Source organism: Humulus lupulus, chromosome 2, assembly GCF_963169125.1.
Source record: "Humulus lupulus chromosome 2, drHumLupu1.1, whole genome shotgun sequence".
Classification (NCBI taxonomy): Eukaryota; Viridiplantae; Streptophyta; class Magnoliopsida; order Rosales; family Cannabaceae; genus Humulus; species Humulus lupulus.
The window spans coordinates 170,951,746-171,023,834 of NC_084794.1; positions in this window are offsets into that span (position 1 = coordinate 170,951,746).

The window sequence follows — 72,089 nt, forward strand, 5'->3', positions numbered from 1 at the left end:
TGTAGTAACTTTTTTCTTACCTTCCCTAACTAAGATTTTAATCTAGGGTAATTAAATTAAATAGGCATTTCCATTTAATTTAGGTAGTTACCCTCCTATATTTATAACTTAAATAATTTAATTAGCCAAAATCTAATTTTTGGCTAAAATGTGCATTTTTCACAAAAATGTATTTCTAGACATTTTTCACACAAAAACAAAAAATTTTGACCTTAATATAAATTAATCAAAAATTGTAATGCCCATTATTATTTTTCCCTAATTATGCTTCTCAAATAACAATTATCCGAGAATTTACTCGATTAGAGTTTCCATTTCGGCGTGGGACCGAAATGCTCGGTTTGTTGCCAAACTTAACTTATAACACTTTGGCTAACATTTGCAACATGCATTTTGTTTCTCAAGAATATATTATCATTCATAATAATAGTCATATACATCTCACTACTTCATTCTTAGCTACTCGTACGTGCCTGAAACATAGGGCGTTACATGGACTGCTTGGCAGAAGGTTGCTCCCTGCTCGACCCAACACTAGTCCCCTTCCTTTTCTCTATAGGATTTTTGGTCAAATGCATCAAAGTTTGACATGGATGCAAAAAAAATCAAACATGTTAGAAAAACAAAGAAAAACTGGAACGAATAATTCGAGTAGAGTAATTAAAAGATGAGTCATGTACCAAAGCCTACACTATCCTATGAGAAACAACTTAAAAAAGAAGTACTATTCGACAAGGAGAGATTCTCCTGAAATTACTAAACTAGTCTACATCCACTTCCCTTTCGAGCTGATCAAAAAAGGAAGAGGATGACTTGAATAATTTACATCTACACATAGCTAGTGATTAATTAACGTTGTATTAAAAAAGATTACTTGGAAGGTCGACATCATCATCTGAGGAGGATAAGGAAATGTCCAGGGGGTGCTCGACCATCACCTATTTTCCCTTTCCACTTGCTTTAGGGGCTTCTGGGGGTTTTGTACGAGTCTCCCCCTATTCTCTGATGTTAATTCCCCATGTTCTTCTCCTCGTGGGCATCCAGGCAGATTGAGGCTGCTCCTTCTACCCCATATATTCGCTAACATCTTGCTTATTGGCTTTACCACCAGTGGCACTTTCTGTTGTAGTGTCCTTATTGATTTGGTGAGGCTGGAACAGACCGACCAGCCTGAGGTTGGCAATATTCACCAGTTGTTGGCAACTCTTCTCGTCGCTGGTGAGACTAGACAAGATGTTTGTTCGGTCGAGCATGGCCTAAGTAGGAAGAGGTTGGTACCATGGACCAAAACGTAAAGTGGAGTAAGATAATTAAGTCTAAGTCCAAGAGTAAAAAGAAAGGATAAGAGAAGAAGTGCTAATTACCTCCTCGTTGAAAGGAAAGGCTTTTTCGACCAAGCAAGACGTCAAAAAATATTCTTTATGGTATTGACCAACATTGCTCTTGAACGCGGTCTCAGTAAGGTACACTCTGGTCATGTCCTTATGACAAAAGTAGAAGAAATTAGTTTTGTGCTGGCCTGGATTGGACTTATGTTCGAATAAGTAGTGGACTTCATGGGGAGTTGGAGGATCCCATTGGCGATGGTGATAAAGAATATATTATTTTGAAAGCATCACATATCCGTTAGGAGTGATTTGGAAGTGGGCGATTGCAAAGTATTCTACCACCCCTCTAAAGAAGTTGTGCATGAGCAGAGTTGCACCAACTTTGATATGGAAGCTTGACCAAGCACTGTAGGCTCCGCTTGGAAGATTGGCATGCTGGCCGGCTCGTAAGGTAATGTTGTTGATTCCCCGGATGTCTTACCTCTCTAGATATCTCTCCAGAGTACTGCTCGAGATAGTACTTACCACAACCGTATGCCAGCTAACAATCTTATTTTTTACGGGCTTTGACTTTGCTTGAAGCCAAATGGTTTTAGTAACTTCTATTTTTGGTTCGACTCTTATTTCTTGATCATTTCCCACACTGGTCGCTGCTACTGATTAATTAACATTATAATAAACAATATTACTTAGAAGGTCGACATCATCATCTGAGGATGATAAGGAAATGTTGATTAGTAGTTGAAAATGCCATTTTATTGATATTAAATGTTAAATAAATTAAGTTTTTATTAATATTTTCATAAAATTTATATGATATATTTTTATATTGAAAATGTATGATTTTAATATAATTTATGTTATTTTGTAGGAAATAAAATGTGTTTTGGTACTTTGAAATGAAGAGAAACGAAAAGAATAACACCTGAAAAGAAGAAGAAAATAATGGCATTTTTGTAGTCTAAAGCCCAAAATATTTGGTCCAAAACCTCACTAGGCCCAGTACCTCTTTCCTCTCTCTCCCACGGATCCCTTCGCCACTTGACACCACCAACGCTTGCCACGCGTTCGCCCAGCCCTTGCTGACCTGGCCTGCCTCCCGAATCCGCCCCACGTGTCCGTGCCCCAACTCGCGTGCATGCTTCCTCCTTCTAGCACCTTGCCACACTCCACATGGCACATTCTTAGGGGCTATGCAAGTCTAAGTCAAGACGCAGTCAACAATTTCCATCAATACTCATTTTTTCTCCAATTTTCTCACACTCTACCTTCATGCACAATATAAACAAAAATAACAATAATTATAACAACAATAAAAATAACATTGATAATAGAAATGATTTACAATATCATATTTATAATTAATATTTATTTTGTAACCCCAAAATTTTCTTTATTTATTTTTAGTCCTTTCTAGGCTCTATAAATAAGAGCTTTTTATTGGTTTCTTATGTAATTTTAGGTAGTGAAACTCTACCAAATTTTAGTCTCACTTCTCATATTTTTTCTCTAGAATTTTTATGAGAATGTGTAGCATAATAGGCTAACCTTCTTAGGAAGGTTAGGATGATCCTATATGCACTATGACTTTATTTGATATTTTTTATTCACTATATATTTGTGTGATTTATATTCAAGGTTATATATTTCAATGATTTATTTTCTTTCATCTCTTTCTTTTCATCTTATTATCTTTATTTATATTCGCTACTAGTATATAGATTTTGTCAAGCACTTTCTATTTATTATCAAATTATAAAAATACTATAGATAATAGCTTTATCATTTTCTCCCTCCAATTCATATATATATATATATATATATTTACTCTTGATAAATCTATATAGAATTAGTCATGCTCTTTCTATGTATTTTATAAATCGTAAAAGTAATATTTGTATTAAGTTTTATGTCCAATCTTTTATTGTATTATTACCAATGGTATATTGTCATTTTTGAATTTCTCATAAGACTTATCTCATCCTTCCATGGTAAAGAATATTATTCACTTGAATAAATTTTTGTGAAATATATTTGTGCTTCAATGTTAAATCATCCAAATGAATAGCTAGGATGTGAACTATTCATTTGTGTATTTTTTATGAATAAAAAATTCAAATAAATAAGTATGCATATATGTGACTCTTGCTCCTTCCTACTTGTTACCTTTTGTTACATCACACTTTTATCCTATCTTTATTTATAATCTTTAAACCCCAAAACAACAAAAATATCATCTGTTCTATTTTTCTCATATTATTTATCTCTACACTCTATTTATTGTTAACTTTGTTTCTTTGCCTCCTTGTGGAATCGACTGACCGTTCTATACTACAACTACCACTAGTAGAAGTCACATTTAGGCATTAATCAAATGTCTAGGGGGTCCTTGACCATCACCTATTTGCACTTTCCACTTGCTTCAAGTTTCCTGGGGTTTGGTGCGAGTCTCCCCCTGTTTTCTAATGCTAATGTCCCCTATTCTTCTCCTCGTGGGTGTCAGGGGTGATTGAGGCTGCTCCTTCTACCCCATATATTCGCTAACATCTTGCTTATTGGTTTTACCACCAGTGGCACTTTCTGTTGTAGTGTCCTTATTGATTTGGTGAGGCTGGAACAGACCGACCAGCCTGAGGTTGGCAATATTCACCAGTTGTTGGCAACTCTTCTCGTCGCTGGTGAGACTAGCCAAGATGTTTGTTCGGTCGAGCATGGCCTAAGTAGGAAGAGGTTGGTACCATGGACCAAAACGTAAAGTGGAGTAAGATAATTAAGTCTAAGTCCAAGAGTAAAAAGAAAGGAAAAAAAATTTGCGACCATGTCAGTCATCAAAATGTATTTTTTATGGTATTGACCAACATTGATCTTGAACGTGGTCTCAGTAAGGTACACTCTGGTCGTTTCCCTATGACAAAAATAGAAGAAGTTAGATCTGTGCCGGTCTGATTGGACTTAAGTTCGAATTAATAGTGGACTTCATAGGGAGTTGGAGGATCCTAGTGATGATGGTGATAAAGGATATATAATGATGAACATGTTAAATATCCCTTAGGAGTGATTTGGAAGGGCAGTTTTGCACCAACTTTTATAGGGAATCATGACCAAGCATTGCAGGCTCCGCCAGGAAGATTGGAACGCTGATCAGCTCGTGGTATAATCATGTTGATTCCCCAGATGTCGTACTTCTCCAGATAGCTCTCCAAAAAACTGCTCAAGAGAGTACTCACTAGAAATGTATGCCAGCTAACAGTCTTATTTTTTTTTCTGGGCTTTGACTTTTCTCAAAGGCGAATGGTGTTAGTAACATCAATTGCCAACTCGACTCTTATTTCTTGATATTTGCCCACACTGGTCACTTGCCTTGCAACTTGTGGGTCTGCAACGTTCCTCTAATGAGTAGTATGCTTTACCCTTGCCATATATGGAGGACAAATAACATTAGTTATAGCTTGTTCAACTAATGAAGCAGTGCTCATTACTCTCCCACTGGTCGAGATTCCGACCGAGAAAGTGTCAACAATGTCAAGATGGATAATATATGCCCAATACTTGGGAAGAAATTTCCTAATTCCTTGGTGCAATTCTTCAACCTTGTGGTGATACTCTTGGGCGGGGTTAAAGTGAAAGTGATATTGGTGATGTTGAAGCTTTGGTCGAGATGATGGTTCAGGAGTATTTTGGTTGGGAGTGTTGTCTGGTCGACCTTGTTCAAAGTCATCGACCAGTGTTTGAAGTAAATCTGGGTCTATGGAATAATCATTTCCCCAGTGATCCCATGCATACATCTGATAAAAATCAAAGGGGAAGTGAGTTATTCGACTAGCATATGTGTGCCTAAAATAATGTGCTAGCAGAATAAACATATTGGTGTATTCGACCAATGTGAAAAGTGGATGCAAAAGGTAGTTAAAAAGATTTATTTTTTCAGAATCCTTTCACTTACCTTTTGGCAGGAATTTCCCTGCTTTCTTCCTAGAATTTAAAAATTGAAATTTCCTTCGATTTTGTGGAATTTTCATGAATTTAGCATAAGTTAAAGCTTACTCGAACCCTAGAATACATTTTCCAACTTCCCAAACACCCTTTTTCTCAAGAAAATCAACATTTTTTTTTTCAGAAAAATCCTAAGCTTTCCTACGATTTATTCAAGAACACCAAGAACGTGAAGAACACCGAAACAAAATTCAGAATTTATCGTAGACTTGGCAGAATTTAAAGCAAAAAATTACAAGTCGATGATCAAAAACTTACTTGAAAGATGAATTTGAAGAAGGATTTGTAAAAAACAGTCACCAGGAATCCAGAAAAAGAGCTTTGGGTTTTTGAGAGTTCTTGAGGAAAGAGAAAATTTGGAGAATTTGAGAGATATGAAAGAAATGGGAAAAAGCAAGGCTATATATATCCTTGCATGCATGCAACTAGAGGTGACATCATTAGAATGGAAAACACTATCATTACTTTGCAAAAAGTGACACCAGCATGCCTTGGAAGTTGAAAAACCGCCATTTGCTTTATCAAAAAAAGAACATCATAACTCTAAAATAATGGTACTTCTTCTTTCAATGCGTCAAAATTTGAAAAGACACCACCTGGTTGAAAAATGCAAGTTTACTCAGTGCTGGTCACACTGAGATAAAATTGGTGGGCAAATGTTTAACCCAAAATTGGACGTGGAGATGTGGCACAACGAAATGACACGAGGTGATAATAAGCATTAATTTTGATTACCTTGGTCAATTATACTCAACAAGAGGATAAGAAATTACCCTCCTCAGAATCAAATAAGGGGATTAAGTATCACAGCTTGGGGATCACTGTTCGGAAGATTGTTGGCCGATGACAAGTCGACTATATAAGCTGCTTAAAGAGGACTTGGTCGAGGGATACTTCTAGGGACATTTCAAACGACCATAATGACCTAAATTTCATTAGATGTTTATGTAAATGTAATTTGAATATGTTTTTCATATTGTTCTATTACATACTCAGTTGTAACAAACTCACATTATGCGTGTAGGGCACGTTTCATGCTTGTATGGCCCATGGCTTACTAAGGGAGTCTATAAATAGTGATCTTTCACAATCATTATTTTTCATGTGCACTTTACATACAGAAACTCTGTCAGATTGTATTCCCTCTTAGGCTTAGGAAACTCAGTTGAATCTTGTTCTTCTGATCTTGAGTCTGAGATATTTGTAATTAATAAAAGTACCAGTGGACGTAGGTCATTACCAACTCTGGGGCCGAACCAGTATAAAATTATTGTGTCGTTTATCTTAAGTTCAACTCTTTATCATTTATCATTGTCGTATATTCAATTCAGTGTCTTTGACCAAATCCTTGGTCAACAAGATTGATCTACAAATGATCATCATTTTAGATATGAATTAAATCTTTATGGTAAACGGTAAGTTTATAAAGAAATTAATTCACATATATCCTGTCATGTGTAATCTTAATTAATTTAAAGTACATTTACTAAGATATCTATCCATATAAGTAATCTGATCTAGATTACTTGCGTCCATCTATATGCTTAGTAGACCGTACTAACAACCATTGATTAAAAATTCCATACTTTATATTGTTGCTGACTATTTTATTCATTATATATGATCTTAATTTTCTCGTACACATACAAGATCATATTCTAATAAATGAATATGGAATTGTTTGATATTTATGTATGAATTATTCAAACAATAATAAAATATAATAACAATATACTTTTATCCAATTCAATATAATTGTCTTTTCCCAAGCTTTTAGGGCACCAACCCTAACATACTCAGCATAGAGCCTTGAGCATTGTCCAAGGACAGAGTAACCCATTACCTTCTGGGTGGAATTATTACAACTTAAGCATTGGAAACTAGTTAGTATTACATTTAATCAAACCAATTTTAGACCACATGTTGCTATGATTGATTAAATACAAAGGCTAAGTGTTGTTATACAAGATAGGTGTAAAATACTTTGTAATTTCACATAGTGAAGATGAGAAATTTGAGTTTCAATTGTGGGCACTTAAAATTGTATTTTTGGGTCCAAAGTGATACAATGAGGTATCTAAGGATGCCCAAAAAGTGTGGGAGTATTTGGAGGATTTTAAGGCCAATTTTGAGAGTTTAGTACAATGCATAGCCCAAGGTCGTAGGGTTTTGAAAAACCCAACATAGGCAATGCATCGCCTACCAGCAGGCAACATGTCGCCTCACGTGCTTGTATAGACACATGTTTTAAGCTCCAAATGATATTCTTTGAGGATCTAATCCCATTATTTAGACCTAATGACTGTTCCTACTCTATAAAAGGGTTCTCGTAGAGTTTTGATAGACTTGATCACGCTCTCAAAGTTCTCTCTAACCTCTCTTTCTCTCTAACTTTCAAGATCTCAAGTTTTCTCCAAGAAACTCATAAAGAAAGTGCTTTTCTTTGTGAGTTTAAAGGCTTGTTCAATCCCAATATCCATTTCCTCTTATAAAGAACTCAAGCAACTATTAAGGGCTAAGAAATAGAGATTTATGACAACGATTCTCCTCGTGTATAAGCCTTGGTTGTATTTTGTTGAAGAAGAATAAGAAGTTCAAAGTGGTGTTCTAAGCAAGGTTTTGAAGCTCCAAGAAGATTCAAGAAGTTTTGTCTACAAACTAGAGTTTGCATCATCTAACTTAATATTTTGTTGGTATTTGTCAATGATACTTTTGCGTGGATTCATAATTTTGTGGCGGTGTAATGTGACTCCCCCTGAACACATGTAACAAAAAGAAAATGTAGAAATTACATGTAATGTAATTGATTATAAATTATACACAATAAATTTATTGGTAACTCATAGTAACAAAGTTAGTATTTTATTATGACTATTTTAGAAATGCATCATAATCATTGGTAACTCTTAGTACCCTAATTGGTAACTAGTATAGATTGTTTTGGTAACTTGTTGAAATTGTTAGTAACTCGTGATAAAATTGATAACCATCAATAAATTATTGATGTTTTTGGCAACTCATAGTATCATAATTGGTGTTGTTGCAAAAAGTATTTTAAAGTATAGAACTCTACAATTGGATGACCTTTCCAAAATGTCTACATATCACATAGTTTTTCTAACTAAGTAGGTTTGGTTTATAAAATATTAGGCCTCTCATTCTAGGCTCTTCAAAGGCCACTCTTCTTTATTTTAGAGAAGAGAATAGTTAAAAAAGTGGAAAAATAATACTACAACAAATGATGTATTTTAGAGAATGAGATAAAGAAAAGAATAGTGTTTCTCTAAATAAGAGAAATACTATTCATGCCTCAAATATATTTTAGTGGTATTTATATACTAATTTATTTATATGTATTCATATTTTACTATTGTGTATTATATATATTATTAAAATATATAATTTAAATGTGTTGACCCTCGAATTGGTCAACGACACGGAGTCAGATAAACGATATAGAATGAGATGAAAACAAGAAGAAATCAAGACGAAAAAGTAAATGACAAACAATTTATAGTGGCTCGGCCCCAATCAGATGGTAATGATCTACGTCCACTTAGTGTTATTGTTGATGTAGAATCCCAACACTGTGATCAATGAACTAGGGTTCACGAGTTTCACAAGCTTCAGGATGATTACAATTTCGGTGAATAATAACACTATAATTTTCTCTCAGAATTCTCCCAGTCCAAAAGTCCCCTCCCTTGAGCCCTTTGATTCGTATTATAGGCTCAAGAAGGTTACATGGGCCAATGGGCCTTAATTACAATTACAACTCGCATATCTAGATAATAAGAGAAATTACAATTAATGCATAATTACAAGATTACACATCTGAAGGAAATAAATGAATATATGCGACCAGGATGGTCGCACATAAGTATGATGCTTGATAAACTAATAATCTTCTGGTCGATGGACGAGCAGGATACACTTACTTAAAATAACCACGTGCCTCCCACGTGTAGACCAATCATGCCACGTCTTCTGGTTTGTTTTGGATTTTGAGTTCCCGAATGTTCTTGAAGAAATGATTTAGGGTAATCAAGCATGTAGCTATTAACATGATAGGATAAGAAAAAAAAACTAAATGAGGCATAGGAATTGGGTTGGGAGTTAGGATTATTAATTTAGGGCATTTAGAAAAAATTGGGTTTTCCTGCCCTTTCTTAGAGTCGAAAAGTTTTTTCTGAAAAAATTTTCACTTCTGCTTTTTAATCCGTTTTCCAAGCTGTTCGCATATTATTTAGTGTTTACGTTATGGTGTTGCTGGTCGTATAAAAGCTTAACTTTTATACACGAGCAACGTTATCCCAACGCTTCCACTTCTTTAGTCTATTGGCTGTAGATTCTTATCTCCCCTTCTCTGTTATCAGATTTTCATGCACGACCCGTGGGGAGGTGAGAGGCCTATCGATAACGACTTGCTCACACTACTGCTCGAAGATCAAGAACAGTCGTCGTTATCATTCCCGGAAATTCTGTTTTCTCAACATAACCCCATAAGTAGACCTTCGACCAGTCTAACCAATATGGGGCGCATAAAATCCATCACTCAAAAGAAAAAGAAAAAGAAAACAACCCAACCTCCTGCCAATCAACCTACTCCTTGGGCTGAAACTCCTTCAACCAGCCCTCAACTTGAAAACACTTCCTAGCCAGAAATTCAAACAAAAGCCCAATTTCGAGACGTCTATCGACCAGAGGTCGAATGGTATATAGTACCTCCTAGTGTTATTAGAGCTAGGATGGTAGGGAATTATCTCAAGAAGTACGAACTTCCTGGGATAACCCTAATCAAGCCTTCGATCGACCAACGAGCAAACTTGCCTGGGGGCGCCTTCAGTGCCTGGTCGAGGTATCACATTGAGGCAGGGGCAACCTTGCATCTTCATCCATTCTTCCAGGGGGTGGCCAATTATTTCGAGGTCACTCCCTTTCAAATCACCCCAAACGGATATAGAGTGCTCTCTGCTCTCTATAGTCTATATCGTCACAAGAAGTGGCTTGTCTCTACGCCACATTAGATCAATTACTTGTTTGATCTCAAATATAACCCCAACCACAACAACACGGGGTTCTTCCATTTCTACCACCAGGAATCTTTTCACACCTTCCTGAGTGATATTACCCACAGTTCCAACGTGGGAAAGTACTTCCAAGAGTACTTCTTAACACCGAACCTGGTCACCAACAACCTGGCCTTTACTAAAGGAGGTAAACCATTTATTTACTAGTCTTTAGATTTCGTTTAGCTTTCCTACACATTCTTTAGAACTTTGGTGTCATTCAAGTCCATGGCATCGACCAGCTCCCACTTCAAAAATGGAGATATGAGTAGCATCCTTGGCCAACATGACAAATAATGAAAAAAAGTGTCAAAGAGCTGGTAACGGAGACCAATCTAAGGCTGGTTGTCCTTCTGGCACCTCACCAGGATGTGAGGGAATTAGTTGCGGGAAGTGCTACTGGGGGAGAAATTCCTGAGCAACATCAAGATGTGTCACAACCCCCGAGGAGGGCAACGAGAGTGACCATCAGGGAACCGTCCAGCACCTCGTGACCAGCGGCTGTCCCTGCCCAACATGGGAAAGGAAAAGAGAAGTTTCAAGATCATCTCGAGCCTATATATGAATCCTTGGATGAGAACGGTAATGACTTCTCACTATTAGATAGTTTGCCCATTCCCTGTCATTTATTTGACGGGGACGACAACTTTAAATACACGACTAGTTTTAATTCAGACTTCTTCAAGGCAGAGAGTGAGTGTAGTAGTAGTACAATAAATAATGTATGACCAGTAGTTGTAATTTGGGTATTTTACTTATAATTTCTTTTCTCTCCGTTTGTTTGTCTTCTTTGCTTGACAACTTGCCCTGACTGATCGTATGCTTCTTTTTTGTAGACATGCCTGCCAAGAGGGCGTTTGACTTGTACACCAATCCCACCTCCTCTCCTTCTACGAGCAGGAAGAAAACAAACAGGTGTTAGCTAGGAGAAGGATGCAGTGACCCATCTGCAAAGAGGGCTCAGACAGAGGGCCCTCCTGCACCAACTCCTTCAAAAGAGACGACTCCTCCTCCAGTCCCTGTCGACCAAAATCCTCTAGCTCCCATCGACCAGACTCCTCCTCCAGCTCCCATCGACACAACATCTCCAACTTCCACTGACTAGGGACCTCTTGGTCAGCCAGAAAAAGTTCCAGGAGAAGCCCTTATGAACATGGCTCTCAGCTCAGCCAAAGATAGGCTGGCAAAGCTATCAAGGCCCCGACGCAGCCGAGAGGCCATCAACGACGTTGAATCTATGGAAGTTGACCAGATCTTTAACCGTGCACTGAATGAAGTGCTCAGCATGAGTCGCTGTTCTTGCTGAGCTTTATATGTTTGTCTTGTAGATTTATTCCCACTAACAGTTTTATCTTTTTTCTGATCGCAAGGAGTTTTAACCATGAGTACCGGTTGGCACCACTCGGGGGCAATGAATTCTTAGTACGAGAAGAGGCTTGGCGAACAGCTCAGAATGGCTAAGGCCAAGCATACCGAGCAGCTCAAAACATCCGAGGCTAAGCACGCCGAGCAGCATAAGGAGGCCGAGGCCAAGCATGCTGAGGAGCTGCAAACAGCTGAGGCCAAAATTGCCAAGCTTGATGGGGAACTAAAGAAGAAGGAGGAATCAATTACCAAGATTACTGCCTCCAAAGATAAGTACAAGGAAGCCTCACTGATAAGCTACCGAGAAGCCCACAAACTTCAACCGGAGTTGGAAATCAACCGCAAACAGGTTGCTGACCTTAAGGAGACCAACGCGGGCAACATGGAGAAGTACGAGGGAGCGACATTCCAGTGCTTCTACATGTTATGGAGAAGTAACCCCAAGGATGATTTTACTTATCTACCTGACCCTATAAGGGAGGCTGAGTTGGCAAAGTGTGATGCTCACCTGGAAGAGGAAGAGAATGCTCAGGGATCTCCTGAGATATCCTTAGCAACAGGCATTGAGGGTGTCAACGAAGATGCTGGGGCCACAGTTGACCAGGAACCTCAAGAGCCTTAGTAGAATCCTTCGACTGCTTCATAAATTTATCCATTTTTTGTTTAGTTTAATTTTTATTTTAAGACACACGAACTACAGTTCGTGATGTCAAGACAACTTATTATTTTATTTCTGCACGGGCAGCTTTTCCTTTTAACTGACAATTACATCCGAGCAACAACTGCTCGTGGTGTAAAGGATTTCATTTTTGATATTATAATATTTGCATTTTATTATAACATTTGTTCGCATGACCGAACTTAGCATAACACTTTGTTTTGATTTAACAAAATTTAAACAAAATTTTGAAAAATATTCTAAGTACTGTAGTATGCTTTCCCTTATTTTACATATACTTCCTGATATGCTTTGCTTGCCTAGTACCTTATATGCCCCCCAAGTGATTGAGGAGCTTAAGGTCCTCGATCACTTTCCTTGACCAAGACCTATTCGAACATTACTGCTCGTAATAAATACTTATAAAAAATGATAATATAGCAAAACAACACATGTAATGAGAAAATACTTGTAATAAATATAATAATTGGCAAGAAAAATTGGCTGCGCATAGTTCCTTTTATTTCTCGTAGTAAATGGAGAATCATGTCTGTACGAGTGATCAAAAATTTGATCTTACACTTATAAGCGATTAGGCATATGGCTGACTAACCCTTGTTCATAAACTTGTAAAAAGTGAAATTAATACAAGTCAATTCTTTAAAAAGAACTGTTTATTGATAATACTTACGCAGGTGTTCTCCATTCCAATAGAGAGGAATGAGATCTCCATTTAAGCGAGCAAGTTTGTAGGTGCCTAGTTGAATGACTTCTTTGATTTGGTATGACCCTTCCCAGTTAGGTCCAAGCACTCCAGTAGCTTGATCGCGGGTGTTGAGGAAAACTCTTTTAAGTACCAAATCTCCCACATTAAATTTTATTTCACGTACTATAGAGTTGAAGTACCGGGCGACCTTTTGTTGGTAACCTGCTACTCGAAGTTGGGCTTGCTCATGCCTTTCATCGACAAAGTCCAGAGATTCCATCAATATCTGGCTATTAATGTCTTGATCGTATGCCAACCTTCGGTGTGATGGCAGATCTAATTGAATAGGAAACATAGCTTCATACCTATAGGCTAAGGAGAATGGAGTATGGCCTATTGCTATTCGATGAGATGTTCTATACGACCAGAGGACTTCAGGCAACAGCTCTGACCATGCCCCCTTCGCTTCTTCAAGCCTTTTCTTTAGAATATCCTTTAGTGTCTTATTGGCAGCCTTAACTTATCTGTTTGCCTGTGGATGAGCAACTGAAGAAAATTTTTTAATAATCCCATGCCTCTCACAAAAATCTGTGAATAGATCACTATCAAACCATGTGTCGTTGTCTGAGACAATTTTTCTTGGCAATCCATAGCGACACACAATGTTCTTGACCATAAAATCTAGCCCCTTTTTGGTTGTTATGGTTGCAAGTGGCTCAGCTTCGGCCCGCCTCGTGAAGTAGTCAACAACAATCATAGCATACTTGATGTTTCCTTTTCCTGTGGGCGAAGACCCAATCAAATCTATCCCCCACACTGTGAATGGCCACGGGCTTTGCTTTTGTTTTAGCTCATTAGGGGCTGCTCGGGGTATCTTGGAAAATCTTTGGCACTTGTCGCACTTTCGAACAAAATCCACAAAGTCTTCATTCATTGTTGGCCAGAAGTATCCTTGCCTTAGGATCTTTTTTGATAAACTCTGCCCCCCAACATGATCTCCGCAGAAACCTTCATGGACTTCTCGCATTAATTCTTTGGCCTTTTCTTTAGAAACACACCTTAAGAGTGGCATTGAGTACCCTCTTCTGTATAAAATTCCGTCGACCAGGATAAACCGAGCAAACTGCCTCTAGAGGGATCTTGCTTTGTTTCTGTCCATCGGCAGTACGCCATGCGTCAAGTACTCAATAAAGGCTGCCATCCAAGTGTCCGCTGATTGGATTACCAGAGAGGTTTCTTCTGTTTTGATGCTTGGGGCGGATAGCCGTTCAATAGGCACTATATTCAAAGTGTGAGCATCCTTTGCACTTGCTAATTTGTCCAAAGCGTCATCGTTTGAGTTCTTGTCGCGAGGTACTTGCTGGAGAGTATATTTTTCAAATTGTATCAGACCTCGGGCTTGATATTCTCTAGTAATTTGATTAACCACTAACTGGGAGTCACTATAGATTTCAAGCGACTTTATATTCATATCCTTGGCTAATTGTAATACTGCAAGCAAAGCATCGTATTCGTCTTCGTTATTAGATGCTGTAAAGTCGAATCTGATTGCGCAGTGGAATCTATGCTCTTCAGGTTTGATTAAAATCACATCTGCTTCAACTTTATGCTCGTTGGAAGAGCCATCTGTGAACAATTTCCAAGAGGGAGTTTGGCTCTGAGGCTCAGGCTTTTCTATCGATTCAGTGTCCTGATGTCCAGTGAACTCTGCAACAAAGTCTGCCAGAGCCTGTCCCTTTATTGCTGCTCCTGGAAAGTAAGAAATATCAAACTGTCCAAGTTCAACTGCCTATTTCAATAATTGACCAGTGGCTTTTGGTTTCTATAGGACTTGCTGTAGGGGCTGGTCGGTTAATATTGTGATGGGGTGAGATTGAAGTATGGTTGCAGCTTTCTAGAGGCTAAGATCAAGCAGTAGGCTAATTTCCCAATGGGTGGATACCGCAGTTCTGCTCCTATTATCCTTTTGCTTATATAATACGCAGCTTTTTGCACATGTTCCTCCTCTCTTACTAAGACAGCAATAGCAACATATTCGGTGACCGCCAAATAGATGAACAAAGTTTCTTTTTCAACTGGTTTAGAAAAAATCGGTGGTTGTGACATATGAGACTTTAGAGCTTGGAAAGCCTGCTCGCACTCCTCCGTCCACTCAAATTTTTTATTGCCCCTAGGCAGATTAAATAATGGGCAGCACTTGTCTGTGGATTTAGAAATAAATCTACTTAGAGCGACAATCCTCCAGGTTAAACTTTGAACATCTTTTATCTTTGTTGGCGATTTCATATCGACCAGGGCCTTGATCTTTTCGAGATTAGCTTCGATACCTCGTGAGTTCACTATAAATCCCAAAAATTTGCTTGATCCAACTCCGAAGGAACACTTAAGGGGATTCAACTTCATCTGATATTTATTTAAGATGTTGAAGCACTCTTGCAGGTCCCCAATGTGTTCTTCTACCTTCTTCTACTTAACCAGCATATCGTCAACATACACCTCCATGTTTACACTATCAGCTCTTTAAACATGTAATTGACCAGTCACTGGTAAGTCGCACCAGCGTTTTTCAAACCGAAAGACATTACTTTATAACAGTAAAGTCTTGTATCGGTCTTAAAGGTAGTGTGATCCTCAACAGATGGGTGCATACTGATCTGATTGTATCCAGAGGATGCAGCCAAGAATGATAGGATCTCTTGCCTTGCAGTGGCATCGACCAGCTGGTCGATCCTTGGGAGCGAGAAACAATCTTTAGGGTAGGCTTTATTAAAGTTTGTGAAATCCACGCATGTTCTCCATTTTTCATTTGGCTTGGGAACTAGTACGGGATTAGAGACCCACGATGGATAAAATGCTACCCTGATAAATCCATTCTCCTTTAGCTTCTCGACTTCTTCCTTTCAAGCCTTCGATCTGTCTTTGTCAAGCAGCCTCATTTTCTGTTGTACTATTGGAAAACTTTTATCTATGTTCAGGACATGGCTGATAACTGCTGGGTCAATTCCAACCATATCATTATGCGACCAGGCAAAGACTTCCTGGTTCCTCTTCAAAAATTCCACCAATCTTTGTTTTGCTGTTGTCTCTAAGTTTTTACCGACTTTCACAACCCTGGTCGGATCTGCTTCATCGAGTTGGACCTCCTCGAGGTCCTTGACTGGTCCTATTTCTTCATCAAAATCCCCAAAGCGAGGTTCTAAATCTCTATCCTCACTTTGGGCAACACCCTATTTGGTGATGTGCTCACCTGATTGGGCATGTACCTCATCGGCCAATTGTAACTCTTTTCCAGCTCTTTCCCTCGATCCACCCCTTTTTACCTTAGTAATCGAGGAATTGTAGCATTCCCTCGCTTCTCACTGGTTTCCCAATGTGCATCCTATCCCTGCGTCAGTTGGGAACTTCATGGCAAGGTGCCAGATCGAGGTTACGGCTTGCAGGTCGATTGGAATAGGCCTTCCAATCACATCATTGTATGCAGAAGGACAATCAACTACTATAAAAGTAGTGAGTAATGTCCTGTTCGCAGGTGCAATTCCTGTTGTAACCAGAAGCCTAATCGACCTTGTTGGCGCGAGCCCTTCACCAAAAAAACCATAAATGGTTTGGTCATGGGAGCTAGCATAGTGTCATGGGAAATGTTCGTGAAGGAATGTTTCTCTCTTGGAGATATCCTTCCTAATTGGCGCTGGTCGTTTGTAAGGGACATTAGTGCAGGTCGCCTGGTACACCTCCGCTCTACTTTCGACAAGGGTGGTGTAGTTGGTGAATCTTGGCTCGTACCTATTGCCCTTAGGGCACTTATTTTCAGACATTGACAGCTCGTGGTTCGCCTTTTTTCCACTATTTTTCCCATTGCTTTTGCCGTTGCCATTGGGTTTATTTGACCTGTTGGCGAATTTAACAGGATCTTCTTTTGGTCCCTTGTCTTTTGCAGGTGACTTCCCTTCGTTGGCAATCGCTGCCTCGAGCTTAATGTATCGGTCTACTCGATCAAGGAATTCTCGGGTACTCTTCACCCCATTCTTCCTCAAACTGTTCCAGAGGGGTGAGTGGCAACGCATTCCAGCAGTAAGTGCCATCATCTTTCCCTCATCACCAACCATTTTAGCTCTAGATGTCGCTCACATAAAATGATGGACATATTCCTTTATAGACTCTCCTTCCTTCACGCGAATCTCGACCAGTTGGTTGGCTTCAGTCGGATGTACTCGACCAACGTAGAATTGCCCGTAGAATTCCTTCACGAACATTTCCCATGACACTATGCTAGCTAGAGGGAGTTTAAAAAACCATTCCTGAGCAGTATCGGATAGATTGGCCGGAAAGATTTTGTAGCGAGCATCATCCGACACCTTCTGGATGTCCATCTGTATCTCAAATTTATTCACATGAGATACCGGGTCCCCATATCCATCGATGTTGGGCAATACTGGCATCTTGAATTTGCTAGGGATTTTTGCCATTGCTATTATTTGTATGAATGGAGTGCCTCTTCTCCGATCATACTCGATATGGGATGTTCGGCTCCCCACCAGCTGCTAGATGGCTTGATTTAACGCATCAATTTGAGCCTCCACTACATCTAGTATCGCTAGGGCGACTGGTGCTGGAGGAGCATACTCATCGTGCCTTTCACGCCTATCGTTGAGTACATCCCTCAAGTCATCATCTTTATCCCTTTGCTCGCTAGAGCCCAACTGGTCAATGATGTTAGGTTGCATAGGCTGCCCCCCAACGTTCTGGCTCGCAGGCCTATTTCCTCTTGGTGGGGGGTTCCTTTCTCCACCTCTCTCTCCTAGCCCTCGACCACCATTCCCTCGGCCAGAATCAGCTTCGTTGTAATCATGACCATCCCAAAAATGTGATTGGCTATGGCGGGACTTGCTGATCGCACTATTTCTTCCTCTTGCTGGTACCCCTCGAGCATCATGGGGAAGCCTACGTTGGTCGGTGGATCCTCATGCATTATTATGTCTTGGGGGGGCCCTGACCGCAAAGACTGACTCGGCATGCCTTTTGTGAGAAGAAGGACGCTGTCCCCTACTCGTTGGATTCGGTTCCTTAGTATTTTAGCATCTAGGGCTTTGGGGAGGCTGCCTATCCCTATTCTGCCTTTGACATTGGGGATTATGTTGACCGACACGAGAAGGTGGCTGCTGCTCAGGATCTTGAAATGGAATATCCTGTTGAGAAGCAGGATGTTGCTCCGGCCTTAGAGGGCTTGCCGGTTGAGGTGGAGGACTTGGGTCTAGACCTTGTTGTGGAGGTGCACTTGGTGGCTGATTTGGTTGAGAAGTTGGTGCAGGTTGTCCCCTTACCAACTGAATGGCTGCCTCCAGGGAGGCGGTGGCATCTCTTTGTCGGCGGTCCATGTCAGCCTGCTGCTCATTCAACTCTTGACGTTGACGGTCCATCTCCCTTTGTTGCAACGCCATCATCTCAGCCACATTCTCCTGATTGGCCATCAGATTGGCCAAATCCTCCTGCAACACAATCAATGTTGTCCTCAGGGCCTCAAAATCCATTTCCTCCTCTTCAAAATCCAACTGTGGTTTATCTTCAGCCACATTAGGTGGAGGAGACTGGGTGGATGCAGCACCAGAAGTCTGTCCTGTCTTTCTAGATGTTTTTGCCATTTGATTTTTCTGAAAGTCTTGAGTTTAGCTCTCAATGAAAGCACCAAAATGTTGACCCTCGAATTGGTCAACGACACGAAGTCAGATAAACGATATATAATGAGATGAAAACAAGAAGAAATCAAGACGAAAAAGTAAACGACACAAGAAATTTATAGCGGTTTGACCCCAATTAGATGGTAATGACTTACGTCCACTTAGTGTTCTTATTGATGTAGAATCTCAACACTGTGATCAATGAACTAGGGTTCACGAGTTTCACAAGCTTCAAGATGATTACAATTTCAGTGAATAATAGCACTCTAATTTTCTCTCATAACTCTCCCATTCCAAAATTCCCCACCCTTTAGCCCTTCGATTCATATTTATAGGCTCAAGAAGGTTACATGAGACAATGTGCCTTAATTACAATTACAACTCGCGTATCTAGATAATAAGAGAAATTACAATTAATGCATAATTACAATATTGCACATCTGAAGGAAATAAATTAATATATGCGACCAGGATGGTCGCACATAAGTATGATGCTTGATAAACCAATAATCTTCTGGTCAATGGCCGAGCAGGATACACTTACTTAAAACAGCCATGAGCCTCCCATGCGTAGTCCAATCCTGCCACGTCATTTGGTAGTCCGTTTTCGAGTAAACAAAATGATGTAGAGAAAAAATAAAGAAGCTGATGTATAATGTAATGTAAAAGTTTGATGTAAAATAGATAAAGTGGAGATTTTAGCGATGTATTTCAAAGAATAGAGAAGAGATACTGGTGTGAGTGGCCTTAGATAGGACCCATTATGCATCAATAATTTTTGGATTGATTCTTCTAGAGGAGATCACATCTTTTATATAGGCCCTAGAATTTGATTGATTAATATGAGTTTAACAATGGGTTTATCTATTCGAATAATGTGTGATCAATAGTTATTTTGCAAATTTTTAATTTTTACCCTCACAATTTGTTCGCTATTATCTAACACTAATATTTTATGGATACTAAGAATATTTTACACAATGATACATGATTCTATAAAAAAAATTTAAGTAGTTTTTTAGTTTAGAATTTTTTTTATACATAGGCTATAGAAATTAAACATAAACAAAAAAAATTCAAATCTTCTTTTTGTTATTTGAAAAGAAGTCTGGATAGATATTTTCTAAAAAATTCCTTGTGAACCTTTCAAATTTGAAAATGTACATATATACTAGAATTTTCATTATAAATAGGTCTTAGAAAAATCATAATTATTGTCGTGAAGTCAGATGCATAATCTACTAAATAAATTTGTACATGATGGTGAGATCCCATTGTTATGGCAAACTGAATTGTCATTAATTGCCCTAACATCTTGAACCGTTTCTTTGTAGCCCAAGTTAGTGTCATTGCAAAGCACTAACATTGAGCCTTACTTGAGACCTGTTTTATCATTTGGAAAAACCTAAGAGAAAATAAAAGACAATTTTTGTTGAGATTGGTTAAATATAATGGTTAATATGTTTACACGTTGAGGTGCAAAACACTTAACAGTTTTCACTTAAGTTGAAGTGAAAACATGAGATTGTGTAGGCATCTAAAAGTGACTTTTATGGGTCTAAAGTGATACAGGAGGTATCTAAGGATCCCCAAAAATTTTGGTAGCATTTGGAGCAATTTTAGGACCATTGGAAGGGTCAAAGGTCAGAGAGGTTGGTGATGCATCGCCTCCTAAGAGGCGTCGCATCGCCTAAATGCGAATGGGCTCAAAATCCCTAGTAGGCGATGCATCGCGTACATGCCAAGCGACGTATCGCCTGACATGTTTGTACAAACATGTAAAATAAGCTCCAAATGACGAATTAGTTATCTCTAATCCTATTGGTTACACCTAATGAAGGTGGCTACACTATAACAGGGTTCTCATAGAGTTTTGGAAGAATAGATCACTCTCTCCAATCTCTCTCTAATCTCTCTCTCTAACTCTCAAAGACCAAAGTTTTCTCCAAGAAACTCATCAAGCATTGGTTGACTTGCATGAGTTTTAAGGCTTGTTCAATTCCAAATTTCATTCTACTTGGTCGAAGCTTCAAGAAATTAGGGAAGGCTTGGAATATAGATTTTGGAAAACAATATTCTTATTGTGTATGAGCTTAGAAGTTCCTCAAGTTTGAAGATTAAAATTGATCTAAAGAAAATGTGTTATCTATCTAGCCCTAACTTTGTTTTGTATTACTTTATTGTGCTTTCATTGTTAGTATTGATGATTAAATGTTTCTAAGTTTATCTTATCATCATTTAATCACTTAGTTTCATATTTTCAAGATTGTCATTCATACCATGAATATGTTTAGTTGATTATCAAGATTTGCATTCATACTTTGAACAAGGATCTTCATTAGCATCTAGGGCTTCTATTATTCAATTATTCCCATTATTAACTGCTGATTTAGAAAGTGTAAAGCCACATATTCCCAACAATCAAAATATCTATTTCTAATTACCTTCTTTTTTGTGTTTTTCACAATCAACAATGAAGGACATTTGTTCATCTTCTACAACCTTCAAATCCTTTCTTCAAGAATTGGTTTGTGTTGAACACATAACCATGAAATATCAAAGAAAGTTATATTTGGATATTCTCTACATGAATGTGGATAGGGCTTCAAAGTATTCATCAACAAAGGATGAGACAACACAATGGGATCACATACTTAAGGAGATCGGTATTATCAAATTCCTTACTTATAAATGTGTAGATTTCAAGAATTTGAATGAAATGTGTTTGCCGCCATATTTTTGTGAGTTTTAGATTATTGTTTATGTTAAGAGTAAAATGATGAATGTTAATGAAAAATTCAAGGGTGATCGTTATACTTGTTTGTTTGTAAAGTTATTGATCATCATGTGAGATATGGTAATTGCAATATAACCATAATAAGATCAGTGTTAATACAATTGATGATGTGATCTTTGTGACCTTAATTGAATTTAATACATTTGATGAGGAATGTATGATAACCCTAAGGATAATTGACATAGTTCATGCATGTAGTGATGAGACTAATGCAACTTTAAGAGAAGGTGAACATGTCAATGCAATTGATGATGAGATCATTGCAAAAGAAAGTGAAGATACTAAGGTCAATGCATTTGATGTTGAGATCATCGCAAAACATAGTAAGGATACCAAGGCAAATGCATTTGATGATGAGATCATTGAAACCTTCAGTGAAGTTAATGCAACCCAAGGAAAGGTGTAAGGATGGTGTAACGTCCTCCTAATCCAGGACTGTTACACTGTGTACTTTAAATAGTGTCAGACTTGCTAATCAAGTCATTTGGTTGTAAACGTGTAACTAAGGTTAACGTTAAGAGTTAGGGTTAAAAATCTTGGTCAAAGTAATTGTTGAATTTTCATTTAAAAGTTTCATACAAACATTGGATCCCAAAATATTACAAACAGCTGTTTAAAAGGGTTTATATACATCAAAAGTTACAACCAGCTGACCTAAGTGGCCAAAATAAGGGATACAGCCCTAGTTCCTCTGAGATACCCTCGGCAGTGGTGGACGAGCAGCTGCATATGTACACATCGCCACCGAAGCTCTCCAACTCATGGTTGGTCAAGCTTTCCTTTCCCCTTACCTACACAACATAGCCCCCATGAACCAAGGCTCAGCAAGAAAACGTAAACTTGTGCATGAACAGTAAATACAAGTTCCAAATATATATCTAGAATACCCAACAGTAATAACCTACTCATGCATGCATACAATTACAAATAAATGATCATTGGATCATTCTGGGGCCCGCTCCCCTTAATAGTTGACCATTGAGTCAACCCCGGGCCCTATGCCCTAGCTATATGACCATAGAGTCACCTATGGCCTTTGCCCTTAGCTCTGAGTAACTAGCCATAGAGATAGTCCAGCGTACCTGGCACTTTAATTTTTCAATGACCATAGGGTCGACCAACGTAATAGTACGTTCCTGATTGGGCCTAAGCCTTTCGACCAGCGCGCAACACACTATTGCCGCGCTTGACTAATAAGTCAAGCCCTGAGTCAAGTATTCAGATACAGATACAGATAAGCATACTTCAGAAAATACAAGTATGCATACATATTAATCATATAATACCATTAATAAAATGCAAACATAGTAGTAACCATGTTCCATAACGTGGCCTCGCCCTAGCTATGCAAACCATGCGAAGAATTATATAACACTTAGCCAGAAATGGAATATTCAAGTATGTTTAATCGACAAGAGCAAAAATAACTCAATCACGTTCATTCACAGGGGCCTGAGCCCTATTCATAGTTAATATCAATAAACAAGCCAAGCCCTAATCACATATATCACGTATTGGGTGCAGTTTCTCTTCCTCAAGTCTGAGTATAGCTGTAACGTCCTCCTAATCCAGGACCATTACACTGTGTACTTCAAATTGTGTTAGACTTGCTAATCAACTCATTTGGTTATAAATGTGCAACTAAGGTTAACGTCAAGGATTATAGTTAAATTTCTTGGTCAATGGAATTGTTGAATTTTTATTTAAAAAGTTTCATACATACATGGGATCCCAAAATATTACAAACAAATGTTTAAAGGGTATATATACATAAAAAGTTACAATTGGTCGACCTAAGCGGCAAAATTAGGGCTACAACCCTAGTTCCTCGGAGATATCCTCAGCTGTGGTGGATGAGCAGCCGCATATGTAAACGCCACCACTGAAGCTCTCCAACTCAAGGCTGGTCAAGCTGTTCTTTTCCTTTACCTGCACCACATAGCACCCGTGAACCAAGGCTCAGCAAGAAAACTTAAACATGTGCATGAACAGTTGTTTACCCAAAAACGGCCCATGATGACATGGCAGGATTGACCTACGCGTTACAGACACATGGCAGCTTTAAATTAATATATTCTGCTTAGCCATCGGCCAGAATGTTATTGGTTTAACAAGCATCATACTTATGTTCGACCAGCCTGGTCGTATACTTTCCCTTATTTATGCAGTTCTATAATTATGCATTAATTGTAATTTCTTTTATTGCTTAGATACGCAATTCTTAATTGTAATTAAGGCCCTCTGGCCCATGCAACCTTCTTGAGCCTATAAATAAGAATCAAAGGGCTCAAGAAAAGGGACTTTTTTGACTGTAAGATCTTTGAATCATGAGAGAAAATTAGAGTGTGATTATTCACCAAAGTTGTAATTCTCCCAAGGCTTGTGAAACTCGTGAACCCTAGTCCACTGATCATAATATTGGGACTCTACATAAATAAGAACACTAAGTGGACGTAGGTCATTACCATCCAATTGGGGCCGAACCACTATAAATTGTTTGTGTCATTTACTTTTCCATTTGAATTTCTTCTGCTTTTCATCTCCTTTTATATTTTTTATCTTACTCCGTGTCGTTGACCAATTTCGGGGTCAACATTTTGGTGCTTTCATTGAGAGATAAATTCTAGACTGTCAAGAAAATCAAATGGCTTAAACATCCAGGAAGACGAGACAGACTTCTGGAGTGGCATCCACCCAACCTCCTCCACCAAATGTGGCTGAAGATGAACCATAGTTGGATTTTGAAGAAGAGGAAATGGATTCTAAAACCCTGAGGACAACACTGAGTGTGTTGCAAGAGGAGTTGGCCAATCTGAGGGCCAATCAAGAGAGTGCGGCTGAGACATTGGCGTTGCAGCAGAAGGAAATCGAACGTCAATGCCAAAAGTTGAATGAGCGGAAAGCAGACATGGATCGTCGGCAAAGAGATGCCACTTCCGCCCTTGAAGCAGCCATTCAGTTGGCTCGAGGACAAGCTACGCCAACTTCTCAACTGGATCAGCCACTAAGTGCACCACCATAACAAGGCCCAACCCCAAGTCCTCCGCTTCAGCCAGCAAACCCTCAAAGGCCGAAGCAACTGCCTGCTGCTCAATAGGATATCCCATTTCAGGATCCTGAGCAGCAGCCACCTTCTCATGCTGGTCGAGGTAACCCCCAGTGTCAAAGGCAGAATAGGGTCGGGCAGCCTCCCCGAAGCCCTAGACTCCCAACGGCCGAGGAGTCAAATCCACCAAGTAGAGGGAAACATCCTTCTACTAACAGTAGGCATGCTGAGTCGGGTTCTGCGGTCAGGGGCCCCCCACGGCATAATAATTCCTGGGGACCCACCGACCAGCGTAGGGCTCCCCCTGATGCTCGGCAGAAGCCAGCTAGAGGAGGAAATAGTGCGACCAGCCGGTCGAGTCATAGCCAGTCATGTTTCAGAGACGGCCACGATTACAACGAAGATAATTTCGGCAGAGGGAATGCTGGTCGAGGGCAAGGAGAAAGAGGAGGAGAAAGGAACCCCCCACCAAGAGAAAACATGCCTGCGAGCCAGAATGCTGGGGGACAGCCTAGACAGCCTAATGTTTTTGATCGGTTGGGCGCTAGCGAGCAAAGTTGCAGAGATGACGACTTGAGGGATGTGCTCAACAACAGGCGCGAAAGGCATGATGACTATGCTCCTCCGGCACTAGTTGCTCCATTGATCCCAGACACCGTACAAGCTCAAATCGGTGTGCTAAATTGGGTCGTCAAACAGCTGGTGGGGAGCCGAACATCCCATATCGAGTATGATCAGAGAAGAGGCACTCGATTCATATAAAGAATAGCTGCGGCAGAAACCCCCAGCAAGTTTAAGATGCCGGTATTGCCCAACTTCGATGGATATGGGGACCCAGTATCTCACGTAAATAAGCTCGAGATACAAATGGACATCCAGATGGTTTCAGATGATGCTCACTGCAGGATCTTTCCAGCCACCCTGTCTGACACCGCTCAGGAGTGGTTTTTTAAATTCCCTCCTGCCAGCATAGTGTCATGGGAAATGTTCATGAAGGAATTCTACGGGTAGTTCTATGCTGGTCGTGTTCACCCAACTCAAGCCAGCCAGCTGGTCGAAATACGCTAGAAGGAGGGATAATCCTTAAAGGAGTATGTCCAACATTTTATGTGTGCAACAGCTGGAGCTAAAACAGTTTGCGATGAAGGGAAAATGATGGCCCTTACTGCTGGTGTGAGGCGCCACTCTCCCCTCTGGAACAGTTTAAGGAAGAATGGGGTAAAGAGTACCCATGAATTCCTTGATCGAGCAGACTGGTACATTAAGGTCGAAGAGGCGATTGCCAATGAAGGGAAGTCGCCTGTAAAGATAAGGGATCAAAAGAAGATCCCGCTAGAGCCGTCAATAGGTCGGATAAACCCAATGGCAACAACAAAGGCAACGGGAACGGTAAAAATGGTGGGAAAAGGGCGAACAATAAGCCGTCGATGTCTGAGAACAAGTACCCTAAGGGAAACAGGTACGAGCCAAGGTTCACCAACTATACGACCCCTGTTGAAAGCTGAGCGAAGGTGTACTAGGAGACCAGCTCCAATGTCCCTTATAAGAGACCAGAGCCTATAAGGAAGGTTATCTCCAAGAGAGATACAACGAAGTTTTCTCGTTTCCACAATGACTATGGTCATGACACTAATGAGTGTAACCAGCTTAAAGATGAGATTGAGTTCCTTATCAGAAAAGGACACCTGAAGAGATATGTACGAGCCACTGGAGGTTCTCAACGAGAGGCTCAAGGAAGCAACGAGCAGGCGCCTGTACGCCAACGCTTGCCACCTTTACAGCCAGCTCCTGTGGCAGGTACATTGCTAACTATATGTGGTGGCCCACATCTCGCAGGAGATAGTGGGAAGGCAAGGGAACGATACGCTCGGACCTTACACCACGATCAGGACATCGAAATGTTGAATGTGGAGGAGTGAACTCTCAAAAAAGCCCAAACATAGGAAGAGCTAATAACTTTCTCTAAGCATGATGCTCAGCATGTCCGATTCCCTCATTCAGACCCTCTGGCCGTGGATGTCCAGATAGCCAACATGATGGTTAAGAGGGTGTTAGTTGACACAGGATGCTCAATGAATATCTTGTACAAATCTTCATTAAAGAGAATGAAATTGTCAGTAAAGGTCCTAGATCCATGCAACCAAACCATTTATGGTTTTTCTGGCAAAGGTCTCGCGCCAACAGGGTCGATTAGGCTTCCGGTTACAGCAGGGACTGGGCCTGTGAACAGGACATTACTCACTACTTTTATAGTAGTTGATTGTCCTTCCACGTACATTGCTTTGATTGGAAGACCCATTCTAGTCGACCTGCGAGTGGTAACCTCGGTCTGGCACCTCGCCATGAAGTTCCCAACTGACGTAGGGGTAGGATGCGTGTTGGGGAACCAGCGAGAAGTGAGGGAATGCTATAATTCCTTAATTACTAAGGCGAAGAAAGGTAGATCGAGGGAAGTCGTCGAAAAAGAGCTGCTGTTGGCCGATGAAATACAAGCCCAACCAGGTGCGTGCGTAACCAAATAGGGTGTTGCCCAAAGTGAGGATAGGGATTTAGATCCTTGCTTTGGTGATTTTGATGAGGAATTAGGACCAATCGAGGACCTCGATGAGACAGATCCGAACTGGGTTGTGAAAGTCAAAAAAACTTAGACACAACAACAAAACAAAAGTTGGTGCAATTTCTGAAGAAAAACTAGGAAGTCTTTGTCTGGTCGCATAAAGATATGGTTGGAATTGACCCAGCAGTTATTAAACATGTCCTAATTATAGATAAAAGTTTTTCACTAGTACAACAGAAGAGAAGGCTGCTCGACAAAGATAGATCGAAAGCTTTAAAGGAAGAAGTCGAGAAGCTAAAGGAGAACGGATTCATCAGGGTAGCGTTTTATCCATCGTGGGTTTCTAATCTCGTACTAGTACCCAAGCCAAATGGCAAATGGAGAACATGCGTGGATTTTATGGACATTGATAAAGCCTGCCCAAGAGATTGTTTCCTGCTCCCAAGGATCGACCAGATGGTCGATGCCACTTCAGGGCACGAGATCCTATCATTCATGGATGCATACTCTGGGTACAATCAGATCAGTATGCACCCACCTGATGAGGATCACACTAGCTTTCAGACCGATACAGGGCTTTACTTTTACAAAGTAATGCCCTTCGGTTTGAAAAACGCTACTGCGACTTACAAGATATTAGTCAATCACATGTTCAAAGAGCTGATCGGTACAAACATGGAAGTATATGTTGATGACATGCTGGTTAAGTCGAAGAAGGTAGTAGAACATGTAGGTCACCTGCAAGAGTGCTTCAACATCTTGAACAAATATTAGATGAAGCTGAATCCCCTCAAGTGTTCCTTCAGAGTTGGATCAGGGAAATTTTTGGGATTTATAGTAAACTCACGCGGTATTGAAGCTAATCCCTAAAAGATCAAGGGCTTGGTCGATATGAAATCACCAACAAAGATAAAAGATGTTCAAAGTTTAATCGAGAGGATCGCCGCTCTAAGTAGATTTATCTCCAAATCAACGGACAAGTGCGTCCCATTTTTTAATCTACTTAGGGGAAATAAGAAATTCGAGTGGACAGAGGAGTGCGAGCAGGCTTTCCAGGCTTTAAAGTCTCATATGTCGCAGTCACCAATTCTATCTAAGCTGATTGAAAAAGAAACTGTGTTCATCTATTTGGCAGCCACAGAATACGCTACTAGTGCTGTCTTGGTAAGAGAGGAGGAAAATGTGCAAAAAGTTGTATATTATTTAAGCAAAAGGCTAATAGGAGCAGAACTGCGATATCCACCCATTGAAAAATTAGCCTATTGCTTGATCTTAGCCTCCAAAAAACTGCGACCATACTTTCAAGCTCACCACATCACAGTACTAACCGACCAGCCCTTACGACAAGTTCTGCAAAAGCCAAAAGCTGCTGGTCAATTATTGAAATGGGCAGTTGAACTTGGCCAGTTTAATATTTCTTACCCACCACGAATAATAATAAAAGGATAAGCTCTAGCAGACTTTGTCGCAGAGCTCACTAGGCTTCCAGACAGTGAACAGATGGAAGAGCCTGAGCCTCAAAGCCAAACCCCCTCTTGGAAGTCGTTTACAGACGACTCTTCTAGCGAGCACCACGTTGGAGCCGGATTGATTTTGGTAACACCTGATGGACATCGATTCCACTGCGCAATTAGATTCGACTTCATAGTGTCCAATAACGAAGTCGAGTATGAAGCGTTGCTCGCAGGTTTACGATTAGCCAGGGACATGAACATAAAGTCACTTGAAATCTATAGTGACTTCAAGTTGGTGGTTAATCAAATTACTAAAGAATATCAAGCTCGGGGTCTGAAGATGGTTGCTTACTTGAAAAATGCAAAGGATTTGTTGGCGCAATTTGAAAAATACACTCTCCAGCAAGTACCTCGCGACCAGAATTCAAACGCTAATGCTTTGGCCAAATTAGCAAGTGTAAAAGATGCTGATACCCTGAATATAGTGTCTGTTGAATGGCTGTCCGCACCAAGCATCAAAGCAGAAGAAACCTCTCTGGTAATCCAATCAGCGAACACTTGGATGGCACCCTTCATTGAGTACTTAAGCACGGAGTGGTGCCGACGGACAGAAACAAAGCAAGAGCTCTCCAGAGACAAGCTGCTTGGTGTATTTCACCTAAGCCATCTTAAGCTCCTCAGCATGTCTGGCCTCGGACGCTTTAAGTTCCTCAGCGTGTCTGTCCTCGGACGCCTTAAGTTGCTTGCCAAGTCTCTTCTCATATTGGGCAGTCAAGGCTCCCGAGCGACGCCAGCTAGTGCTCATGGTTAGAACTCCCTGCAATCAGTAAGAAGGTAAAACTGTTAGTAGAAATAAAATGACAAGATAAACAAATAAAGCTCAGCAGTAAATGGAAAATTATGCTGAGCACTTCGTTTAGCGCGCGGTTAATGATCTGGTCGACCTCCATGGAGTCGGTACCGATGATGGCCTCTTGGCTGCGTTGGTGCCTTGATAGCTTAGCCAGCCTATCTTTGGCCGAACTAAGCACAATGTTTGTCAAAGCTTCTCTTGTCTGATCAGGAGGTGTCTGGTCAGCAGAAGCTGGAGGAGGTTGGTTGACAAGCGCTGGAGAATGTGTCTGGTCCACAGGGGCTGGCGGAGGTTGAACAGATCTTCAGCTGACATGACTGCAATATAGAAGCGAACGATCAGGCAATATAGATGAAAATACTTACTAAATCAAGGAAATAAGATCAAAAAAATTACAAGTAAAATACCCGAGCTACAACTACTAGTCGCTACATTATTTATTGTACTACTACTACACTCACTCACTGCCTTGAAGAAATCTGAATTTAAATTAGGTGTGTATTTAAAGTTGTCGTCTCCGTCAAATAAATGATAGGGAATGGGAAACTATCTAATAGTGAGAAGTCAGTATCGTTCTCATCTAAAGATTCAAGAATAGGCTCAGGGTGTTCAGAAACCTTCTACTTGCCCTTTCCTGGTGGACCAGGGGCAGCAGCTGCTCGCAGGGTGCTGGAGGGTTCCCTGATGGTCACTCCTATTGTCCTCCTCCTTGGAGGTTATGACACATCTTGGTGCTGCTTGGGAACTCCTCCACCGGTAGCACTCCCTGGAATTTATTCCCTCACATATTGGTGAGGCGCCCGAAGGCCAACCAGCCTTAGATTGTTCTTCGTGACTAGCTCTTTGATGCTTTTTTCTATGTCGGTCATGCTGGCCAAGGACGCTACTCATATCTCCATCTCTAGAGTAGGAGTTGGTCAATGCCACAGACCTAAATGACATCGAAGTTCTAAGGAATGTGCAGAAAAGCTAAAGGAAATTAAGCGACCAGTGAATAAATAATTTACCTCCTTCATTAAAGGCCAGATTGTTGGCGACAAGATCCAGTGTTAAAAAGTACTCTTGGAAGTACTTTCCCATGTTGGACTTGTGGGTGACCTCACTCAAGAAAGTGCGAGCAGATTCCTGGTGGTAAAAGTTGAAGAACTCCGTGTTGTTGTGATTAGTGCTGGACCTTAGATCAAACAAATAATTGATCTCATGTGGCATAGGAATGGGCCACTTGTTATGGCTATACATGATATAGAGAGCAAAAGCACTCTATATCTGTTCGAGGTAATTTGGAAGGGAGCGACCTCGAAATAGTTGGCCACCCCCTGAAAAAATGGATGAAGAGACAAGGTTGCCCCTACCTCAATGTGGTATCTCGACCAGGCGCTGAAGGTGCCCCCACACAGGTTTGTCCGCTGGTTGATTGTAGGCTTCATTAAGGTTATCCCAGGAAGTCCGTACTTCTTGAGATAATTCCCCACCATCCTAGTTATAATGTTGCTAGGAGGTACCACGTACCATTCGACCACTGGTCGAAGGACGTCCCGAGGTTGGGCTTTTGTTTGGATTCCTGGCTGGGGAGTATTTTCAGGTTGAGGGTTGGTCGAAGCAGGCTGTTTGGCAGGAGGGGTGCTTGTTTTCTTTTTCTTTTGAGCAATGGATTTTACGCGACCCATGTTTGTTGGACTGGTCGAGGGTCTTTTTGAAGGGTTATGAGAAAAGGGAATTTCTGGGATTAGTAGCAAAGGTTGTTCCTGATCTTCGAGTAACTGCGCGAGCAATTCGTCGTTGATCGGCCTCTCACCTCTCCACAGGCCGTGCATGAAAATCTACAAACAGAGAAGGGGAGATGAGAATCTATGGCCAATAGACCAAGAAAGTGGAAAAGTTGGAATAACGTTGCTCGTGTATTAAAGTTAAGCTTTTATACGACCAGCAACATTCTAACAAAAACACTAAATTCTATGCGAACAGTTTGGAAAACGGATTAAAAAGTAGAAGTGAAAAGTTTTTCAGGAAAAACTTCTTGACTTTGAAAGGGCGGGAAAAACCCAGTTTTTCTGCATGCTTAAAAATTGAATTTTTATTTCAATTTTATGCCCTAAATCAATAATCCCAACTCCCAAACTGATTCCTAAGCCTCATATAGTGTTATTTTCTTATCATATTTTCCTCAAACCTACGTACCCATTTACCCCAAATCGGTTTTTCAAGAACATTCAGAAACGCAAAGTCGAAAACAAACCAGAAATTAAATATTGCATGGAAATTTGAAGACGAAGAAGTTCGAGAAACATACTTGGATAAAGATTAGTGCAAACAATGGAGACGATGAATGGCTGGGCAAAAACTCAGTGGATCGTTGGGATCGTTTGGGTCTTCTGGGTTCGAAGGGTCATGTTCTTCATTGTTCTTGAGAAAAAGATAGAAAATAAAAGGTAAAAGGTAAATATGAGGGCTATATATATATATATTGGTTGAAGCACAGTTACAGAGGTAATCATGAGGGGTGATTTTTCGAGGCATGGGTAAGCGTAACAGCCGTCAAACCACTTTTTGGGAAACTGCAATGATATGATTGGTTGCCTTTTTCGAGAAGGCATGGACGGATCTAACAGATTTGACAAGGCATATGAAAGGTTGGTTGTCTAAGTTTATTTTACGCTGGTCGCAGTAAAAGAAACTTGGGGGGCAAATGTTTACCCAAAAATATCCCATGATGACGTGGCAGAATTGACCTAAGCATGACAGACACATGGAGACTTTAAATGAATATATTCTACTAGGCCATCGACCAGAAAGTTATTGGTTTAACAAGCATCATACTTATGTGCGACCAGCCTGGTCGTATACTTTCCCTTATTTCTGCAGTTCTATAATTATGCATTAATTGTAAATTCTTTTATTTCCTAGATACGCAAGTCTTAATTGTAATTAAGACCCACTATCCCATGTAACCTTCTTGAGCCTATAAATAAGAATCAAAGGGCTTAAGGAAAGGGACTTCTTTTTACTGTACGATCTTTGCATCCAGAGAGAAAATTAGAGTGTGGTTATTCACCAAAGTTGTAATTCTCCCAAGGCTTGTGAAACTTGTGAACCCTAGTTCACTGATCACAATATTGGGACTCTACATCAATAAGAACACTAAGTGGACATAAGTCATTACCATCCAATTGGGGCCGAACCACTATAAATTGTTTGTGTCATGTACTTTTCCATTTGAATTTCTTCTGGTTTTCATCTCCTTTTATTTTGTTTATCTGACTCCGTATCATTGACCAATTTGGGGGTCAACAATAGTAAACACAGATTTCCAGATACTTATCTAGTATGCCCAACAATAATAACCTACTCATGCAAGCATATAATTACAAATAAATGGTCATTGGACCATTCTGGGGCCGTTACCCTGAATAGTTGACCACAGAGTCAACCCCGGGGACCTATGCCCTAGCTATGTTACCATAGAGTCACCTGGGGCCCTCGCCCTTAGCTCTGGGTAACTAGCCATAGAGCTAGCCAAACACTTTTGTTTTCCAACACCCATTGGGTCGGCAAACGTAATAGTACGTTGCTAATATGGGCCTAAGCCTTTCGACTAGCGCGCTGTTGCTGTCCTTAACTAATAAGTCAAGCCCTGAACCATGTATTTGGTTGCAGATACAAAAGCATATATAGAGAAGCATACTTCAGACAATACAAGTATGCATGTATATTAATCATATAACATTATGAAGTAATTGCAAACATAGTAATAACCAAGCTCCTTGATAACTCAAACAAGTTCATTCTAAAGGGCCTAAGCTGTAACGTCCCAAAAATGCTAATAGGGTTTAGTGTCTTGATTAGTGTGCCAGGTGGGCATAATTGGATATATGTGTGATTAACTGATTAAATGCGTGACTATGTGTCATGCATGATTTATATGATAATGTGAGTATGATTATATGCATGTTTATGAGTATTAAATATGCATGTGGGCCCATTCTTGATAATTGGGGCATATTTGTAATATTGGACTGTTGCGGTCATAAATGTTAATATATGTGAGTAAATGATTGAGACCACATTATTATGTGGACAAAATTGCAGTATATGGCTCGAGGCGATCCTAGTGAGCGGATTAGCGGAATAGTCACAGCGGGGTTTAATAACCGACTCATGGCGAGCCTAGGGGTATTTTGGGAAGCTTAGTGTATTTTTGGGGTTCATCGAGTAATGGGTAAATATTTGGTAATTAGTTAGACATGACAGGATTAATTGGGGATTTGTAGGATGACTCGAGGAAATAGCGGGAATCAGGATAAATGACCACTTTGCCCTTGAGGGGCAATGAGAAGTTGAGTTTGTTTAAGGGGTATTTCTATCTTTTTTTTTTTGATGAATCAGCAAGATTTTCATTACTCCAAAAACAACTATACAATCTAATAATATCAAGTTCTATACATATATATGAACTGTTAGAGTATTTCCATCTTTACACCTTTATCTTTATAATTCCAAAAACCATTCTATTTCTATTGTATTGACACGTTGAGGCCTAACACAGCTAACTCTATGTTTAACATCTTCCTTAATCTTCCTCACAATCATGTCTACTGTCACCACCTTCGAATGCCAGAGAATATCATTTCTGGAATGCCAGATTTGATAAACCAAAGCTGCAAGGGCAACTGAATAACATTGCTTTTTGAACTTGCTGATTTTAGCTCTTTCAATCCATCTTAGAAGACTGCCCAGGTATCTTGATTCAGCTCCCCATCAAAGCCAACTCTTCACTTGCTGAAGACAGATAAAAGATAAAGAACAATCAAAGAAGAGGTGCTCCTCTGTTTCTGTGTGAAGCCGGCAAAACAAACAATGAGACTCAGCAATTATATTATATTTCTGCAATTTTCCCCTTGTTCTCAATCTATTTTGAACAGCTATCCATAATACCAAGCTATGTCTTGGCAGGTTAAGTCTACCCCACACCTCTTGACTCCATTTTACTCTATTCTGAACAGGACATAGCATCATGTAGCCATGGGATATCTGGTATCTTGCACCAACAAACTGTTGTATATCAGTAATACTCTTAACCCGTTCTTTGACAGCAACCAGCTTTCTCCAATACCAGCTCCCTTGAGTAGGGGGCTGATAGCTCCACCAATCTTCTCCCTTGATATAAACACTATGTATCCACCTAACCCATAAATTGTCTTCTTTGTTTGCAATTGCCCATACATACTTGATGATGCCAGCAATATTCCACTCAGCAACTCTCTTAAAACCTATTCCCCCTGCTGCCTTGGATTGACATACACTTTCCCAAGCTATAAGTCCTGCTCCCTGAAACAAATGATGACCCTTCCAAAGATAAGCACGGCAAATGGCCTCTATTCCAGTAATAACTTTCTTTGGTAAGATCATGATTTGGCTCCAATATGAATGAATTGTTAATAACACAGAGTTGATTAGCACAGCTAGCCCTGCAAAAGATAAATTTTGAGTAATGCCTTAATCCTAGCTGTCATTTTGTCAGCCAGAACAGAGCAATCATTACTTGAAATTCGCTTGGCACAAACAGGAATGCCTAAATATTGGAGTGGTACTTCTTTCCTGCAAAAACCAGAAGCATCCACAATGCGCTGTACCTCACTATCCTGCATGCCACAGCAGTAAACTGCCGACTTCGAAGGATTGGGATGCAGCCCAGAGGAACAAGAAAATAGCTTCAGCCCTTGCAAGAGATAATGGATGCTTTTAAAGTCTCCATGGCAGAACATGATAACATCATCTGCAAAACTCAGGTGATTTAATTTCAACTCTGCACACCTGTCATGAAACTTGAAGTCTGATTTGGTCCCAATTCGTTGTAATATTCTTGTGAGATACTCCATTCCGAGGACAAAGAGGAGCGGAGACATAGGATCCCCTTGTCTTAATCCTCTCTTTGCTTCAAAATATCCATGCATTGAGCCATTGAACATGAGAGAGAACCTTGGAGTCCGGACACAATTCATAACAAGCTTTACAAACTTGTCAGGAAATTAGAAGGCAAGGAGCAATTCTTCCAGGAAATCCCACTCTACTGTATCATAGGCTTTCTGTAAATCCAGCTATATCACACAGCCTGCCTTTGTTGCTTTCCTCCCATAATGTCGAATGAGATCTTGGCAAATCATAATGTTGTGAGCGATGAGCCTGCCTTTGATGAAACCACCTTGATTTTGAGCTACCAACTCAGGAAGAATGTGTTTGAGTCTTGAACAAATCAACTTGGTGGTTGTTTTATAAATTACATTGCAACATGCAATGGGCCTAAAATCACTAACTGTGTTAGGACACTTAACCTTGGGGATAAGAGTTAACACAGTTGTGTTTATCTCTTTGAGGATTTGACCTGAATGCAAAAAAGAAGTTACAGCTTCAAAAATATCATTCCCAATTAACTCCCAGTTGTCCTGAAAAAAATAGCTTGAGTATCCATCTGGTCCCGGTGCCTTGACCCCTTGAATTTCAAAAATGATTTTCCTGACTTCTTCCTTTGTAAAATCGCCCAGTAAAAAATCAGCTAGTTGCTTGGTCACTAAAGGCCCTTGTTTCACCACATTGATTAGAACAGAATGTCTATTTACCATTTTATTACCAAGTAAATTTTGATAAAAGGACAAAAAGGTGTCTGTTACTTGAGAAGGCGCATCTACTCTGATTCCTTCTCGGTTCTCAATTGACAAAATTCTATTTTGTCGTCTTCTTTCTCTAATGCTGGCATGAAAAATTGCTGTGTTTGCATCTCCATCCTTGAGCCAACTTAGTTTAGCTTTTTGTTGCAAAAAAGAATGCAAATCTTTATGTACTTGAATATATTTGTTCCTGGCTTCCACTTCTCGAATATGCAAATCTGGATTCAAAGGATCTAACTGTAGCTTTTCTTGACAGTCAACCAAATGCTCCTTGGACTGAGAATCAGCTGCATGGATATCACTGTACCCCTGTTTGTTTAACTCTTTTAAGACTCCCTTGAGAGCCTTGAGTTTAGTCACTACTTGATACATTTTTCTCCCAGTAATTGCTCGCTTCCAAACCTCCTCCACTGACTCTGAATACTTTGGATGAGAAGACCACATTTTAAAGTATTTAAATGGCTTTTTGCCACTTAGAATCTCAGGATACACAGCTAAAACCGCAGGGGTGTGATCAAAAATCCCTTTAGACAGAAACACTACTTCAGCATTGATAAAATGATTCAGCCATGTCTGATTTGCAAGCACCCTATCTATTTTGGAGCAAATTCTATCATCTCCTTGTTGTTTATTGCTCCAAGTGAAAAAACTCCCACTATACTTGACATATTCTAATTGGCATTCCCCAATACAGTCAATAAAATCTGTTGCTGTACTATACTTCACTCGTTTACCAAGCCTTTCCTCTTTATTCAGTATCTCATTGAAATCTCCCATGACAACCCATGCCTCCTAGGTGTTTATGTCCTGTAGATCTCTCCATAACACCTTTCTCCCATCTATATCATTAACAACATACACAAATGTGACATAGAACCGATTCTTACCATCCATCGTTGACACTAAAAGATGTATGAGTTGGCTAGTACATCTTAAAATGCTCACTGTGAAATTAAGAGGATTCCATGCTACTATGATTCGCCCACCCGCATGCCAAGCTATGTTAGATGTAAAACACCAACCATTGAACATGTTAACATATACAGACCCAAGTTTCCGGGCCTTAACTCTCGTCTTGAGAAGACCAACTAAACTCACTTTTTGAGAATTAATCAAGTGCCTGACTAATTGTTGCTTTTGTGGGTTGTTGATCCCTCGGACGTTCCAACTAAAAATTCTATCCATTTTGAAGAGGAGGCACTCCCCCTCCTCCTGTTTTCTCTCCTGTATTTAACTCATTGGAATCTACTATTTTCAGAATCTGCTCAGATAATTCTTGTGGTCTAGCTTCTGGTGTCTGCTGTCCTCCGACCATGTCTTCTGCAACAACACCCTCACTTACCGTAATCGATGAACCAGGCAGATCAGCTAATGCCTAAAATGAATTATCTGTTTGTGTTTCCACCATTCCTTTATCCTTATACTTCTTTCCTTTAGTGACTTGTTGAAATCCATCAGCATCTACTTTCGGTTCCTGGGTAGCTTGACTAGCTGCTGCTGCCTTGACATCTTCTTTGACCACCCATTGTTGCATCCGCCCCTCTTTCTTTCTGCAAACATCAGTTGTGTGTCCCATGCCCTTGCAATGGCCACATACAATAGGCTTCCATTCGTACATGACCGATACAGAGACATTGGAACCATATTCATCTTCAAAGTAAATGAGTTCCGGAAAATCCTGTTTGATAGAAACTTCTATGAGGACTCTTGGGAAATTGAGTTTATCTCGCTCTTTGGTCACTGAATCCACCTGCACAGGTTTCCCTAATTGCCCAACAATCTTGAACAACGATTTCTCACCCCAATATTTCAAATCTAAATCAGAGATTTGAATCCATATCGGTACCGTTCGGACATCTTCTTTCTTAAAATTAGTATTGGGATCCCAGGCCTTCATCACCACAGGCCTCTTATTGAGGAAGATATATCCGCCATTGAGAACCTCATCCCTGTCTTCAATGATTTCAAATCGAATAAGGAATACCCCATATGACAGCAGCCCAACCTTATCTACTTTGTCTCTCCACATCCTTCTAACAAAACCCTCAAAAATTGACTGTGGTGGGTTAGCTCCAAGCACATAGCACACCATAGAAGAATTCCAAAAAGCTACCTCTTCCTCAATGTCTTCCATTGTGATTTTTACCTTACAATCTTTCTCAGCATTCGAAAACAAATTATCCAAATTCCTTATGACTGTTCCCGATCTCAGAATTGGAGGAGTATTAGGATTACCTTGTGAAATGCTCTCAGCACATTTACGAATAGCAGCTAAAAAACCTGCGAAATCCAATCTGATTTCCTCCTGTCTCTGTATGTCTCGCAAGGATGATTTGGGTGAATGAGGCTCTGGAAGCCCATCACACAATGCAGGCTCCATAGATGTCGAACCAACAGCAAGTACCTCCACACCATCATCATCTTCATCCGAGAAAGCAATTGGCTCAATGCCAAGCATAGCTTCCATGGATTTTGTTTTTTGAACATCTGAAGTAGAGGTTGGACCTCTTTTCTTTGGTTTCTTTACAGCAGATTTGGACTTCCCCTGAATCTTCGCCCTTGTTTTCGCCATAGCACCAGCTCGAAAGCTGCAAGAAGCGCCAAAGCAGAGAAAATCATTTCGTTATTTCTATCTTTTTCTAAAGGATATACCCAGATAATTCTAGGATTTAGCTAGAACATATCAGAACCTCTATACACTCTCCCTCACTCTTGCTCTCGCGTGTCTCTCTCTCCTCCCTTTGTAATGCTATGAGTTAGTCCTAAGATTAGTCAGTGCACAGGATTATATGATTATATGATTATATGCTCAAATATAAGTTAGTCCTAAGATTAGTCAGTGCACAGGATTTACACTGACTTGCCAATCTATGATATGATCTACTTACACATCGCAGTGTTATGTTATTTCCATAACATTTGTAAAGTAGATAAGATCAGATGTATTTGTTACATCGGACCAGACCGATATTGACAGTAGATAGGATAAGTAAACATACAGTAATTATCTATTCCAGTCATATCATATAGTTGACCATAGGTCAATTCAATCTCAATTTTGAGTGGTTAGTATTCTAATTGGTTGTATTATTTGAGTTTTGTGACTAGTTCATTACTAGTTTACCCTACGGACTAGCACATACTTACATCTTGGGAATTCGGTTGTATAATTGAGTGGGAGTGTTAATCATAGATATGAACATCTATAGCTTCTGATGAAGAAGTGAAACAATGGTTTCCTTTTAGTTTGGTTTAAGGTGCTAAATGATAGATATCTCATTTCAGTAATTAATATTAGTTTACTCAGATATCGATTACAAGGAACTAAGTGTTTTTTAGGATAAAATACTGTAGAGTCCAAGAACTTTACTTAGCTAGTTAGATAGTAGTAGTAATTGTAATAGCTAGTAGTAGTTGTAGTATGTTTATTACTGTGGATTTTTGTTCAAGCCGGGACTTAGTTGGACACTCGTAGCAACACTTGTAGATTTTATAAGTTTAACCTATAGTTTAAGAATATTAATTATAACCTAAGGTTTGATTAATATGACAGATTATGGAGATGATATTTCTTATACTATAAGGTTTAAATAGACCCAATAAGGTATTAACACTTGTCATGTGTATGTTTAATGAGAAATTAAGAATTTTTTAGGAATAAGTTTATTAAGAGTAATATTTGAAAATTCTAGAGTCTGCGAGCAACTTTGAAATCGTTAAACGACTTAGTAAAGGCTGTTTACTCAATTCAAATTAGGCTGAAAAAGTGTAATTACGTGTATAATATTTCAATGTATGCCGATATATCGCAGCTTTAGAGGGCGATATATCACCGCACGGGGATACGTAAAACACGTAACTTCGCACGAAAAATTCGACGAGTCTCGGGAATATCAGTCCAGGCGATATATCGCCTAGCATGGGCGATATATCGGCTGCAGTGCATATTTTTGAATAATCTTGAAACCGAGCTCATTTTAATCGTTAACCTCTTGATAAGTCCAGAATCTTTTTGACCAAGTCTTCAGCCTCTGCTGAACGATTATTCAAATGTTTTTCAATTAAAAAGCCATTATTTTATTCAAGATAAATGAAGATCTTTTCATTCTTGAACTCTATAAATAGGACCTAGTACCCAGCCATTTCTTCATTCATCAAGCTGAGTTCAGAGCCTACAAGCTGCTAGGATTACTTTAGAGTGTTAAACACTTGGGTTGCGGTTATAAGCATAATCATGATAAGCTTATCAAACACTTGGGAAGTAAGGTTTATAGTGTATTTTGGTTTCGAGGTGTAGTTCGGGTATAACAATTTCAAAGGTATCCCTATTCTTAGTTCCTTTCTGTATTGTTTCATTAAGTTCTTATAGGTTTTCTCTACACTATTCCTAACTCAGTATTCTTTATTTATGGTTAGGCATCTAAGTTCTTTGAACTTAAGGTTCTCATTGGTAAGTATTTTCTCGATGGTTTAGTTCATTCTTTTCATCTCTTTTCTTTTAGAATACTCACCTCTCTATTAATGGTTTTTAGGAGTGTTCCAAAATCCCGACCTTGATCTCATCATCCCGGTATTTTGGTAAGGAAAATAGGATAGTTCTTATGTGATATGTGCTATGTTTATATAAATGTGTTGTAATATATACATGTTATGGGGCTTATAGTTGTTATATAGCAAACCCTATCACATGTGATGGGGCTTATAGTTGTAATATAGCAAACCCTATCACTTTTATGTTTTGGGGCTTATAGTTGCTATATAGCAAACCCCAACATTTTTATTTTTTTGGGGCTTATAGTTGCTTAACTAGCAAACCTCATTATAGTTTGAGGCTTATAGTTGCTTAGTTAGCAAACCCCAATAGTTACCATGTACATGGATTAGAATTATGATATATAATATATGTTCATAGTTATGTGTATGATTTTGTTTCATGCTTGTAGTAGATTTTCCTTGCTGGGCTTTAGGCTCATTCCTGTATGTTATATATGTGCAGGAAAATAGTTATGGCGGCGGGAAGGCTCTTGGCAGGTTGGGAATGTGTATTGAGGGAGAATGGAATCGGTCGACTGCGTGAATGATTTGAGGATGAAGTTGTTCAAGTCTTTTAAATTATGATTTCTATGTATTTCCGCACTTAATTTTGTAGCCAATTTATTTAAGTTATGTTCTATTTTATTTTCAAATAATGGGATCCCATAACCTAATTGAATTTTATGTATTTTAACCTTGTTTTTATAGTTTTTAATAAAGTTACGACTATTTTGTATGTAATTTTTCTTAAGATTAGTATCTATGAATAATAGTTATTAATGGTCCAAAGTCTAGAATAAGTTGGGTCGTTACAGTTGGTATCAGAGAAACGGTTCATTCGCATGAAGTTCTCCTTAATACACACACTCAAAGCTCTATATCTGACCGCCAAGTAAATGTTTAAGTTATAGTTATTATGTTTATGTAACTCCCTGGATAGCCAGGACCGTTACACTGTGTACTTATAAAGGTGCAGGACTTGCTAATCAAGTCTTTAATTTGAAAACGTCTCACTAAACATGTAAAAGCTAAGGTTAAAAAGGTTTTGGTCTCAAAAGACTCATTTCATATATTTAAATTGTAGTAAACATGGGATCCCATATGAAAACAAAGTTAGAACAAGTTTACAGACTCCCAAAAATACATGTATATCAACTAGGCATACTAAGGAAAAACAGACAGTTTTTAGGTTCCATGTCCTTGCTTAGATCTCAACCGTGGCGGTCGAGCACCTGGCTATGTACATTCTGCTCGTTGAGCTCTCCAATCAGGGCTGATCTAACTTGCTCTTGCCTTTATCTGCACCACGTAGCACCCGTGAGCCAAAGCCCAGCAAGAAAACATCACAAACAACTCAAACAATAATAACAGACAAATAATTCAACATGCATGTATTCCCATCAGATAATCCTCAACAGGTATTCATCATATACAATCCAATAAAAGATATATTCTACCACATATAATACTCATATCACATAATATTCAGGGCCGACGACTTAGGCCGCACCCTCTGTTTAACCCACTGACTCCGGCCCGCTTAAACTGAGTTCAGTGCATAATAAGCTGTCCTCGGCTACCAGTGGCCGAGCCGCGCCCTGTGCGCTAGTGTAACCCTTGGTACCCTTAGGCCGTTGGTTCACCAAATGGCTTGCATTGTATAATACCATCTTTTCAAGCATTTACAATAGGGAGCCCTTAGTCCCGTCACATATATTCAACCAGGTGTAGTTTTCTTACCTTTAGTCTGCGCAGTTATTGAATTACGAGCAACGCCTCTCAAGCACGATCGGTTCCTGAGCCTAAGTCTTTGTCACCTAGTCACAACCAAAGTTTAGGGTTCCATTAATACTCCAATATAGGTTTCTAATTACAAAACTAACTCCCGGGATTCCAAATTCCACCAAGCATGGTGGTGAAACCAAACCCGAGCACACTAGACCACCTTCCCGTGCCTAAAACCCTCAAAAACTCATGTGTGCAACCAAGGGCTGCGGCCCCCAAAGCTTAGCCGCGGCCCTTCCCCAAAATAGAACCAACCTCCATGCTGAACCACACACGCGCCGCGGCCCTTGCCTTAGGCGCCGCGGCGCTCTCCCTTGGCCGAGCCTTCTTGGCTCTTTTACTTGCTAGGGCCGCAGCGCTCTAGAACAGAGCCACGACCCTCCCTTTCAAACCTAGAATTTACACCATTTCTAAGCCTGAAACCTCACCTTAAATGATCCCAAAACTTCCCAACTCCTAACCAATTAATTCCCAACTCCTTTAGCATGATCTAAACAACATAATTCCTAAGAAAACACAACCTAGCACACTCTAATCCTCTCCTTTCCATTTCTGAAACCCAAGATCTATAAACACTCAAACCAGCCATTCAAACCCAATTTAAAGCCTCTAAACCAGGAGTTGAAACTCACCTTTGCTGTTGAATCACTTTACCAAGCCATAGCCAAGCTAAGTTCCCAAATTCCCTTCTTAATTCTGCCTTAACACATCAAAACCATATTTGTTTCAACACTTAACCAAAACCCAGCTAGAACTCAGAATTCAACCACAGAAAATAGATTTAGATGCTTACCTTAATCCCTATTTTAGTTCTTGATTTACTCCTAAGATAAACCTCCAAATCCTTACCACAAATCCCAGAAATTCCAGCTTGTTTCCCCTTAGTTTTCTGTGTTTTCTTTCCTTTGTTTTCCCTTGAGCGTGAGAGAGAGCTGAGACAAGAGTGTGTTTAGTCGGTTTGTGTTTTTCTTCTAAAAGCTTCTTTATGTCTAACTTATCTGTTAAGTTAATCCCGAGGCTCAGGGTGTCGGAACCGTGGGCGAGGCCAAAATGGTAATATCCCCCAATATTCCCGCCTAGACATCTTAACCTCAAATATATCTCCATATATTTATTTTCATGACCCGATAGTCCAGATCACTACCCGCTATCTAAAACTATCCCCGACTTATCCAAAGTCATATCTTAAGCCCCGTTGTGACTTTCCCCACTATCTGACCCTAGAATCGTCTTGAGTCGTGCTCTGCGAACCTGTCCACATAATAATGTGGTTCTCACATATATCACATATTAATTTCATATCATATTACCACATAATCCCATCATTTATCACATAAACTTTAATAAACATATAATTACCCAGTTAATCACAATTATTCCACTAATGCCCTCCTGGCACACTAATCAAGGCCCTTAAGCCTTATTAGCGATTTTGGGTCGTTACAGTTTATGTGTATAGCTAACGATTTTAATCTTTATGTTTTTAGTTAAGAATGAACGGAGCATTAACTTATGAGAATATCCGAGCCATTAAGGCTTTAAAAATAATTAGAGAACCGAAAAACACCGTAGGAGTGCTAGAAAGAATCGCTTAGAGGCTGGTTTTGTTCCACAGAGAAATAGGGCACCTCCAAGAATCTAAGCAGATCATGATGAGAGAAACAGAGCAATACGTTTTAGTAATTAGACTATTTAGAGGTTATCATACTGTAATTGCAGCCTTAGAGGAGATATGGGAGACAATGGATAATGAAGATGAATTGCTGGTAGATATGAGATATTATTTTCTCTTAATTAGGTTCACTTCAAAAATAGAATTTTTACGAACCTTCCTCGAGGGAATTTTGAGGCACATGATAATGAGGACTATGAGGAGTTAAATGATGATATGCTAGATGAAGGATCGGATATAGAAGATCCCGATTTTTAGAATAATTAGTTTCATTGTTTGTTTTAATTTATTATTTGTTTTCTTTTATGGTTGTAAATAGTGAAAACTTTATTTTCCAAATTAATATCATGGTTATTTTGTTATCATGTATGAGTTTAATTTTTTCTTTTGCAATCATAATAAATAATAAATAATGACTAAGTTCGGTGAGGGTGGATACAAATCAATGAACCAAGTTGCTATATTGAGATTTAGGGGGCCATAGTAGTGGGAAAGATTTTACTGATACCAGCCCTCCCTCAATACGGTTAACTTTGGAACAAAGATGAGTTTCGAGCCTGAGAATTAAGTCATATAGGGTGATTAGAAACAGACTTAGAAAATAATAAAGATGGCTTGTTTTTCTAAGTATAGAAACTCACTCTAATAATAAAGAAGACTTATATAATTTTCATAAGAAGTCATAATCAATAGGTCTGATTTATGTTTGTTTTAGAATATGTTTTGCAATAGAGCCTAATAGGGTAAAGTTCTGACATGTTTCTCTCAACTGTTAGAACTCTATTGCGATTTCGCTCCGAAGATTTGCTCGCACCAACAGAAATGCCTCCAACGCTGCTCCGGTGAACAATGCAGCCCCTCCAGTTCGCAGAAGGGGAGTGCGTGCTACTGCCAGCCGCAACACGCCGCCGCCACCAGCTGACAACACTACAGAGATCGCCAAACGGCGACAACAAGTCGAGGAACTATTGCAGAAACAGCAACAACAAGCTCAGCCCCAGAATCAGCCTCCGCCTCCGACGCAACCACAGTCACAACAAATGGCCTCAGGAACCCAACAAGTTAGTCCATATGGGGGATGGCCAGTGGCGAATTATGCGTCGTATCCAGTACATCACATGGAGCCAATTTATGAGCGATTTTGTAAGCAGCACGCTCTGAACTTTGAAGGGACTACAGACCCCTTCGAGGAAGAAGAGTGGCTAAGAAACATGGAGCCAATCCTGACGCACATCAACCTCAGCAACGTGGACCGCATATCATGCGTTTCGTCCTGTGGATGCCAAAAATCCACCAAGAATAAAATCCCCAGTAAATGGTTAAAATACATACTTAGTCACATTATCAGGATCAGACCTGTAAGTCTTGTGAAACCGGGAGATTATCCCAAGGGAAGCATCACCTTGTGGGCTATGAAGTATGGCCTTGCTAGGCTAGGAGGCCAAGCTACGGGTCACAAGGGGCCAGGCGCATCAAGGGCCTCGCGCCATGCACCCCCCGACCACGCACAAGGGTCTCACTATGCGAGGCTGCCCTTCCCCCGCATGCGCCTGCCAAGCCCACAAGGGTCTCACTATGTGAGGCTGCCCTTCCCCCGCATGCGCCTGCCAAGGCCATAAGGGTCCCACTATGCGAGGCTACCCTTCCCCCGCATGCGCCTGCCAAGGCCACAAGGGTCCCACTATGCGAGGCTGCCCTTCCCCCGCATGCGAGGCTACCCTTCCCCCGCATGCGCCTGCCAAGGCCACAAGGGTCCCACTATGCGAGGCTGCCCTTCCCCCGCATGCGAGGCTACCCTTCCCCCGCATGCGCCTGCCAAGGCCACAAGGGTCTCACTATGCGAGGCTGCCCTTCCCCCGCATGCGAGGCTACCCTTCCCCTGCATGCGCCTGCCAAGGCCACAAGGGTCCCACTATGCGAGACTGCCCTTCCCCCGCATGCGAGGCTACCCTTCCCCCGGATGCGCCTGCCAAGGCCACAAGGGTCTCACTATGCGAGGCTACCCTTCCCCCGCATGCGCCTGCCAAGGCCACAAGGTTCCCACTATGCGAGGCTGCCCTTCCCCCGCATGCGAGGCTACCCTTCCCCCGCATGCTCCTGCCAAGGCCACAAGGGTCTCACTATGCGAGGCTGCCCTTCCCCCGCATGCGAGGCTACCCTTCCCCTGCATGTTCCTGCCAAGGCCACAAGGGTCTCACTATGCGAGCCTGCCCTCACCCGCGCGCCTCGCGACCCAGATGCGAACCAATGCCTCGCACAGCAAGACACACCTCACCACGCTCATGTGCGTCTCGCGAGGTATGACCACACTAAGGAGCCTCGTACCACCATCGTCTTGTTGCCCTCATGCAACCCCATCACGCCTTGTGAGACCCATGTCCGAGCCTCGTGAATGCTCGGGTCATAAATGGGTACTCACTTAGGCACTAAGGGTCTTGCCTTGTGAGACCAATCCCCATGCCTCGTGAATGCCCAAGTCATGCCTGGATACTCGCTTAGGCACCAAGGGTCTTGCCTTGTGAGACCCATCCCCAAGCCTCGTAGATGCCTATTTCCAGGCCTCCTACCTGGAGGTAAGGACGGGATAAAAGAAGTATGGATCGACACTTACTAAAATATAAAGAAACCTAGAGAAGATATTTAGGTAAAGGGGACCACTAGGGATGAGATAAATGTACAAGCACGGGATGTACAACCCTGAAAAAGGGCAAAGGCATGACTCTGACATCTGTGTCCTACAAGTAGTGGAGGTACGGATTTGTACAGAGAGTGGAAGCACTACATGCATACCTCTGACTATGTACCAGGCCGACACCATAACCTTCTGCTCCACCACGACCTGTGCCACTACCCTAACAATGTACCTTTGTACAATCTTGTCCCCTGGGACCACAATGTACGGGGAGCCATTAGAGCTCCAGTATAAATAGGTCATCACCCCTCTAGAAAAGGGGTTGGAAAATTGATTGTATGCTAAGGTTGTTAAGTAATATACAATTTCGACTCCATTGCAGTTCTACACATTTACTCTTTCAAGTTTTCTCCATCTTCTTCTGAGATACCTTTGGCAATATAGTCTTAGTTTTCTAACCTTATATCATTGATGAGATTTCACCGTCAATAGTTTGGCACCGTCTGTGGGAAGAACAAGCATCAAGCCGGTGTTCTTCCATCACTTCCAACAAATAAAGATGCTAAGATGTTCAAAACGCCTGCCGAAAATACAAGAGGTTGAGGTTCGCCGAGACGAAGTAGAGCGGAGGGCTTCCAAGAAAGACCCCCCTCCGCCCGAGCATGGAGGTGGACTGGAAGAACCTCTTCCCCCAGGGGAGGAGAGGGAAGCATCGTCCCCAGCTATCGAGGCCGAAGTCCCCTCAAAAGAGGCACCCCTGGCCTAAGAAAAGAACTCCATGGGGAGAGGTCAGAAGTAAGAGACGTACCCCCTGCGGTTCCCCCGAGGGACACAACCAAGGCAAGGGATCAGCCCGAGAACCCGCAAAACTCCTTATGCAAAAAGAGGAGAGGACTAGACACCAAAATGCAAAGCCCTCGAGGCAAGATCACCACTGCACTTGGGGGCACATGGATGACGAAGAATTCGACCATGATTCACCCTTCACAAGGGAGATTCAGGCTGAGCAAATGCCCACTGGCTTTAGAGAGCCTCGCATGACTCCGTACGAGGGTACTACAGACCCAAAAAATCACTTAGACTCCTTCAATAACTTGATGAGGTTAAGAGGGGTCAACAACAGGGCAAAGTGTCATTGCTTTGTCGTTACGCTTATAGGAGCGGCGTACAAGTGGTTCAAGAGGTTAAGGCCAGGAATAATCGAGTCATGGCAACGATTCTCTGATGAATTTCTTCAGCAACACCATGCAGCGTGTGATTACGTCATGCCAACTACCAGCCTCGCTAACATAAAACAAGGCGAGAATGAAAGTCTGAAGGACTACATCCATAGGTTTAGTATAGAAGCAACAAAGGTGGGAGGTTTAACCAAAGCAGAGCACAAGATGGCTATTACAGCCGGAGTTCGTCCAGGAAGCAAGTTATGGGGTAACATGCTCAAAAGAGAAGTTACGAATTTGGATGACTTCGAGAGAGAGCACAGAAATACATACGTGTGGAAGAGGGCCATAAGAACTTCTATGTGGAAGAAAGCGAACCTTCCTCCAGTTGCCCTACTACCAATACGTCTGAAGATTCCATATAGAAGGGGGGGGGGGGGTCGGGCTAGAGGGGTCGCTGACCAAGTTTGAGATTGAACAAAGACCATCTAGCCATGAAAGTCCCGACCCGAGGGGAGAACACCTCAAAAGCAGACGCTTGAGAAAAGGGTCTCAAAAGTAGACGCTTGAGAAAAGGGTCTCCAAAAATAAACGCTTGAGAAAAGGCTCTCCAAAGTAGACGCTAGTAAAAAGGGTCTCAAAGTAGACGCTTCCAAAAAGGGTCTCAAAGAAGACGCTTGCAAAAAGGATCTCAAAGAAGACGCTTGCAAAAATAGTACTATGCCTAATGATGAGAAGGACGCTTCTCGCTAGATATAATAAGCGCGCGCAAAAATAGATAAAAGGATAGCTAGAACCCAAAGGGTCAACATATCCTTATAGAAACAACCAAGGTGCACCAAAGAGAGACCTATCGAACCCCCATTCGCATGGGCTCCAAAGGACCTCGAGCATAAAAAAAAAGAACAAAAAAAAAAATACGATAAAAAATAAAAAGGAAGAGAAGAGTCTACAAGAACGCCTAAAGGCCTCCCTATAGATTGGGGGGCAAGTGTGGATGCCAAAAATCCACCAAGAAAAAAATCCCCAGTAAATGGTTAAAATACGCACTTAGTCACATTATCAGGCTCAGACCTGTAAGTCTTGTGAAACCGGGAGATTATCCCAAGGGAAGCATCACCTTGTGGGCTATGAAGTATGGCCTTGCTAGGCTATGAGGCCAAGCTACGGGTCACAAGGGGCCAGGCGAATCAAGGGCCTCGCGCCATGCACCCCCCGACCACGCACAAGGGTCTCACTATGCGAGGCTGCCCTTCCCCCGCATGCGAGGCAACCCTTCCCCCGCATGTGCCTGCCAAGGCCACAAGGGTCTCACTATGTGAGGCTGCCCTTCCCCCGCATGCGCCTGCCAAGGCCACAAGGGTCCCACTATGCGAGGCTACCCTTCTCCCGCATGCGCCTGCCAAGGCCACAAGGGTCCCACTATGCGAGGCTGCCCTTCCCCCGCATGCGAGGCTACCCTTCCCCCGGATGCGCCTGCCAAGGCCACAAGGGTCTCACTATGCGAGGCTACCCTTCCCCCACATGCGAGGCTACCCTTCCCCCGCATGCGCCTGCCAAGGCCACAAGGGTCCCACTATTCGAGGCTGCCCTTCCCCCGCATGCGAGGCTACCCTTCCCCCGCATGCGCCTGCCAAGGCCACAAAGGTCTCACTATGCCAGGCTACCCTTCCCCCGCATGCGAGGCTACCCTTCCCCCGCATGCGCCTGCCAAGGCCACAAGGGTCCCACTATGCGAGGCTGCCCTTCCCCCGCATGCTCCTGCCAAGGCCAAAAGGGTCTCACTATGCGAGGCTGCCCTTCCCCCGCATGCGAGGCTACCCTTCCCCTGCATGTGCCTGCCAAGGCCACAAGGGTCTCACTATGCGAGGCTTCCCTCACCCGCGTGCCTCGCGACCCAGATGCGCACCAATGCCTCGCACAGTAAGACATACCTCACCACGCTCATGTGCGTCTCGCGAGGTATGACCACACTAAGGAGCCTCGTACCACCATCGTGTTGTTGCCCTCATGCAACCCCATCATGCCTTGTGAGACCCATGCCCGAGCCTCGTGAATGCTCGGGTCATAAATGGGTACTCACTTTGGCACTAAGGGTCTTGCCTTGTGAGACCAATCCCCATGCCTCGTGAATGCCCAAGTCATGCCTGGATACTCGCTTAGGCACCAAGGGTCTTGCCTTGTGAGACCCATCCCCAAGCCTCGTACATGCCTATTTCCAGGCCTCCTACCTGGAGGTAAGGACGGGATAAAAGAAGTATGGATCGACACTTACTAAAATATAAAGAAACCTAGAGAAGATATTTAGGTAAAGGGGACCACTAGGGATGAGATAAATGTACAAGCACGGGATGTACAACCCTGAAAAAGGGCAAAGGCATGACTCTGACATCTGTGTCCTACAAGTAGTGGAGGTACGGATTTGTACAGAGAGTGGAAGCACTACATGCATGCCTCTGACTATGTACCAGGCCGACACCATAACCTTCTGCTCCACCACGACCTGTGCCACTACCCTAACAATGTACCTATGTACAATCTTGTCCCCTAGGACCATAATGTATGGGGAGCCATTAGAGCTCCAGTATAAATAGGTCATCACCCCTCTAGAAAAGGGGTTGGAAAATTGATTGTATGCTAAGGCTGTTAAGTAATATACAATTTTGACTCCATTGCAGTTCTACACATTTACTCTTTCAAGTTTTCTCCATCTTCTTCTGAGATACCTTTGGCAATATAGTCTTAGTTTTCTAACCTTATATCGTTGACGAGATTTCACCGTCAACACGTCCTTACTCAAGAAAGATGCCAGAATATGGTGGGAGTTAGTCCAGCAGACGCATGATGTTGCCACCATGACTTGGACTCGATTTTTGGAGCTGTTCCAAAAAAAGTACTATAATTTGGCTGTACTCGCTTCAAGAGTTGAGGAGTTCGCTGGCCTGAAGCAAGGAAGTTTATCAGTGGCAGAGTATGCTCGGCAGTTCGACTGTTTGGCAAAGTTCACACCGGAAATGGTTCCAACCGACTATCTGAGGGTGTCTAAGTTCATTAGAGGACTTCGACCAAAGATCGAGCTAGGGCTTAAGTTAGCAAACCCAGGAAATACTACTTATGCCGACGTTCTAGAGACGACAATAGACGTAGAAAGGCTGCAGGCTAACGTTAGTAAAGATGAAGCCAGTAAGCCTGAGCCTAGACAACAGGGTCAATCTCTGACAAGTCAGAACAACAACCACAACAACAACAATCAGTCCAGCAACAACAACAACAACAATCAGAAAAGAAGGTATCCTGACAATAAGCAGTCTGACAACGATAAAAGGGCACGGACAAATAATGGAGGTAGTAGGTCGGGTTATGTAGAATAACCTCCATGTGCTAAGTGCCAAAGGAAACATCCTGGGGAATGCCGGGCAAACACCAAAGGATGATATAATTGTGGTCAATAGGGACACCAAAAGAAAGAATGTCCTCAGCTCAAGTCAGAAGGGAAGAAGGAGGATAAGATGGTTCCTACCAGGGTTTTTGCCTTAACCCAAGTAGAGGCTGGTGCTAGCAATAAGGTGGTCACAGGTCAGGTTTCTATCCTCAATAATATATGTTATGTATTATTTTATTCGGGAGCCACTCATTCCTATATCTCGTTAGGAATGATAGAAAAACTAGACAAACCTTGTGAAAGATTTAGAAAAAGGTTTGTAATCGAGTTGCCTTTGGGCAAAGTAGTTCTATCATCACAGATAGTACGAGGCGTACTGATCAAGATTGAGGATGTAGAACTAGAAGGAGACTTGATAGAACTGGAGATAGAGGACTTCGACGTGATACTAGGCATGGACTGGCTAGCACGGCATGGCACAACCATCGACTGCAAATGCAAGAAGGTGATGTTCGAGACTCCTGACAGCCAAAAATTCTGCTTCATGGGACAAGTTTCCGGACTACGTACACTGCTAATACCATCTCTCAAAGCTCAAAGGATGATAGAAAAAAGGTGTCAAGCATTCTTAGCCAGCATCACAGATGTAGTAAAGGAAACACTGCTTAAGATTGGAGACGTCCGCATTGTAAGAGAATTCCCAGAAGTATTTCCCGATGATTTACCAGGATTGCCACCGACTCGGGAAATTGACTTCACAACAGAATTAGTACCAGGCACCGAGCCTATCTCCAAGGCACCATACCGGATGGCACCTACTAGACTCAAGGAGTTAAAGATGCAGCTACAAGAACTCCTAGACTTGGGCTTCATTAGACCGAGCCATTCTCCATGGTGAGGGTTCTATTTGTGAAGAAGAAGGACACAAGCATACAGATGTGCATAGACTACCGCAAGCTAAATAAAGTAATGATTAAGAATAAGTGTCCGCTACCCCGGATTGATGACTTGTTTGGTCAACTCTGAGGTGCGACCGTATTTTCAAAGATAGATTTACGGTCCGGGTACCATCAGCTCAAGGTGCGGGGAGAAGATATTCCTCAGACAGCTTTTAGAACTCATTATGGGCATTACGAGTTCTTAGTTATGTCTTTTGATCTTACCAATGCACTAGCCGCATTTATGGACTTGATGAATAGGGTCTTCAAGGACTACTTAGATAAATTCGTCGTAGTGTTCATCGACGACATCTTAGTATACTCAAAGGACGAAGTCGAGCACGAGGAACATTTGAGTTTGATTTTGTCACGGCTAAAGGAGCATCAACTCTATGCCAAGTTCAAGAAATGTGAGTTTTGGCTTTCGCAAGTGGCGTTCCTCGGGCACATTATATCCAAGGATGAAGTTGCAGTAGACCCATCAAAGGTAGAGGTCGTGAAAGATTGGCCAAGACCAAAGAACGCATTTTCTAAGATAGCCATTCCACTCACCAACCTGACCCAGAAACAAGAAAGATTCAACTGGAATGATAGATGTGAAGAAAGCTTGCAGTTGCTTAAGGACAAGCTGTGCTCAGCACCAGTACTGTGTGTACCGACACCCAACGATAAGTTCGTAGTCTACTGCGATGCATCAAAGCAAGGGTTGGGTTGCGTGCTGATGCAGAATGACAAGGTGATAGCCTACGCCTCACGGCAGCTGAAGGAGTATGAGCAACGCTATCCAATGCACGATATGGAGTTGGCAGCGGTGGTCTTTGCGTTGAAAATCTGGCGCCATTATCTTTATGGATAACAGTATTAGATTTATACGGAGCTCAACATGTGGCAGCGCAGGTGGTTAGAGCTAGTGAAGGATTATGACTGTGAAATCATATACCACTCGGGAAAGGTAAACATAGTTGTTGATGTGCTAAGTAGGAAGAGTTATGGAAGTTTAGCAACACTAGCAGGAATAGAAAAGTCGCTACAGCAGGAGCTGATCAGTGACAGAATATAAATTGTTGTCGGTAAGCTGGCTAATTTGTCTATCCAGTCAAATCTGCTAGAAGATATACGGATTGGGCAAGGGCGTGATGACACACTAGTGGCACATATGGATGCAATCAGAGAAGGCAAGGCCACAAATTTCTCAATATCTGGTCAAGGATTATTGAGGTATAAGGATCAGGTATGCGTGCCAAATGATCAAAGGATTAAGATGATGATTCTAGAAGAAGCACACAGTACCCTGTACTCAGTTCACCCAGGGTCGACCAAGATGACTCAAGACATCAAGGCAATCTATTGGTGGCCAGGGATGAAGAAGGACATAGCAAAATTTGTGTCTAAGTGTGTAGCATGCCAGCAAGTGAAAGCAGAACATCAGCAGCCTGCAGGCTTATTGTAACCGCTTAGCTTACCGGAATGGAAGTGGGACGATATAGCTATGGATTTCGTGACAGGTTTGCCACGAACAAGTAAGTAGCATGATTTGGCTTGGGTAGTAATAGATAGACTAACCAATTCTACTCATTTCCTTTCTGTTAAGAATTCATACACGGTGGATCAATACGCAGACATATATGTCCAAGAGATAGTACGGTTGCATGGAATCCCCAAGACAATAGTGTCGGATAGAGGATCGGTGTTTACATCGAGATTTTGGGGAAGTTTACAGCAAGCCATGGGTACTAAGTTAAGTCTTAGTACAACTTTTCATTCTCAGACAGACGGTCAATTCGAGCGTACGATTCAAATTTTAGAAGATATGTTGGGCACTTGTGTACTTAATTTCGGAGGATCATGGAATAAGTACTTGCTGCTAATAGAGTTCTCTTACAACAATAGCTACCAGTCAACGATCGGGATGGCACCTTATGAGTTACTTTATGGAAGAAGGTGTCGATTGCCACTACACTGGGACGAGGTAGGAGAAAGGCAGCTTCTCAATCCCGAAGCAGTTAGGAAAGCTCAAGAAGTAGTAGTGCTAATTAGATAGCATATGCTCGCTGCTCAAAGTTGTCAGAAAAGCTATGCAAATGCCAAGCGACGCAATATGGAATTCAAAGTCAGAGATCAAGTCTTCCTGAAGATATCTCCTATGAAAGGCGTAAAGTAGTTTAGGAAGAAAGGCAAACTTAGTCCCTGATTTATAGGTCCTTTTGAGATATTGGACAAAGTGGGAGCAGTTGAGTATAGACTAGTCCTACTGCTAGCCCTAGCAAATAGCCACAACGTGTTCCACATCTCAATGCTACACAAGTATGTGTAAGACCCATCTCATGTCCTGAAGTACGATACGATAGCACTCTAGAAAGACTTGAGTTATGAGGAACGACCAGTTAACATCCTAGATAGAGGGATGAAGTAGTTACAGTCCAAGAGTATTCCAATAGTCAAAGTCCTATGGAGTAATAGTTCTGAACATGAGGCAACGTGGAAGTTGGAGGAGGACATGCAAGGCCGGTATCCAGAATTTTTTGGTAAATAAATTTCGAGGATGAAATTTTTTTCAGTAGGGGAGAATTGTAGAGTCCGAGAACTTTACTTAGCTAGTAGTAGTAATAGTAATAGCTAGCAGTAGTTGTAGTATGTTTATTACTGTGGATTTTGGTTCAAGCCGGGACTTAGTTGGACACCCGTAGCAACACTTGTAGATTTTATAAGTTTAACCTATAGTTTAAGAATATTAATTATAACCTAAGGTTTGATTAATATGACTGATTATGGAGATGATATTTATTATACTATAAGGTTTAGATAGACCAAATAAGGTATTAACACTTTTCATGTGTATGTTTAATGAGAAATTAAGTATTTTTGAGGAATAAGTTTATTAAGAGTAATATTTGAAAATCTTAGAGTCTGTCAGCAGCTTTGAAATCGTTAAAGGACTTAGTCAAGGCTGTTTACTCAATTCAAATTAGGCTAAAAAAGTGTAATTACGTGTATAATATTTCAGCATATGCCGATATATCACAGCTCTAGGCGGCGATATATCGCCACACGAGTATACGAAAAACACGTAACTTTGCACGAAAACTTCGATGAGCCTCGGGAATATCATTCCAAGCAATATATCACCTAGCATGGGCCATATATCTGCTGCAGTGCATGATTTTTGAATAATTTTGAAACTGAGCTCGTTTTAATCCTTAACCTCTTGATAAGTCCAGAATCTTTATGACCGAGTCTTCAGCCTTTGCGGAACGATTATTCAAATGTTTTTCAATTAAAAAGCCATTATTTTATTCAAGCTAAATGAAGATCTTTTCATTCTTGAACTCTATAAATAGGACCTAGTACCCAGTCATTTCTTCATTCTTCAAGCTGAGTTCAGAGTCTACAAGCTGCTAGGTTTACTTTAGAGTGTTAAACACTTGGGTTGGGGTTATAAGCTTTATCATCTTATGCTTATCAAACACTTGGGAAGTAAGGTTTATAGTGTATTTCGGTTTCGAGGTGTATTTCGGATATAGCAATTTCAAAGGTATCCCTATTCTTAGTTCCTTTCTGTATTGTTTCATTAAGTTCTTATAGTTTTTCTCTACACAATTCCTAACCCAGTATTCTTTATTTCTGGTTAGGCGTCTAAGTTTTTTGAACTTAAGGTTCTCGTTGGTAAGTATTTTTCTCGATGGTTTAGTTCATTCTTTTCATCTCTTTTCTTTTAGAATACTCACCTCTCTATTATTGGTTTTTAGGAGTGTTCCAAAATCCCGACCTTGTTCTCATCATCCCGGTATTTTGGTAAGGAAAATAGGATAGTTCTTATGTGATATGTGCTATGTTTATATAAAAGTGTTATAGTATGATTTTATGTGTTGTAATATATGCATGTTATGGGGCTTATAGTTGTTATATAGCAAACCCTATCACTTTTATGTTATGGGGCTTATAGTTGTTATACAGAAAACCCTATCACTTTTATGTTTTGGGGCTTATAGTTGCTATATAGCAAATCCCAACATTTTTATGTTTTTGGGGCTTATAGTTGCTTAACTAGCAAACCTCATTATAGTTTGAGGGTTATAGTTGCTTAGTTAGCAAACCCCAATAGTTACCATGTACATGGATTAGAATTATGATATATGATATATGTTCATAGTTATGTGTATGATTTTGTTTCATGCTTGTAGTAGATTTTCCTTGCTGGGCATTAGGCTCATTCCTTTATGTTTTATATGTGCTATAAAAATAGTTATGGCGGCGAGAAGGTTCTTGGCAGCTTGAGAATGTGTATTGAGGGAGAATGGAATTGGTGGACTGCATGAACAATTCGAGGATGAAGTTGTTTAAGTCTTTTAAATTATGATTTCTATGTATTTCCGCACTTAATTTTGTAGCCAATTTATTTAAGTTATGTTCTATTTTATTTTCAAAAAATGGGATCCCATATCCTAACTGAATTTTAAGTATTTTAACCCTGTTTTTACAGTTTTTTAATAAAGTTACAACTATTTTGTATGTAATTTTTCTTAAGATTAGTATCTATGAATAATAGTTATTAATAGTCCAAAGTCTAGAATAAGTTGGGTCGTTACAAATACAATGATGGGTAAAACAGTATTTTAGTCCCATCTCATTGTAGACCATCTATAGAGGAATGAGTGACAATTACGATTGTAACAATGGATAATTAATAACGTATCTATATTTCTTATAGAGCGTTCTATTTTTTACGAGTGCAATTCCAAGTCTTTGGTGGAGTCACGAGGAATTAATAAGTTATTAAATTTGTTTGTTAGATTTATGATAACTTATTGGAGCTTGATTTCATAGGCCCATGGTCCCCACTGTACCTTGGATAAAATCATCTAGATAGTCTCAATTAATTGATTTAATTATCATTTAGAATTATCAAAGTTGACTTGGTCAATTTTGGATAGTTTCATAGAGTTATACAATTTAGAGAAGAAAAGAGAAATTAGGGCAAATTTATTAATTAAGATAAATTGGTATATAAATATAAATAAGTTTAAATCAAAGTTCAAATTATAAATAATTAATTTGATAAAGGATTTGAATAATTATTTAATTAATTAAATCAATAGAAAATAATACATGCATTGATTTTAATCCAACAAGCTTATAATTAAATGGGAAATTTCACAGGCCTTGAGCCCATGATAATTTCAACCTAGAGCTAATTATTGGCTATTATGTTATGTATTTTTTAATTAAATAAGTGACCTAATTGAGCATATAAAAGAGAGAGAGTTGAAAACATAAGTTGAATCACAAGTTTATGATAGATTTTAGATTCACTCTACTGCAAAAGTCATTTTCTAAGCCTCATTGTTCGTTTCTCTTCTTCTCTTTGTATCTATCTCATGTGTTGAGAATTTTCCACCCTAGTATAGGTGATTCTAAGGATACTTTGGAAGAATGTGAAGAAAATTGAAGAACGATTCAGTTTCTTGGTAATACTCTGCGACAAAAAGGATACAAGGGTTAAAGAAACTGAAGGAATGACTCATTCATTCCGCTGCGTATAATGTAAGTATTCTTATCATTATTTCTCTTTGAATTCAATTTTTAGAAACATGTTCTAGGTTGTCTCATATTAACTTGTTTAATAATAGATCCCATGAAAATAAATAAAGATCATGTATAAGTTTCCTAACAATACATTATGCACACTAGACAATGTAGGGGTAAGGCCAATTTGTAAGCCACTTGACCATTCCTCTCCAGGATCTCAAATAGTCCCACAAACCTAGGGCTCAACTTGCCCTTCTTCCCAAATCTCTTCACATTTCTTAGAGGTGAAACCCTAAGAAAGACATAGTCTCCCACCTAGAACTCCACGTTCCTCTGCTTAGGGTCTAAATAACTGCTTTGTGTACTCTGAGACGCGAGCATCCAAGCTCTAATATTCTCAATAGCCTCAGTGGTCCTCTGCACTGCCTTAGGACCCAAATATTTCCTATCACCTTTCTCATCCCAGTGAATGGGCGATATGCACTTCCTACCATACATCATCTCATAAGGTGCCACTCCAATAGTAGATTGGTAGTTGTTGTTATAGGAAAACTCTATCAGAGGAAAATATTTACTCTAGGACCTTTCAAAGTCCAATACACATGCTCTCAGCATGTCTTCCAATATTTTGGATATCCTCTCAAACTGACCATCAGTCTGAGGATGATAAGATGTACTGAACTTCAGCTGTGTACCCATCGCCCTCTGTAAACTTCCCCAAAACTTAGAAGTAAAGATAGGGTCCCTATCAGACACGATAGACCTCAGAGTCCTATGAAGGCAAACTATCTCTCTCACATAGAGATATATATACAGGTCAACAGTGTAATTCATTCTCACTGATAGAAAGTGAGCTAATTTCGTATACCGATCCACAATGAACCAAATTGAATCATGTTGGCCCATTTTCCTGGGCAATCCTTCAATGAAATCCATCGTGATGTCCCCCCACTTCCACTCTGGGATATCTAGAGGTTGTAATAGACTTGCTAGCCTTTGATGCTCTACCTTGACTTGCTGACAGATCAGGCACCTTGCCACATATTCAGTCACGTCCTTCTTCATCCTAGGCCACCAATACAAAGCTTTCAAATCTTGGTACATCTTCGTGGTGGATAGGTGTAGATAATAAGGGGTAGTATGAGATTCATCCAGAATCTCCTGTCTGATCCCAATGTCCATCGAAAGACCAATTCGATCATTGTATCTCAACAAGCCCATGCAGGATAACGTATAGTCCTTAGCTACTCCAACTAGGACGTCCCCTCTAATCTGCCCCAAATGTGGGTCATCTAACTGCTTCTCCTTAATTGTCTCCAAAAGAGTAGACTGCAGGATGATGTTGGCTAACTGGCTCACCACTAACTCAATTCCTGCTTTAGCCATATCGTCAGCCAACTCCCTTGATATCTGCCTGGCACTATACAACTGTCCCGGACCCTTCCGGCTTAAGGCATCTGCTACCACGTTGGTGTTCCTAGGGTGATAGAGGATCTCACAATCATAATCCTTTACAAGCTCTAACAAACGTCTTTGCCTCATGTTCATATCCTTCTGGGTGAAAAAGTATTTTAAACTATTGTGGTCAGTGTATATCTCACACTTTTCACCATATAAGTAGTGCCACCACACCTTCAATGCAAAAACCACTTCTGCAAGTTCTAAATCATATGTGGGATACCTCTGCTCATACTCCTTCAGCTAACGTGATGCATAGGCAATCACCTTCCCTATATGCATAAGAACACAACCTAGGCCCTGCCTCGAGGCGTCACAATAAACGAAAAAACTTTTTTTGATCTGTAGGAAGACTCAGAACCGGAGCGGTGATAAAACTCTTCTTGAGCTTCTAGAAGCTGTCTTCACAATTGTCTAACCATCTGAACTTTTGATTCTTGCGTGTTAACTTTGTCAGTGGTGACGCAATCTTGGAAAACTATTCTTGAAAGCATCTATAATAACCTGTCAATCCCAAGAACTTATAAACTCTGAAGCATTCTTCGTTCTTGGCCAATCTCTGACTGCCTCAATCTTTGCTGGATCCACCATAATTCCATCCTTACTGAATATGTGACCTAAGAAAGTAACCTATGGCAACCAAAACTTGCATTTCTTGAATTTCGCATACATCGTGTGTTCTCTCAACCTCTATAGTACCAATCTGAGGTGCTGCTCGTGTTCTGTCTTTATTGTGAGTATATCAGTATATCATCAATAAAGATGATCACAAACCAATCCAGGTAATCCTTGAACACTCTGCTCATCAGATCCAAAAATGTTGCTGGGGCATTAGTTAATCCAAATGACATCACCAAAAACTCATAATGCCCATACATAGTGCGAAAAGATGTCTTTGGTATATCCTCCTCCATGATCCTCAGCTAGTGATAACCAGATCGAAGATCTATCTTGGAGAATACCGTCCTACCCTACAACTGATTAAACAGATCATCAATCCTTGGCAGAGGATACCTGTTCTTGATAGTCAACTTGTTCAATTCTCTATAATCGATAGACATCCTCAGAGAACCATCTTTCTTCTTCACGAAGAGAACTGGTATGCCCCATGGCGTGAAATTGGGCCTGATAAAACCCAAGTCCAATAACTCCTGTAGTTGAACCTTTAGTTTCTTCAACTCAGCTGGAGCCATCCTATAAGGTGCCCTAGACACTGGCTCTATCCCTGGCACCAATTCAATCACAAACTCAATCTTCCTGAGTGGAGGTAACCCTGGTAGATCCTCTAGAAACACGTCTAGAATCTCACAGACTAATCAGGTTTGTCCTGGTCCCATTAGGGAGACCAGAGTGGTATCCACCACACTAGCAAAGAACCCTATGCATCCCCCCTGCAATAGGTCTCTAGTTCTAAGTACAGATATCATAGGTATACGGGGTCCATGCAAAGTGCCAACGAATACAAAGGGGTCCTCACCCTCAGGCTCAAAGGTTACCATCTTATTCTTGCAATCTATCGTTGCCCCATACTTCTCTAGCCAATCCATACCCAGAATTATATCAAAGTCAGTCATAACCAACTCTACTAAGTCAACTGACAATTCTCTGCCATCCACTGTAACTGGTAGTATCTAATCCATCTCTTGGAAACCACTAACTCCCCAGTAGGTAGCATAGCACCAAACCCCACATGATAAAAGTCACATGGTCTACACAATCCATCTAAAATCCTACTAGCAACAAAAGAGTGAGTAGCAATCAAATCAATCAAAACATTATAGAAGGTTCCAGCACTAGAAAACTGACCTATAACCATCGAGGGACTAACCTCGACCTCTACCTAGGTCAAGGTGAAAACTCGAGCTGGCGTCAGGCTATCCACCTTCTTAGGCTCTTCCTTTCTGGCTCTCGGGCAATCCTTCTTCAAATGTCCCACACCGATGCAAACAAGACAGGCCTTTGCCCGACACTCCCCAATATGGAGCCTCCTGCATTAGGTACACTCTGGGAATGCTCTCCAAGTCTCACTACCACCCTGGCGGCCCATCTGTATGCCCCGTGGCCTCCTATATGGCCCTAGAGATGAAACTGTCTCTTGAGTCTTTCTCTTTTGGTCACTGGGGCCTCCGCCCCTACCAAAGCCTGTAAATGGAGGTTCTGGCCTCCTAGAATCCCTTCTGCCTGCATTCTCACGCCAGATCTTGTTTTTTGCGCTCTTAGTTGTAAGTGCCTTATCCACAGCCTGTGCATAGGTGGTCAATCCTAGCACAATAGTAATACAAACATCCCAGGCTATCATAGGCTGTAGCCCCTGGAGAAACGTCTCTCTTGTAGTCCCATCAGTGGGCACCAAATCCCTAAAAAACTTTGCCAATCTATCAAACTTCAGGGCGTAGTCAGTCAGTGTCATTTTACCCTGAAGTAACTTGCTAAACTTTTCAGCCTTCGTAGCTTTAACTATGTCATTGTAGTATCTTTCATTAAACAATGTTCTGAACTCTACCCATTCCATGTTTTTTACTGCTCTGGTCTGGGATACCACCTCCCACCATATTCGGGCATCCTCCCGAAACATGTAAGTGGCGTAGTCCACTCACTCATTACCACCTACCCTCATAAAATCCAGGATGGTGCTTATCATGGTCATCCACTACTCAGCCTTAAGTGGATCTGAGCTGCCCTAAAAGACTGGAGGGTGTTGTTTCCTGAACCTCTCATACAGGGGTTCCCATCCATCTCCCCATGCTTGGGGCTACACTACCGCTGGTACCTCTGGCTATATCACTGCCAGTACTGCGGGCTGTGGGTTCCCTGCTGGGACTTGTTGCTATCTCAAGAGGTGAATCTCATTTTCTTGCCTGTCAAATCAGGCTTTCATACCAACAAGCACTTGTTGCTAATAAGCGGTTCCTTTGCATTCACAAGCAATAACAATGCTAATAAGAATGTTCTTTATCATTCATGCAACAGTCAAGGGCCAGGCCCTATCAAATTATCTCATGCTTCCTAATATATGTAGATAAGGCATTTATATCATATTTAAGCAGTTAAGCACATAACCACATAAATAGTTACCAAACCCTGAGTCGAGCTTGTCTTTAGTGGCGAGTGTACATGCTCAGCCAGTCTTCAAGAACCCTTAAACCTTGGCAGCTTTTATACTAAGTTGTAACGTCCTCCTAATCCAAGATTGTTACACTGTGTACTTTAAATTGCATCAGACTTGCTAATCAAGTCATTTGGTTATAAACGTGCAACTAAGGTTAACATCAAGGGTTAGGGTTAAAAATTTTGGTCAAAGGAACTTTTTACTTTTATTTAAAAAGTTTCATACATAAAATGGGATCCCAAAATATTACAAACAGATGTTTAAAAGGGTGTATATACATAAAAAGTTACAATCGGCCAACCTAAGTGGCAAAATTTGGGCCACAAGCCTAGTTCCTTTGAGATATCCTCGGTCATGGTGAACAAGTAGCTACATATGCACACGTCGCCACTGAAGCTTTCCAACTTATGGCTGGTCAATCTTTCCTTTTCCCTTACTTGCACCACATAGCACCCATGAGCCAAGGCTCAGCAAGAAAACTTAAACATGTGCATGAATAGTAAATAAAGATTTCTAGATACTTATCTAGCATGCCCAGCAGTAATAACCTACTCATGCAGGAATACAATTACAAATAAATGGGCATTGGACCATTCTGGGGCCGCTACTCTGAATAGTTGACCATAGAGTCAACCTCGGGGACCTATGCCCTAGCTATGTGACCATAGAGTCACCTGGGGCCCTCGCCCTATTCATTATTATAGTCAACAATTGGCCCAAGACCTAATCACACATATATATTACATATTGGGTGCAGTTTTCTTTTCTCAGGTCCGAGTATAGCGTAAAATAAGAACGGCCCTCGAGCACGATCCTAGTTCTGAGCCCCAGCGATAACCTAGTCACAACTATAATATGATATTATGTCAATAACGAGCAAATAAAGGCTTCCGAACTGAGTCCTAGCCTCCAGGACCTCGAACTCTACTAAATCAGGTAGTAGAATTGACCCCGAGCTCTTAGGAATAAATTCCCGTCATTAAAAACCCACGGTGGCCAAAATAGCCGAGGCAGGTCGCGACCTGCCCTTGAGGGCCGCGGCGCACCCCGCAAATCAGAGACCCCTTTCTTCCTGGGAATGGGACACAGGCCGCGACCTGCCCTAGAGGGACGTTGTGCGCTATCCAGACAGAAGCCCCCTAAGGGCCCTAGGATCTGTTGGTTCGCGACACCCCAAGAACAGGTCCGCGACCTGACCCTACAAACCCAAAATTTCCACATTTTTCTCCAGCCAAACTCAACCTAAATCTTGATGAAAACCCCATCAAAACTCAATAATCCAACCCTTGAGCTACAAGCTCAAGAACAGCCAAAACTCTTAACAAAAATCATTGAAAAAAAGTTTAATGCTTACCTCAACTGTGAATGGTGATCGCCTAGCATCAACAATCCCGAATCCTAACCCAAGCATTCAATTCCTTGGTTTCCAACCAAATTCTCCTTAATTCCTCAAGAACTTACTAATGAAGGTCGAAAGAGTATGAGAGAGAAAGAGGGAGTCAGTTGGGTGAGGAAGGGAGCTCAATGTTTTAAGTGTTTTGTTTATTTCCTCAAGGCTTAAGTAATCTTAAGCTAATCCCTAGGCTCGGGGTACCAAAAACGTCTCTGAGGGAAAAATGGTCAAAATCCCCAGTATTTTCTCCTAATCTCACTAACTCCAAATATATCATCAATTATTCATTCCGGTTTCCCAATAACTCGATATTGTGCTAAATACCTAAAATACCCCTTGACTTGCCCCGAGTCGGGTATTGGGTCCCGTTGTGACTTTCCCGCTACCTTGCTCCCTAGGATCGTCTCGTACCGAATAACCCAATTAAACCCACATAATAATGTGGTCTCTCACATATATGCAAATATTTACAATTATGCCCACAACAGGACAAATTATGAAAATTTCCCTTCTAATAAGAAACAGGCCCACATGCATATGTAATACACCTAAACATGCATATCTAGCCATATTATCATATAACTCACATAATAACATAATTACACACAAATATATCTCATATAAGCATATAATTCCATAAATTTCCATCTTGGCCCCCTAATGAAGGCCCATAGTCTTATTAGGTAATTTGGGACGTTACAATAGCATAATAATAAGAACGACCCTCAAGCACGATCCTAGTTCTGAGCCCCTAGCGATAATCTAGTCACAACCATAATATAGGATCCCGTCAAAATGAGAAAATAAATGTTTTTGGACCAAATCCTAGCCTCAAGATCCTTGAATTTTACTAAACCAGGTAGTAGGACCGATCTCGAGCCCTTAGGGTTAAGCTACCGCACTTAAAAACCCTCCAGGGGCTCCAAAACCCTTACATTTCGCGACCCCAAGCATCTGAGCTGCGGCCCGCCCAAGTCAGAGTCCCAGCCTCTCTTTTCACTAAACACGCGCCGTGACGCAGCCTAACAGGCGGCGCAGTGCGATCTCGCATGAGGAACGCCCCTGACCTCTTGGTTCAAGGGGCCGCGTCACCCCAAGAACAGGGCCGCAACCCGACCCTAAAAATCTAGAATTCCCTAATTTTTCTTCATCCAAACTCAATCAAAAACCACGCCAAATCAATCCTAGAACCATAATTTAATCCGTAGAACAAATTCAACACATTACCAGCTTCAAAACCCAACTTAAACTTGACTAAAAACTCATCAAAACTCACAACCTAACTCTTTAGCCACAAAGCTCAAGAACACCTAAAGAACACTAAAAAACCTTGACAGAATTCAACTAAAACACAATTTAGAACTTTGCCTCACCTGTGATTTAAGTCCCATTAGTTGTAGCTAATCCAATCCCAAGTTCAGGCCTTCAATTCCCAAGTTTTTTAGTCACTAATCCCCTTGGTTCTTCAAGAAATCCCCTTAGAATTGAGAGAGAATGAAGGAGAGGGAGAGATTCAGTTGGGAGAGTATGTGAGCTGATAAAAGTGTTTATGTTTTGTTTTCTTAAGGCTCAAGTAACTTAAGCTAATCCCAAAGCTCGGGGTACCAAAAACGTCCCCGGGGGCAAAATGGTCAAAATCCCCAGTATCCCCTCCTATTCTCACTAACTCCAAGTATATCCTCAAATATCTATTCCCATTACCCGATAACCCGGTAATGTACTAGTTACCCAAAATACCCCTTGACTCGCCCCGAGTCGGGTATTGGGTCCCATTGTGACTTTCTCGCTAACTTGCTCCCTAGGATCGTCTCGTGCCGAGTACCCCAAATAAACCCACATAATAATGTGGTCTCTCACATATATAACATATATACAATTATGCCCACAACGGGCCAAATTACGAAAATTTTCCTTCTAATAAGAAGCAGGCCCACATGCATATTTAATACACCTAAACATGCATATCTAGTCATACTTTCATATAACTCACATAATCACATAATTACACACAAATATATCTCATATAAGCATATAATTCCATAAATTTCCATCCTGGCCCCCTAATCAAGGCCCTAGGCCTTATTAGGTAATTTGGGACATTATAGATGGTGGTATGATACTTGTGACACCATTCATGCAGCATATGATAAAACTATTTTCAAAACCTTTGAAAGTGCAAAGGTGGGACTTGAAGTCCAAATTAGAAATGAAAAGAGATCCAAGGTACTTGGAAGGAGTGCATTGATATGTTCTTCACTAGTGGAAAGAAAGTGACCTTAACTAATGTTTTCTATGTTCTCGATATGACTAGAAACATTATGAGTGGAGGTCTTCGAGTAAACCCGGCATTAAAATGGAGTTTGAATCCGGTAAAATTATTTTAACTAAATTGGGCACTTTTGTTGGAAAGGGTTATTCATGTGATGGGATGATCAAACTATGTACTCTTGATAAAGACAAAAATAATATGGCATCTAAATCTTGTAATGTGATTAGTTCTAGCTCTATTACTTTGTGGTTTAATAGACTTGCTCATATAAGTTAATACACAATTAGAAGAGTTGTTAAATGTTGATTGATTAATTGTGTTATGAATGAGCATGATAATGTGAATTATGTGTTAAATCTATATTGGTAAATAAACATTTTCCAAGTGTTGATAGATGTTCAAACTTGCTAGATTTAATACACAATGATTTATGTGAATTGAATGGCATGTTGACTAGAGGAGGAAATAGAAACTTCATGGCTTTTATAGATGATTTCTCTAGGTATACTTATGTGTATTTTTTTTAAGAGTAAGAATGAGATATTTAATGCATTTAAAATCTATAAAGCCAAATTAGAAAATCAATTGGAAAGGAATATGAAGACTCTTAGAAGTGATAGAGGTGGTGAATACTTTTCAAATGATTTCAATATGTTTTGTGAACAACATGACATGATACATGAATGCACTGCACTATACACTCCAACACAAAAAGGGATAGCTGAAAGAAATAATAAGACATATATTGAGATGATTAACTCTATGCTTTTACATGCTAAATTGTGTTATAATTTGTGGGGGTGAATCTTTGCTTGCTGCATGTAATATATTGAATCGAATTCGTATGAAAAAGAACAATGTGTCTCCATATGAGTTATGAAGAGGAAATAAGTCTAACCAAGGCTATGTTAAAGTGTGGGGGTGGATTGCTTATTGCAAGAGCACGAAACCTAAAAGGACCAAGTTGGGTCCAAGGGTCGTTAAGTGTGCATTTGTAGGCTATGCTTCAAACAACATGGCCTATAGGTTATTAGACTTGGAGTCTAATGTGATAATTGAATCAAGAGAAGTGGAGTTCTTTTAGAATATGTTATATTGTGATAGTAACTCTCAAGAACCCACAAGAGTTGGAGAATCTTGTAAAGAGAAAGATCTGAATGTTGATGAGAAACCAATATTTCCTCGGAGAAGCCAAAAGCTTAAAGAGCTGGGGTTAATTGATAAATGTTCTCACCTAGAGATACTCTCGGTAGACTTGAAGAAGTCACATGGAAATTTCCTATGATTCTTCAAGTTGAGGATGATCCCAAATCCTACCAAGAAGCAATGTATTCGAGAGATGGATTCAATTATGTCAAACCACACATGGGAATTGGTAGACCTTCCACAAGGTTCAAAACTAATTGGATGCAAGTGGGCATTTAAGAGGAAATATCACACTGATGGCACACACGAACTTCTAAAAGCTAGATGAGTAGCTAAATGGTTTAAACAAAAGGAAGGAATCAATTATTTTGAAACATATGCACCTATTGCTAGGACAACCATAATAAGAGTTTTGTTTGCCTTATCATCAATAGATAACCTTTATGTTCATCAAATGAATGTCAAAAGGACCTGCCTAAATGGAGATCTTGCTGAATAGATCTATATGGAACAACCAGAAGATTTTTTCTAATGAGAAATGAACATAAAGTGTGTAAGCTTATTATATTGTTATATGGTTTAAAACAAGAACCGAAACAATGGCATGAGAAGTTTGATAAAGCCATAGTTTCGGATGGGTTTAGACATAATAATGTAGACAAGTACTTGTACTCAAAGTAGTGTGATAGCTATGTCATCTTGGTGTGTCTATATATTGATGATTTTTTATTTTGAGTAATGAGATGAGAGGCATCATAGAAATGAAGAGGTTTCTAACTTCCACGTTCTAGATAAAGGACCTTGGAGAAGTCGATATCTTCTTTGGTATAAAAGTGAGAAGAAATAGTGGGGGTTATGCCTTAAGTCAAGCTCAGTTTGTTGAAAAAGTGCTTGACAAGTTTAGTAATCTCAAAATCAAAGAGGAGAATACACAATTTGATTCAAGCATGAAGCTTGAAAAGAATAATGCTAGAGTGATTAGTAAACTAAGTAGGTGTACTAGCAAATCTAAGTATCGAACACTGGAAGGAAATTGAGAGAATTTTAGGGTACCTAGAGAGGATCAAGAATCTAGATCTCCAATATTTTCTAAGATACTTGAGGGACATTCTGATGCGATTTGGATATCAAGTGAAGGAGATAATCTCTCCACAAGTGGTTGGGTGTTCATGCTCAGAGGAGGAGTGATTTCTTTAGGTTCAAAGAAACAAACATGTACTTTACACCCAACCATGGAGACTGAGTTTATATCTCTAGCAGAAACTGACAAAGAGGTTGAGTGGCTTAGGGATCTCATGTTTAATATCCCAATTTTCGTAAATGAGGTATCTTCGATCTCGATACATTGTCATAGTCAAGCCATATTAGATGAAACCTATAATGGGAAGTCTAGACACATAAGTCTAAGACACAAGTATGTGAGACAATTGATTCAAGATGGAATCATATCAATCACACATGTTAAGACAAGTGAGAACTTGGTGGATCCATTTACAAAACCTCTTGCAAAGAGGTTAGTGTAATTCCTTACTATTCCAGGACCGTTACACTATGTGTTTCAAATAGTGCTGAACTCGTTAAGCGAGTCATTTGGACTTAAATGTGTAATGAAAGTAAACTAATGGTTTATGTATTAAAAATTTTGGTCAAAGAAGTAATACTTTTCATTAAAAAGTTTGAGTTTATACATGGGTTCCCAAAAATAGTTTATAAGCTAAATACATATACAAACAAAATACAAAAGCGGTCGCCCTAAGTGGCAAAATAGGGCATAACCCTAGTCCTGCAAAAGTTTCTCAACCGTAGTGGTCGAGCAGGCTGCATATGTACACACTGCTGCTAGAGCTCGCCAAATCATGGCTGGTCTAAGTTTTCTTTGCCCTTACCTGCACCACGTAGCAATCGTGAGCCAAGGCCCAGCAAGAAAACCCAATTAGCATAACCAAATAATCAGCAAAATGTAAATAAAAAATAGCATGCTTCACAATTATAATCAAACTCAAGCAAGCATATAATTTATTTATATGAACTCTATGTCGAACGAGCGCATATCACACTCCTAGAATGGACCTACCATACGGCCAACATTACACATGCTTATTGCCGATTACGACTCTATAAACGAACAATCCAAACAAAGACAAACAGATATGAACCACAAATGCAACACAATTAGACATATTCCAAAGAAGCTCACATTTAAATAGACATACAAAGCATGGTTATAACCACTTTCCATAACCGGGGCTGATAACTCTAAGATTTAGAGTTATTTTTATATCTTTAAACTTAATTTTCAAACCAAACAAAAGAGTAATGTGTTTGTATTTCGTGTAATTGTGTATAATTTAGTGTGTCTGTGTAGCTAGGGACCTCGTGTTTGCATTGTCATATTTTTGAGTGATTTATGTAGTTTAGTGTATGTGTTAAGCAGGAAAGGAAGCTGGAATAGGTGATCGGGAACGTTGGGATCAAGAAGGGGAACAATTCTGGAAAACACATGTTGCTGCTCTATCATTGCTGTAACGAATACCACGTAGCATCGGGCAGAGCCAGGGAGGAAACGTGACAAATGCCAGCTGGACTTAATGAGACATAAGTGGCGCTGAGGTGGCGAGAATATTGTACAATTAAGTCAGCTGGATGGTGTGGCAAAGGACAGGGGGCAAGATTGACTTTGACTTGCTAATTAGGGTAAACCAAGTACCCTAAAAGGAGGCCCAGCCGAAATATTGAAGGACACCCATTATCATTGAAGTATTCTGCATATATTTTTTGGAGAGAGAAGGACAGAAAGAAGAAGAGAAAAAAATAGAAGAAAAAAGTACCAAACAGAGGAGAAGAAGGCAGACGCTCTAAAGGGGGACTTGAGCTCATCACTCATCTCTCTCTCTAATCTTCACCTCTCATTTTGTATTAAATTCCTATCTAGTTTTTCTGCTCATACTCTATGGAACTTCTAAGTTCTATTTATGTTTTTATAATTTCAGTTATGAACTAAGCTTTTGAGGATTTGGGTGGTTATGAACCCTTTGTATGAATTAATATTTTGAATGCATGGTTAAGGTTTTGATATCACTGTTCAATCGAATGGGCTGGAATGTTAATTGAATGTTAATTACTGGCCATATTTAGCATTTATTGAGCTGGATCTAACTTGGAAAAGGGATATCTAGCTGAACCCATTCAATTGATGCAAGAACTACCTAGTTTTAGGTAATTTTGAGTAGTGGAATAGGAATATTTTGCTGCCTTGTATAACTGAAGATTTGGTGCTTGATGGATTGTTTATAGCCTGATTTAATGCAGGAATTTGTTGAGGGGGTTATAGATAATAGAGTGTAAGTTTTGGGAAAAACTTGTTGGGCATTTATGAAATCTGTTAACTGTGATATAATTGCTGAGCCATTGCTGTAACAACTGGAACAAAACAGAGGGGAATTAACCACCCAGATCTATTTTCTCACATCTGAAATTTACACAGAATTACTTCATTTGGTCTCTGAATTTTAGCTTAATTAAATTTGCTTATTTACATTTAATTCCAGAATTAATCACTCAATCTCTCTCTTGATTTGGTTACTGAATTGTAAATTGTTATTCGTTGATATTGCATTTATTTAGTTTAAAAGTCCCTGTGGAGACGAACTTTGATACTGTATCACTGTATTACTTGTTGTCGACTGTGTATACTTGTGCATATTTTAATCGTTAGAATTTCCACAACAGGGGCCAATTCCCTAATCTTGGTGCAAGTGTCAGTTTTCCTACCTCAGGTCCTGTGTAGAACGTGAAACGACCTTGAGTGCGATCCTTGTCTTGAGTCTCATGAAAACCCTAGTCACAACGTAAGTATGTGCTTCTCAAAAACTCAACTCTGAATCACGAGTTCCAATCCAAACCCTAACTCTTGGAACCACTATTCCTAGTCAACGGGGTGACAGAAACGCCCCTCGAGCCTCCAAACGGGCCTCAAAACCAAATCCCGTAAGGCCCAAGCCTAATTCCCAACAATCAGAAAATTGTGTTTTCTATGCACCTGGCGCAGTCGCGCCCACAATTATTTTGGCTTTTCTGGGGTACTAGAGCGGTCGCGCAATAGACCTCAAAACCCCAAATTGAAGTCAAATTCCTGAGTTTCTAGGATTGTAGTGCAGTTATGCCACACCCTAGCGCGGTGGCGCTAGGTCCCTTGAAACACAAAAACGAACCCAAAAAGTTCTTGTTCTTCCCTAATCGAACCTCTGCAATTGCCAACACCAAACCTTCAATCCTAAATCAATTTTTAACAGATTTGACACCCCCAATTGACCATAAAATAACTATATAATCCAAATACCATTTCAAGTCATCAACAAACACATCAAACATACCTTAAAACCATAAATCAGAAGTTTGAGTTTCAAACTCAAACTTTCAGCTTATAATCCAAAAATCCAACAATTAAAACCAGAACTTCAACCCAAATTTCGAGCCTTAACTCAACCTCGACATAGATTCTATACTCAATTCAACCAACCCTATGATTTAGACTCAATAATTAAAGCTTAAATCCCATAATAATCCAAAACCATGATTAGCACCAAGAACACATAAAGAAATTATAAAGATGACGACAAGCTTCAAGACTTACCTTTCTTCCACTCCAAATTTTGAAATTCCTAAGTTGGTGTGTGATCTCGGTGGCTCTCAATTCCTTCTCTTGCTGCCTAAATCCCTTCAAAAATTCTTCCACAATTCAAATATTGGTCTCCAAGGTGAGTAGATTGCCTTAATGTGTTTTAGAGGAAAAAAAGACACTATGAGTCAAAGAGGGGAAACGTGAGAAGGCTGGCTGCCTCCACACTTAGCCTATTTTTGCCAATCCCATGGTCAAAGACCATTTTTCCCTCAATTACACTTATTCTCAAGACTAGTCCCCAA